Raw genomic sequence first — 60,948 nt, forward strand, 5'->3', positions numbered from 1 at the left:
GCTGGTCGCTTTGATGGAAGAATATTTCGGACTACTCATGTACGTTAGTTAGGGCGGAATACGCTTGTAAACGGTAAGAAAAATGAAATAAAAGGAACCACGAACGCCATTTGTTTTTCTAATTGTTTTCTAATTCACATGACATAAAGTACACAGAATATTTGCTGTATTCGGATGTTAGGGCATTCTACATTTCCACAGCTGGCTACCGTACTTAGTGGTGTGTATGCTTTAATGCTTCGAGCACGAGGGTAGGTAGGTAGGGGCCCATGGTTTCTTCATCTTTTCCCTGACAAGATTTCTTAGCCGTACCACGGCCGGAATTATCGGAATCACCGACTTGTTGCGTTTGATGCGATACTGCAGCTCGATGTTCAACAGCTTCCACATGTGCAATAACCCTCTACGATCGCTGTAATGCTGCAAGTGTCCCATTTCTGATCGGATCAACTTCAAATATTTGGCGATATTCGTCGGCAGATCCATGCTGCTGTATTGCTTGATTATTGTGGGCTTTCAGGTGCGTATTCCTATGCGTAAGCGTACACTAACAGCTTTAAAAATAATCTGCTCCTATACCTTCGAATGGCGATCGGCGAATGTCGAGAGGGAGAATAAAGAGCCACCGATGTACAAAAACTGGAAAGAAGAAGAAGGAATGGAAATTGGCTCGATTCAGAAAATTAAGCCTACTGGGTGCAACCAGCTTGCTACTACCGTAGCGCGCAACCCACGTTGGCGTAACCATGGTAACGCGCCGGAGGAAAAATGATATTTTAGCAAGCAGCAGTCCGTCCGTCCCTTCAGTTTGTAAGTGACAGCCGGAAGAATAAGCAGCATGGATAAGGACCATCCAATCGACAAGGAGAGCGGCTCGCAGGGACAAATCGTTCAAGATGAAGATCTCTGGGTTGAGTTGTACTTCGAGCTGGATCAAACCACGTTAATGGTGAGATATTCCGATGTTAACCTCATAATGGCAGCATTGGCAACGATGGAAGAAGGCGAAAGCCTGAATAGCCTCGGAACAGTGAACACGTCATGTGGCCAGGCGAACAACCAGAGTCTGCCACCGGCTCCACCACCAACGCCAGCATCAACCGCACCGGCATCGCCGTCATCGTCTTCATCAACGCTATGCGGGGAATCGCCTGCATCGCCGGCATCAACGTCGTCATCAACACTATCCGCGGCATTGCCGCAATTACCACCATCGCCGCCATTACCATTGCCGGCGTCGTCGCCATCACCTGTCGGTAATGCCGATGGCGAAGGGGCCCCAGATTTACCTTAAAATCATATAATATGGATCCCACGATTCCCCGTCATCCGTCAGCTCTCTTAAAGGTAAATGCTTCGGACTAAATGTTTCCCACTGCACAGAGTTTAGCAAACGAAAGTGATTCCTGATATTATTTATCATCTTTGTTTTACAGCTTCTTGCAACTGTGCAACTGGATTGACCAACGGTCGTCACAATCGTTTGACGACAAAACAGGGAACATCGATGGCAATATCGTACTATTTAGGCATGCTACATTAATAAATTCTAGTGCAATATGTTTGTGCTGTGTACGCTCTGTATGATTTACATCCGAAATGGGTTTTTTTGCTTCTTTTCCTCCTCTCGCCTCCCCAAACCCCGCAACCAATTTGGTCCCAGGGTCGCTCGGCATTTGACATGTAGTTGCAATTTTTGTAGGTTAGGTTTACTCCGAACGAACAAAACTTTCCTTAAACACGCAGCGCTTGCAAGTATCTTGCGGCTTGATGGAACTGGTTTCGTACTACCCTTGCTTTTCTTACCGGCTACCGGTGACGTGCAATGGTTATATGCATGCCGAAATGGTTTACCATTAGGATTTTATTGCGTTTTGAGTGTTATCCTATTGAAAGAAACAAACATTCCAGCAATCGAAACGACATTGAACGAGTGAAACCTTTACGCGATAAACATTAATATTTTTTTTTGGTGAAGTGCCAATGCTTAACATTTACCATGGTTCTTTTCCAATATATCAAGCGTCTCCATGAGTAAGTAGTACATTCGATATGTTTCCTAAAAATAAATACGAGGAACGCCAAGAAGCTCCCTGCAAATAGATCTCCCAGCAGCATTTCGCATGCATTGAAGCATGCTACTGCTTATTGCCATACGTATAGAACCATCCGATTGCTAATTACCACTTCGCATGGTAAAGCACGGAAGTAAAAGCTCGGTACACTAATGGCATTACCGTTGGGCAGAGCGATTAAGCGATAGATTAGGATGCGCGAAACACAACTGTTGGGCGTATTTGAACATCTACGAACTCAGGACAGTAGAACATCCGGTGTTACTGTTGCGGTTTACTTCGTCGGTACGTAAGTCGCAATCAAAGCGGATCGCGGTGACAGCGGTACTGCATCAACCGGCACCTTTGTTCTGCGGAAAGAGTGAAGACAAGTTGGTTTTTGACGCATCAACATGTTTAGACGGATTCGGCAACTTACTTGACACCGACGTTCGGGACGTCATAGTTCTGAGTGGTCAATACCACCGTCAGCTCACTGCCGATACCGGCAATACCGCTAAAGTCGACCATCTTCTGCTCGGTCTGGGCGAGATTCAACGCGACAAAGTATCCAGGGTTGCCTGATTTTAGCCTAAAAAGTAAAAGTTGTACGGGAAGAAGGGATTCAATTAGCATTTGATGAGTAATAATCGGAGCTACAAGTGTTAAAATAAGCCGGCTCAAAGGGAAGTAATGCAAAAGGTGTTAATATATGCGTTGTCACTTACATATAGCTGCGGGGTTAGTTTTAGTGATAGCATATCGAACAGAAGCCATTTACAATGAGATGAAATACAAGTTACGGTTAGTTTCGTGTTAGTTGAAGTCACCAGTAGGTGCGTGTGTGTGTTGCTTACCGTGTGTATGCGATCGCCGATGCGTTCGCATCGTTGTAAACATTGAACAGACCGTGCTGGAATGAGGGCGATACACGAAACTTCTCCAGCGTTTCCACACTCTCGTGCGACACGTTGCCCTTAGTTAGTTCGTCCAGTGGAAAGACGGGTACGCCGGGTAACAGGAAGTGGAACACTCTAAAGACGCACGATCGTACCGTAGCTGCAACCGCGGCTGTTCCGATTCCCCGAGCGACCGGTAGCCGTTGATCGTCCTATACGCGTTCTCGATATCGTGGCGCAGCATCCTGGTCACATCCGGGCCGCTTCTCACTCTCTCTCTCTCTCTCTATTCACATTACAGTCACTGTCCCAGGCGACACAAAAACAACCCGGAATACATTCGCTCTGGTCGAAAATCATCGGTAAAGAGCCACCGTTACTATACGGCACACTGCCGAGTGATTGTGTTGCGCTGGCACTGCTAGTGTACGGTATCGAGCACCAACAGCTGGAACTGGAGACGGAACTGTGGACGAAGTTGTTGCGCATGCTCAAACGAAACAAAGCCATCAAGCTGGATGCGGCACTCAGGGAGGTGAATGTGCACTTGTGGATACGTGAGGAAGATTTCTGTCCCTCGGTCGATTCGCTGGTGTTCTTAAAGGTTGCTCGATTTTTGGTGCGTGCCAACGACGAACATCCGCTGTATCTGGCTGTCTGTCAGTTGTTCTTTACCATTTATCTGACGCGCGTTACGGACGTTTTCCAAGAGGTGCACGGTGTTTCGGATCGACTGTACGGTTACGATAAAGATCACCTGCAAGCGGCCCTTACTGGTGTTAATGTAAGTTCTAATTTTCGTGCTCCATTCTCATGTTGACGATGTACTACGAATAATAATCGCTTTATTCATCATCAAGGAATGTTGGCCAGAGTGCTTGAAAACCTACTGGTCGCAGAAGGCGGAACTGGACCAACGCCAACTCGATCTGTGCGAGCTGTACCAGCAGCTGTACGTGAACGAGGACAACCAAATCATTGAGCAGGCGAAATGCAGCTTACTGTACTGCACCGGTGCCGCATCGGTGAAGTTACACACCAAATGTGCTGCAATAGACAAGACCGTAGAGGACCGTATTGCCGGTAGGCTGAACGGGTTGCAAATGTCGATGAAGATGGTCATCAACATACCGCCGTACATAATGAAACACACTATTTTGCTGCGGCAGCTGTGGAACAGCCTGTTCATAGACTACTGTACGGAGACAGAACAGGTAACGGTCAGGTACTGAATGGCGCCATCCGTACAATGTTGCGCACGCTGCTCCACGAAGTGTCCGATGCTAACTTCGTGCCACCGTTAACGTTTGTGGTACGATTTAGTATGGATACATACAAAAGTGATCTTACGAATTTACTGCTTGAAGAGGTGTGTCAGCTGTTTGCCGGTGCGGTGGAGGATGGTCGAAAACCATCCAACGTAATCGTTGCGATTCTGGACAATATTCGCATACCGGTACGGGCACTGCTGTAGGTGTACAGTCAGCTGGTGAAGCAAAAGCACGGCAATCTGGAAAGGAATCTGTTTGTGGAACTGTTCGATGAAAAGGTAGCGTGCTGGAGAATATTGTAGCAATTGTACCATATGTCATACGCTCTTTTACGCCATTTTCAGCTCAATCTATATGGTTGGCTAATGGAGCATAATGTAACAACTGAGGATGTGGATCAGTTTGCCATGCTAATAGTGATTGGGCTTCGCACATCACACGCGACGGATAGCGTTAGTCTGGTCCGTTCCGAAGAGCAAGCCGAAACGGATAAGCGATTTTGCAAGGTAAGCACACCTAATACCGTAAATCGTCCCTTTTTTTGTTGAATTGTTAATATCGCTACTTTCGCTTATTTTTTTTTTTTTTTAGCTGTTAATTTCCCATCTGGTGCTTCTGGCCAATAGCACATTTCCGCAGCATTTTGGTAAAATGGTGAAGCACACCTTAAACGCTTACTCGGAATTTCCTACACTGCCGCCGATCATGTTGCTCGAGCTGTTGAATCTGCTCCGCTCCATATACGCATATACGGGGTGGTGGGCATGTGGAAGAAAATACTCTGGAAGGATAAACAAACAAACGCCCGCATCAGTGCCACTCGCTGTCTGATCGAGTGTGCGTTTGCCGTACTACTCGCACAGGTTTATGCTCGTCGCGCACCCAAACAAACGTCCGACACGCCCGAAACCGACGATTATAGCGATACCGGTAATGGCGCTGCGGAACCATTCACGCTACCGAAGCTGTGGAGCGCACCGGAAAAACGAGCCACGCGCGAAAGAATCCTGTCCGCGGCGATGGAACATTTCAAAAGCACATGCGGTGCATCCGGGCACAAAGACTACCACGGCCGGGTTATTGCGATCGTAGAAACGGTTTGTGGGACGGATGAACCGTACCGTATCTTTCAGCACGCCAAAGATGTGATCCTTTTGCTGGATAGCCGACCGGAACCATTGCTTAACACGCTCCTGGAAGCGATTGCCACGCGATAGTTTAGACCACCTTCACGAAACGCTAGAATGATTGGTTGTTTTCATTCCCATACCGGCTCGATTTTTTCAGTTAACCATACACACGCTGGTCGCTTTGATGGAAGAATATTTCGGACTACTCATGTACGTTAGTTAGGGCGGAATACGCTTGTAATGGGTAAGAAAAATGAAATAAAAGGAACCACGAACGCCATTTGTTTTTCTAATTGTTTTCTAATTCACATGACATAAAGTACACAGAATATTTGCTGTATTCGGATGTTAGGGCATTCTACATTTCCACAGCTGGCTACCGTACGTAGTGGTGTGTATGCTTTAATGCTTCGAGCACGAGGGTAGGTAGGTAGGGGCCCATGGTTTCTTCATCTTTTCCCTGACAAGATTTCTTAGCCGTACCACGACCGGAATTATCGGAATCACCGACTTGTTGCGTTTGATGCGATACTGCAGCTCGATGTTCAACAGCTTCCACATGTGCAATAACCCTCTACGATCGCTGTAATGCTGCAAGTGTCCCATTTCTGATCGGATCAACTTCAAATATTTGGCGACATTCGTCGGCAGATCCATGCTGCTGTATTGCTTGATTATTGTGGGCTTTCAGGTGCGTATTCCTATGCGTAAGCGTACACTAACAGCTTTAAAAATAATCTGCTCCTATACCTTCGAATGGCGATCGGCGAATGTCGAGAGGGAGAATAAAGAGCCACCGATGTACAAAAACTGGAAAGAAGAAGAAGGAATGGAAATTGGCTCGATTCAGAAAATTAAGCCTACTGGGTGCAACCAGCTTGCTACTACCGTAGCGCGCAACCCACGTTGGCGTAACCATGGTAACGCGCCGGAGGAAAAATGATATTTTAGCAAGCAGCAGTCCGTCCGTCCCTTCAGTTTGTAAGTGACAGCCGGAAGAATAAGCAGCATGGATAAGGACCATCCAATCGACAAGGAGAGCGGCTGGCAGGGACAAATCGTCCAAGATGAAGATCTCTGGGATGAGCTGAACTTCCAGCTGGATCAAATCACGTTGCTGGTGAGGCGTTTAGAGATAAACCTCACAATTACATTATTGGCAACAATGGGAGAAGGCGAAAGCCTGAATAGCCTCGGAACAGTGAACACGTCATTTGGCCAGGCGGACAACCAGAGTCTGCCACCGGCTCCACCACCAACGCCAGCATCAACCGCACCGGCATCGCCGTCATCGTCTTCATCAACGCTATGCGGGGAATCGCCTGCATCGCCGGCATCAACGTCGTCATCAACACTATCCGCGGCATTGCCGCAATTACCACCATCGCCGCCATTACCATTGCCGGCGTCGTCGCCATCACCTGTCGGTAATGCCGATGGCGAAGGGGCCCCAGATTTACCTTAAAATCATATAATATGGATCCCACGATTCCCCGTCATCCGTCAGCTCTCTTAAAGGTAAATGCTTCGGACTAAATGTTTCCCACTGCACAGAGTTTAGCAAACGAAAGTGATTCCTGATATTATTTATCATCTTTGTTTTACAGCTTCTTGCAACTGTGCAACTGGATTGACCAACGGTCGTCACAATCGTTTGACGACAAAACAGGGAACATCGATGGCAATATCGTACTATTTAGGCATGCTACATTAATAAATTCTAGTGCAATATGTTTGTGCTGTGTACGCTCTGTATGATTTTCATCCGAAATGGGTTTTTTTGCTTCTTTTCCTCCTCTCGCCTCCCCAAACCCCGCAACCAATTTGGTCCCAGGGTCGCTCGGCATTTGACATGTAGTTGCAATTTTTGTAGGTTAGGTTTACTCCGAACGAACAAAACTTTCCTTAAACACGCAGCGCTTGCAAGTATCTTGCGGCTTGATGGAACTGGTTTCGTACTACCCTTGCTTTTCTTACCGGCTACCGGTGACGTGCAATGGTTATATGCATGCCGAAATGGTTTACCATTAGGATTTTGTTGCGTTTTGAGTGTTATCCTATTGAAAGAAACAAACATTCCAGCAGTCGAAACGACATTGAACGAGTGAAACCTTTACGCGATAAACATTAATATTTTTTTTGGTGAAGTGCCAATGCTTAACATTTACCATGGTTCTTTTCCAATATATCAAGCGTCTCCATGAGTAAGTAGTACATTCGATATGTTTCCTAAAAATAAATACGAGGAACGCCAAGAAGCTCCCTGCAAATAGATCTCCCAGCAGCATTTCGGATCTGCTCTCATCCCAACCAGTAACATCCTTATGTAAATTGCATTTAACAATGGTAGATAGTTTTATTGAAGCATGCTACTGCTTATTGCCATACGTATAGAACCATCCGATTGCTAATTACCACTTCGCATGGTAAAGCACGGAAGTAAAAGCTCGGTACACTAATGGCATTACCGTTGGGCAGAGCGATTAAGCGATAGATTAGGATGCGCGAAACACAACTGTTGGGCGTATTTGAACATCTACGAACTCAGGACAGTAGAACATCCGGTGTTACTGTTGCGGTTTACTTCGTCGGTACGTAAGTCGCAATCAAAGCGGATCGCGGTGACAGCGGTACTGCATCAACCGGCACCTTTGTTCTGCGGAAAGAGTGAAGACAAGTTGGTTTTTGACGCATCAACATGTTTAGACGGATTCGGCAACTTACTTGACACCGACGTTCGGGACGTCATAGTTCTGACTGGTCAATACCACCGTCAGCTCACTGCCGATACCGGCAATACCGCTAAAGTCGACCATCTTCTGCTCGGTCTGGGCGAGATTCAACGCGACAAAGTATCCAGGGTTGCCTGATTTTAGCCTAAAAAGTAAAAGTTGTACGGGAAGAAGGGATTCAATTAGCATTTGATGAGTAATAATCGGAGCTACAAGTGTTAAAATAAGCCGGCTCAAAGGGAAGTAATGCAAAAGGTGTTAATATATGCGTTGTCACTTACATATAGCTGCGGGGTTAGTTTTAGTGATAGCATATCGAACAGAAGCCATTTACAATGAGATGAAATACAAGTTACGGTTAGTTTCGTGTTAGTTGAAGTCACCAGTAGGTGCGTGTGTGTGTTGCTTACCGTGTGTATGCGATCGCCGATGCGTTCGCATCGTTGTAAACATTGAACAGACCGTGCTGGAATGAGGGCGATGCACGAAACTTCTCCAGCGTTTCCACACTCTCGTGCGACACGTTGCCCTTAGTTAGTACGTCCAGTGGAAAGACGGGTACGCCGGGCAACAGGAAGTGGAACACGGTGTATTCCGATGCTGGCACGTGCTCTAAAGAGGCACGATCGTACCGTAGCTGCAACCACGGTTGTCCCGATTCCCCGAGCGACCGGTAGCCGTTGATCGTCCTATACGCGTTCTCGATATCGTGGCGCAGCTTCCTGGCCACATCCGGGCCGCTTCCTTCGCGCAAATCAAACTCAATGTTACCGTACAGCGGTGCGTCGATCGGTAGCGTACCGTTCACGGAGTATACCTCCGGCCGTAGGATATCTTCCGTCACGGACAGGAAAGCTTCACCGTCAGTCTGCTGATGTACGAGTTCGGTTAGCTCGTGGAACAGCTCGCCCAGTCCCTCGCGGTACGTCGTTTCCTTGTGCGACCAGAAGCCATAATCGGTGTGGGTTAGTGATTTATCCGCTTCCTCGAGATTCATTGGTGATTCGTTGCCCCCGTCACGGTTGATTAGTAGATGTTTCGCATTAGCCAAACGGACACCACGTACGCCAAGCCCGAGTAGGACATGCAGCACTTCCTTCAGCTTGTCACGAGCGGCCCGCTCACCAAACTGCAGATCGAACCGATCCGGTCCGAACTGGGACAGCACGTACTGGTTGTTGGACGCATTCTTCCAAGCGCTACCTTCCTCGGCAATGGACAACCAGTTCGGTGGTTTAAGTACGGGTTCGCGCCAAACGAATGCGGAGTATGCCGCACTGTCCGGGTGCTGCAGTGCCTCCTGGAACAGCGCATCATTCTTCGTAACAAAGTTCGGTGTAATGTCCACAATGACCTTGATGTTTTTGGAGCTGAAAGAATGGACAATGAGCACGATTAAATGCGTTCGTTGTTAATGTATGATTGCCCTGATTTGGGCCTAACCAATTGATCTCACTTTCTTTCTCTTGTCACCTTCTAGAAATTGGCTTCAAGGTCAGATTGATTAGTAACACCTACCCGAACGTGCTGACGACCTGCTTCACTTTGCCCTGTACGGCAGCAGTATGGACTAGGTACGTTTCGTCCGCCGGCAAATGATAGATCACACCCTTCGCACCGTATCGCTCTGCCTCGGGCAGTTGGTCCGCGTACTGTTCACTATCCAGCTCAACCAAAGGACCCTCCTGCCACCAGGACAATGGCACTGGTGCCGCACATTTGGGCGCATCGTAGATGATGTAGAACGAACCGAGCAACATGGCACCCCACAAAGCCCAGAACAGTACGAACAGCAGCCAACGAAGTCGCACCCAAAACGGATCGTTCGCGTACTTCATCAACTCATCCTTGGTCATGCCGGTGAGTGCTTGCTGTTGAAATGCGAAAAAAAAATCAATGAGATGAAAAACTACACGAATTGACCGTCCCGTACATGCACTATTTCTAGGGAAACAGTTCGATTGTTGAGGGAACTTCTAGCACAACCCAATCAGTGACTTTTCTTCACAGCAAGACGTTTAAAATTCGTCTAAGCAGAAAATTTTCTCGCATGGTGTACTTATAAACGATTTCTTTTTGCCAACCATACACACACTGTATTGCTTACAGGTGTTAATTGTTTGTGCACCCTTTCCCTCTACCCTGCTCAATTATTACGTACCTGATTCTCCAGTTCCATGTCAATACGGGCGTCCCCATTCTGCGACGGGATAAACATCACCTCTACCTCCTTCTGGGCAAGCTTGTCCTTCTCAGTCGGTTCGCCATCACCGCGGTGTGCTTGGTCTAGTCCACCACCGTTAAGCATCCGTTCCTCCTCACCGTCCTTGGCACCGGTTCCGTTCTCACGCGGCATCCGAAGGCTGTTGTTATCCGTACGGGTGGTCGTCACACCTAGACCGGAATGGTTTCGAGACAGTTGAAATGTGATGAGTGGCTAAATATAACCGAACAGACGGTGCAGAGATGCCACACGCACCAGACACACCGTTGAGTGATAGTGTGACAGTGACGTCATCACGAACGCCATTACATATCCTAAGGTACGGAATGTGCGTGCGTAGATAGGGGAGATGTGATAACAATTTGGTATAGGACAGCCAGTTTATATAATTTGTGACTATTCTTAAAAGATAGCTCTATCAAAGAACGCCAAATTCTCTAATGTAGAGACACGGAAAAACCTGATGCAACACAGCATCTTATATTGCTAGAAGTTATCATGTGACATGCCTTAGTTAAAAGTTTTTGCTGTTCCTGCGTTCTAGTACCTTCCCGCCCAGCAACTACAGCGAAAAAGTTTACAATCAAACTAATGGGATTCTCATACATCAATGGAAAAACACAACCGTGAATACCAACCGTCAAACCCGTTCCTGTTAACGTCCGGTTCGCCTAGTTTCCTGTAGCTTTCCTTTCGATCACCTTCAGCACGCAATGCCTCGCTTGCGGATTGCTGCCTAACACCTTCGATATCTAGCTTTGTACTATTGTGAACATTTTCATCCATCGCGTCTTATGCTTCCAAACCGAGGTTCCGCAGGTTGCGTGAAAAGGAAAACGCGAGCTTTGGAATCGAATCTAATGGCGGCTTGCCAGACAGAGATAGGGTACCGTTCGTAGAAATAGAAATAGATACGTGCGCCCCGATGGTCGTGTATGCGTTTCAGTGTTTGGTGTATCTGTGTGTTGCCAGTTTCGATCGGATTCTGGTGACGTATCCGTAAATGCGGAATACACGGGAGAGGGGAACACCTACACACGAGCACAATTCGTTGCGTTTGGAGGGAAAAGAAATTTTTAATACACACGCAAATAAGCAAGCAACCAACAGCCAACGCTGTAGGAAAGAAGTGCAACGTGTAGATCGTGTGCTTGTTGCTGGGGTAGCATTCATGCTCGTTCAAACGTTCTACGAATTCCATAAATCGGTCTCTTTCACTCGAGCGTTTTACAAGCTAGCAACGCATCATCATGAAATGCAACATGGCGGAATCTTGTGTTCACATATAATTACGGGCAATTTGTATTTGCACGCAACATTTTTTAATCTCATTCCTTCTGTTACTAAGTATTATTTACTTTCTTTAGCAGCATATTTGATGAGAAGCAATTATAAATAAAGCAAGCAATTTAATCATTTCACTTGTTGGAGGCATACACATTCCGTGTTCTAGACAGAATCAGTAAATTCAAAAACATAGTTTTGCAGCAAAGTATGTTCTTATGTTTTTCATTTGAAAACATTAATATTTGCATTCTTATTTTTCGCAAAAAAAATGTTCAAATGAAATGATCATTTATCATATCAAACTGTCAAATTAAAATACGCACATGTAAACACAGTCTAGAACTGTCAGTTGCGTTGGTTTTGCTGCATGGGCAAGGCATTCTTCGTTTGGGTGTGACTGAATGAAACGTCAAACAAGTGGCTGTTTACGAATCTCCCTCACCGTATTTACGTTGTTTTCATTCCTTTTGCTCGGGGTTTTCCGTACGCTTTTCCTTCGAATTTCATCACCGTTTTTTTACACCCCGGTATAGTCCAAATAGAAGCCGTGCCTGTGTTCCTTTTGCTGTGCAACACATAATGGACTACTCGAAGGTGTTCCCGTTGGTCGTGCTGCTACTGATTGGGCTTGCCAGCGAATGTAATTAATACCCCGCCCGTCCTTGGTACGGGCGAGACATCTTCCTAACATCCTTTGTCAACACACAATCGTATTCCTTTTTATCTGCAGGTTCCGCTCATGAGTGTTACGTTTGCTCGAATCAAACTGGCAACACGGAAAAGTGTCTCAATACGGTCAAGATTTGCCAGCAGGGTGAGGACGCCTGCCTGACGGAGATCCGATGGGGAAGCACGCCATACTTTTCTCTAGGTGCTCAGAAACAATTTTACGTCTCGAAGCGTTGCGCGAAGAAAGAGATTTGTCAGCGTATCCGCACGAAGCACATGCCGTACTGTACGCACATCTGGTACGAGGATTGGACCTGTTCCGCCTGTTGTCTCGGTGATCGTTGCAACTATTACGTGATCGTAAGTAGAGCTAGATAGGAGGATCCGGATGTTAACACTCACTCACACCCTATTCGATGATCATTTTCAGAGTGCCGCACCTACGGTAAAACTGTCCGTGCTGCTTGGAACTATGGTGACGGTTGGCGTGATGCTGCGCTGCATTATAAGTAGCTGAAACACCAGCGCGAAAAATCCGACCTGTAAGAGATGTTTTCCATGGTGATACAATGTAATGAATCAGCAAATGCCAAACATGTACTAATTTTCGATTATATGGTGGTATTTGTCACTTCGTTTACAGTATTTCCTCTTCTACATTCCACACTAATCTTACGCTTTGTTACTCATTGTGTAGCTATGCAAAACAACCTTATCATGTGCGGATATGTTCGATAACGTGTATTTTTTACATTAAACAAATGCAAACAATCGTGCCTCTAGTAGGAACTAGTATTGACAGCTCAGCGAGGTCTCAAAAGCCACTGGGATGTATGAAACGAATCCGTCCAACTATTTTTTTTTAAACAAAGTATCATCTCACAGTTTACACGCCTCATCAGATATAGCTGATGAAACATACACAAAAGTGTAATATAAAGTAAGGATTTAAAAATACTGATGTGTTTGATGTGGTTGCATTGCAGGTTTGCGGAGGACGATAATATCACAAAGTATAATTAATGCATGAAGTAAGGGATGTATCCAAGTAGCTTATTCGGGATTGTGTATGCCATTAAAGGTACTGAAAACTATTACAAAATTCTTTGCTTTCATACTCTTCAGTATCAGAAAACGGGATACATGGTCCAGGGCTTGTGCAGGTGCGTTGTCGTCTACCAATGGAATATCCCGGCCTTTCTGGTTCGCTATTTTAGCTAATTCTCTATTGTCTGTCACACTTATATGGAGCCAAAAATCCTTCCGAACGAAACTCGCTTATTTCGTCAGTTTTTTACAAAGTCCAAGTCTCAACGGCGTGTGTGAGTTCCGGAAGCATATAAGTTCTATTTAGTCCCAGAGCTAAATAGTTTCGTGAGCTATCCAGCTCTATTAACCGAATAGCCTTATATACCTTAACAAGACTATCTTGTATTAACCATTGAATATTAAGGAAAAAAACTCCCACACATATGAAACAGGGTTAATAGAAATTAATACGATATCAATTAAAAAAAAACAACCTTACCGATACAAATGTCCAAATATGTCGCCATTTGCCACCGACACGCCAGACGCAAACAACACAACGGACATGTTTTGCGGGTCAAGCGGTCTGATCGACATTCCGACAGTTGTCCCACATAGTAATACAGTATTAAGAACCAAAACTGTGTCTGCTCACGTACGGCCTTGTACGCGAACGACTTAATAACTCCATTACATTCATTCATCTCCGGCACAACTTATCCTCCAATAACCTGCATTAGAGCCAGTGTCCAATAACTCCGGCATAACTTATTCTCCAATAACAACAAAAAGGCAAGATGGAGACATCCAGCCTGCTAGAGGTTGGAAACATACCCACATAAGAACCAGGTGGCGCATAATCCCTCTTTCTCCCACTCACGCACCGGGACCCAGTAACCTTTCCGATGCACCTGAACTTGGCAAAAGTCTATTACGGATTCGAGTGTCTAGACGCGCTCGAACGACTAATTATCATTTAAACAAACATACCACATACATTAATGTCTGTCTCGTCCGGTTACCACGGCAATGATCATGATCATGAGCTCTAATGATCGATGCTTCAGTCGCACCTTCAACGCAGACGCATACCGTCATTGAGCGTGAACCCTGCCTCCAGGCACCCAACAAACCCGGGTCATCGATTCCGTGGAGAAGGAGTCGAATAAAAAACAAGCATTTCACGCAGAAAAGCCGATCAAGTATTAAACGGTTCACCGCGTCGCGGTAAGGCGGCTCGCGGGTAAGATTAAATTATGACACTATTATTTTCGTATTAACCCTCACCCATTGCCATGATCGGGCGCATTCATACGATTCTAATAGCCGCTAATGGTTGTTGAGGTAGGTAGGCGAGCTGGTAAACATTGTAGCGAACTTGCGAGAGCCGGAAACGCTCGTGTAATTTATGAAAAACAGGCACAGTCAACATTGTTTGCTCAGTAGCGATAAGCGAAATGCCCGAAAATGAGGTTAGTTTGGTGGGTTTTGTAATTTTTAAGGTCACCTCCGAAAAAAAAAACACACACACAAAACACAACCAAAACCATTTGCATACTAACGAGCTTCGTTGTTTGGCGTTATCTAATTGGGTGCTAATCGTTCGTTGTCGAACTGTCGGGTTTCGCAGCTAGTGCCGAGTCACACAGATAAAAGCTGATAAGAAACCGAACCACTGCCGAAGCAGTCATCTTGTGCTGTAGAGATAAAGCCCGAAAATAAACCATGGCCATGCATCGTAACAGGGCAAAGATAACCTGTTCCAAACGCGTATGGGTAGGCGGAGGATTGGGTTGCAAATTCCGTTAGCAACGACTCACAGACGCCCAGTGCAGATCGATCATGGCGGAAACATGGGCAACAAACAAAGCGCAGTTCGATGCTTGCGACTTCTGCCACAATCAACCAAATCGAAACACCTCCCGCGCGTTACGTGTTATGCGAGGTGGATCGTGGTGACTCTCTCGCGCGATTTCTGCGTGACCCAGGTTAGTTAATGAATAATCTATCCTAGAAGTAGATTGCCTTGTCGTCCGCTTAGAAGAAACATGGCCGGTGCATGTAAATGAGCCGCGCGTGATCGTGCCGATCGTGCCCGGGTGCCCCGGGAAACTTATTTTGTAAAACCTTCAAGAATTTTAACTCCTTCTGCCCGGTTTGGTGCGGATTGGTGGGATTCCATCAGGAGGGGGGAGCATTCGGACGATCTCAGAAGTAGAACTCGCGCGCAGCAGCGCTATTAGATCATCCGATAACAGTGGTTACAGTTTGTTCTGTTTATTTGTTTTTAAGATTTTGCAATTAAGAAAAAAAAAAGAACGTAACAAATACTTAAACCTCAACCTTACGTAAAGTGCTATCTAGAGCAGCACGATCGAGAAGGGATCTCGAGATTACATGCAATGCACGATTACAAGGCTTTAGGTACCGGTTCGGTCATCTTACATTTGCGACTGGTACACACACACACACACACACACACCGCTGTATGCTACCTGCGAGAGTTCTGGGCTCACCAAAAGGGAACGACGCAGTAGTACTGATTTATTTGTTTATGTACCCTACCTTTATAGGGGTATAAATAATGCCACCAAATCAGACAAAAAAGGGCGCTGTGCATATGGAGGAGAGGGGTTCAAAGAAGCGTAGACGAAGTGACCTAGTCCTTCAGCATCAACGGTAGCACGACCAGCGGTGGCACATAGGCCGGATTTTCCGCGTACAGCGTCCAGGTGCGCTTGATGCAGTCGATGATACCGACGCAGATCGTCTTCACCTTCTGGTTTTTACCGTAGTCCCGGAACACCTTATGCTCCTTGGCGGTCGTGTCGCTCAGCATCCGTATAACGTCATCCACCGTTTTGGGCGGCTGGTACTTTGCGAACGTTTTCATCCGCTCCACGCTCGACTCGATGATGAGCCCGGTTACCTCCGGTACCTGCAGGCGCTGGTAGCTGTTCACGTGGATGATGTGTTCACCGGGGCTCGCCGTCAGAATGTTCAGCTGCGATTCGTTCCCGTTCGTGGCGGGTCCCATTTCCGCGTTGTGAAACAACCTGTCACCCTCCTGTCTGTGGACGAAACGGTACAGTTGGTCAGTCAGCTACCTCTCTCGCTGGCTCATTAAAACTAGGCTCACCTTAGGAACGTCATGTTGATCGAGCATCCGTCCGCCGCGCCAACACCATGATCGCGTAGAATTTGCTGCGCCTGTACGAAGTTCTCCGCCGCTAGCAGGGCACGCGTGATGAAGTGACGTGCTGCAGATGAGCAGGAAATAATCAGCACTGCAGCCTAAGACCGCAACAAACAAACAGTTCGGGATGCATTCGGGACTTACGCGTTTTACCGCCAACCAGCGTCTTGGCGCTGAGCGTGTTGATCGAGAACACCAGCCCATGATGGTTCGCGTTCATCGTGTAACCGGGCAGATGCCCGGCGTAACAAAGCGAAGTAAACCGTTCCTCCACCACCTTGTGTTTGCCTTCCGGCGTGTCCGAGATGATGTGGGCCGACACGAAGTAGAAATGATTCAGCACCTCGGACAGCGCATCTTCCGTGTGTCCCAGTACAACCTGCGAATGCAAACAGACATTTCGACGGCGAACATCGTACAGGATTTACAAGATCAACTAGAAAAAGTCGGTGTAATTTCGGGATTCTGCTCAGGTGAAGCTGGAATTTGCCGAAGTAGATCGCCAATTCTTCACACATTTTGGATATTTTTTTCGTAAAGGCTGTTCATCTATGTTATCTATGTATATTTGAACATAATCAAGAAATGATACCGACTCTGCCATTTGAAATCGAAACCCCTGTAAGGCGATGGTGCGTATGAACGTCCGGGCATGATCAATACTCACACAGTCCGGTTCGTTGACACAGATAGTGGAGCAACCGATCGGTTGATTATTGCCATCCTGTCCACCGACGATAACATCGTCTATGTGTAATAGAAACAGCTGTATAAATAAAAGATACACCGATTACAGATTAAAACTGTGCTACTACAATTCTTGTCTGCAAGAACAGACTGGTTAAGCAAATCAATGAGTACGGCAGTGTCGAGTTCCCGGGCGCAGTCATTACACATTTCTCCTTTGTCATGTATGGGACGGAGACAGAGAGTGTAACTCTTTGCAAATAGGCTTACACGCAACTAATTGGATTATCTGTACGCCTGTTACGCCGAATAAAGTAACTAATAAGATTATCTACCAGGTCGCTAGATGTCCAATAGCCCATTTTACATAATATACCTATGGGGAGGGCGAGAGTGGAGCGACTACTCCAGGCTCCAGCTTTCTCGCGATCGGGTCAATTCCGTTTTAGTTATAGGAATCGTTAAAGTTACCAATAATTACCTTGTAAAAGTCCACCTTCGCACCGTCCGCGACGCCCTGCAGCTCGCGGATGTACTGAGGAAACGATCTGTTCACGTTTTCGTACGTGTCTACGTAGATTTTACCTGTTAAGAAATGAAGCGCTCGTCTGTAACTGACTGTACGAACCTGGCTAAAGATATCGGGCCAGTATACTTACGCCCTTTTTCGGTGTTGAATATGGGAATATACGTTTCGTTGAGAGTTTCCGACTTTTCGAGAAAACTATGAATGATGTTGGCAAACGTACGACCCTGGAACGAAAACGAGATGTCATCAGAAAAGAGTGTATTCAATTGTGGAATGCTGCCATCCGGCAACTTCAATAGTAAAATGCTATCTCGATGAAGAATTGACTAATAGACTGTGGATTTGTTGCATTCCATTGGATTTCTGCATCTCAGAATTAGATGAATGTCTTCACCATATTTCTTATTTGCAATTAAAAATCTCTTCAGAAGTCACCAAAAACGGTGCAATCCTGCATCAAACTGCACATCAGCTGTATTCGCCTGGGAAGCAGCTTTATCTCGCAGAGCCCCTCCAGTTCCTGGCATCTCCCTCTCGATCGCAAGTGATCCCGCCAGACAACAGCAGTAGAAACAAACAGAATCCACACCCCAGCGTACTTGATTGGGGACGACATCTTATCTTGCACCCAATGTGCGAGAGAGTTATTGTAACTGTATTTGCAAAGCTTCTAGGGTTTCTTTCAATAGCTGCAACTTCAAGAGCCCCACGCTCATTGCTCAACATCTCACATCGGCCACAAAATCGTATCACTTTGCGAGCTGGTGTGTGGCTCTATCTGTAAGCACCACCTGCACGGCAAGTTACAACAAACCCGGCGCTAGTACGGTTGCAGATTCCTGCACGTGGTCCGTGGGTTCCGGACGTGTACGCAAACTTACCACATCAAACCCGACCGTGTAGTGTGTGCCGCGCGTGTACAGTACAGGGATAGCATCCCGGCGCTCCAGATCTTCCATTGCTGTTTGGTCGGATGATGAGCAGACGGTGGGGGCTGATTGCAGAAGAAGGCTATAAAGTGCTTTTATATGCAGGTGGATTGATGATCCGTTGGCGTCTTGTTGGCGCGTCACGCTTTGATTCCACGGTAAACACACTTCACCAACACACACGCTATAGTATAGGGGGACACGGCCCGATAAGATGACGGACGGATCGACAAGACAAACAGGCGCCGTATCCACACGCGGGCCCACAACGCAACCGATAATGCCTGAATGTGATATACTCCGTGCGGGAACGCTAGAATTCGTCTACCCGGTTGCGACTCTCACCGAACGGTAACTGGTGGTCTAGTTATGTTTCCGTCCTGTTTATAAATATTCTACCCAACCGACGGTGCCGTACCAGTGTGTTTTTTTTTTTTGCAGCATGTCGTGCTGCGTCTGAGTGTCGTAGCCGACCATCACCGTCATCACCCTGCCCTGCGCTGCGCTGCCTCTGAGGCTCATGCTCCATCCGTCCGAGTGTTGCCCTATCGCAAAACACTCACACCTTACGGCCGTCTTTTCCCACCCGCGTCGTACGTGCACAACCGCGACCAAAAAACCGCGTGGTGGTGGTGATGGTGGTGGTCTAACAGGGCACGACACTACCGGACGGTACGACACGGTGCGATTAGCTGCGAAAGAAGCGCCCGTCGCGCATTGCCTCCTCTGTTCCGCCGAACGGTGGCTCCTTAAACAGATGTCAGGGGTGGGAAGGGATTCAAACAGAACTCTGCGTTCTGCAACACCCAGTGGAAAAATCGGAAGGTGTTGGAAAAGCCAGGGAAGGGGGGGGAAATTAGTCACCTGTCGCAAAAAAAAGGGTAGATGGGTGGGTGGATGAGGTGTACAAGAAATGCATTCGTGCCTCACGGTACACACGGTGTACTGTGCTTCGTGGAGTTCGCAAGAGAGAAGCCTGTGCGGAAGTGAGGTGTTAAACCCATTTGATGCTTGGTCTTCCTTCCACCCAATCGAGGAAGAAGAGAGCGAGAGAGAGAGAGAGAGAGAAGTGGAGAGTTTCGATCGAAGCTGACTGGCCGAGCCTCAACAACCGGCATAGGTCACTCTCTTACAAGAGCATTGCGTGTCGATCCGTTCGCTTCCCTGACCTTACATAATGAGACGCGACCGTCCGGGTCCGGGCTCCGCTGCACAGTCGAAGTATACGGTAGAAGGCAGATTAAGAACTGCCCGCGTGACGTCATGGACTACATTCCCAGGTCTCTGTACCGTGTACATGCAAATGACCTCCAGCATCAAGCTGCCCCAACCACCGACGCTTTCAATCCGCACGGAAATACCGTTTCGTTTCAAACGACCCGAAGATTATCGATCTTTGCCGGTCCGGTTCAGGCTTATCGTGGACAATGGGGGAGGGGGGGTCTCGATCCACTTTGCCTGTGCACGAAGCTCAGAATTAGACGTTTTGGAGACCTTGACCACATGGCTCAAGCCAACCCAAGTCTCCAATGTTCTTGAGTAAACGATGGAGGCTTTTGGGCTATCCATTCCTCCCTTCATTAGTTTTACAGATGTATAAGCGGCAAGATGGGAAATCTGGGTCACAGGAATGGCGCGTATACGGTGAGATTGTGGCGATGCGGTGGACGAACCCCTCGTAGTCTAAAGCTAACCCAAACATTTAGTCCAAACCACAAAATTTGAACCGCCACCATTTTGATACACGCATCTTTGCGGTAAGCCGAAGCGTTAGTTTGTTTTGGTGTGTTTGTTTAGCTGATTGCTTCTTCTATGCCGTTGCTGTTCACTTCCGTCACCTAATGCTACCGTGCCGACAACTCCTTCCAAACACATCTTCATGCTTGGTTGAGTTGAATTTTCACGGCACTGAGACGCCTTTTGGGACGGTTCACTGTGTACTGCTGCTTCCGCCTACGTGATTTATTAGATCGTTGAAGGTTACACACTCTCTCTCTCTCTCTCTTTCCCTCCCCGCTTCTGACCGGTGGTGTGTTAAGACCGTTTATCCAGAGGTTTTAATTTATTCGTGTACAGTTCGTGTCTGCGAAACACCAAACTGGAGGACTTTTCCTACCAAGTCCCTACTCGGAACTAGCTAGCACGCCATTGACCACACTCCTTGACTGTCGCTAGTAGTCGTCCAAGGTGCAGAGGGTGCACATGTTCGTAAGCCATTATAATCGCCAATCGGGTCACGATGGGACCCCACAGGTTCGGGCAGAATTAATGCTTTTCGGACGTCCTGCCGTAACCGTCCCCGTCGGCTTCAAACCACGCAAACGTAGCAAAATGGCACCGATGTAGGGATCCGCACGCACAGCAACCTGCAGGTCATGGTTTTCCTGGTTCCGGTTTCCTGTCTTAGCTCCTTTCTGCACAACGGTCAATTATTGCCAGCTGCACGATCTGCTCACCCTCACACTGTGTGTGCCGTTTCACGACCGCACCGCAAATGCTCAATGCCAAAACGAATGTGGCGTGCACTGGACAGGGCCCAACACGTAATCATGCCCGTCCGCCAACATTCCCTCAATCCGGCACCGGATTTGGCTTTTAAAGTTTAGCGCCTTTTTTCTACATCTCTCGATCTCTATCTCTCTCTTTTCCCCGTGTTTCTTCCCTTGTTGCCCTGTGGTGGCTCGAGCCGCGTGTAGTTGATGGCATTCTATCTAAAAAGAACTCCGTGATCGCACAAGACACAAATGGCACGACCCATAAAATGCAGAGTTTGATGATCTCATTAATTTAGTTTTGTCTTTTTTCTTCATTCTTTTCTCGTTGTCCGTTTTGTGTTCGATTGCCTAAAACTGAACAACCGGAGGGTGGATGGAGCGGTGGCGGTTTAGAGAGGAGCAAACTTGTTTGGCCATTTAGTTGGTGGTTTTTAATATACGGATGAAGCGTGAATTTGTCGCGGCAAAGCTCACACTCTTATACACATAACAATCCCTTGTTTTTTTTAGGTTGAAAACAAAAAAAAAGCCACAGAAGCGTAATAAATAAAGACTTGTCTGAAACAGGTGGCTAATGCTTACACGCTCACCCACACACTCCGCGGTCGATGGTACGGGCGTCTAATCTTAAACACCAGCTAGCGCTAATGAAACCAAGCTGCATCAAGGTTGGCTTCATAGTTTCACACTTCCCATTTAAGCGAATTATTCAAACATTTAACTATTTTACTTCCGTTTTAGGTTTCGGTTGGCACGGCTCCACGGCTTTTTTTGTTTTGATCATGTTTAATGGAAGCTTGTGCTGGAATATAGAGATGGGTGGATGATAAAACGTCCCAAGACGCACCGGTCAGTGGATGCGCTAGTAAAGAACATACGCCAACCGTATCGTAACCTACCTCAAAATTCTTGCTTTTCATGTTCGTTCGCCTGTTTCCTTTATGTTGGACATATTTTTTTTACCTTCCATAGGGGCCAATTCATATTTGAATATAAACCAAGATGTATCTGAATGTCCTGACCAGTCCCATTTTGGTTTTGCATGTAATATGATTTTTTCGTTATTTTTTATCTCTCTAATGACTAAAGCATATCATAGTTAACGAGGGTTGATTTCGCCTTTCCGTTCAATATTTATTTTGACGATTTCGATTCAATTACAAAAAAAGCAAATCAAGCAACTTCTCCAATAGTCATGGGTATATGTTAAAAACCATGTAATAATTCTTCAACTCCTACTTCTATGTTACGTTGCGGCACCGGATTCGTTCCATCCTCTTTTTCTTCCTCTACGACCGCTTTCTTTCTGGTAAATATAACCCTGTACTCCTCAACATTTTACACGTCGAGCGGGATCTTCTATGCGCGTATCTTTCCTGTTCTTCTATACGTGGGGATATTTTTTTCGTAGAGGATTTACCTGTTGGAGGGGTAAGTTTTGCCAGTATGTTAAATACTGGTTGTGAGGAAGAACGTAAGGCACGTATGTCGAGACGTCGACTTTGGGTGAAGTTTCCTCAAAGTGTAAGGAAAATGAAATACCCAAGAAAGAAGTAAGAAGATTGTGGAATGTGGGAAGGTCAAAGATGTAGCCTTATTTATCCCTGGATCATTATTCGCCTCGCTGCCGGCTGCCTGTTTCGATTCGTTGATTTGTCAAATTATCTGCAAAAATGTATGAGATATATAAATTAGTTAAGGGCATATATAATATATCTTAACCGGAACGAAGGGTGTTGCTTTCAGGGAAATCAAGCGGTGGGAAAATGGAAATTCTACTAGCTAAATAGCATGTTTCGTTAATGCACGATATTAATAGCCGGTGAGTTATGACACGCAGGACGGATTACCCGACAATAGCTAATACACCCGAACATTAGAAAGTGAAAGTGCACAGTCAAACTGTCAAAGGCAGTTGAGTATTTACGAAGGTTGCAATCAAGACTAACCGTGCATTAACAAAGCATTAGGGCTTTTTTTTAAATTGTTTGTATGTACAACATTAAAATTAAAGTATACAATTTTGTGAAATATTCGACTTCCCCAGCTGCCTTTCTCTATCGAACTAAACATTTCCCTTACGTATTGAAACAATCTAATTTAAACAAAAATCACTAAGCTTCAAAATAGCTGGTCAACTATAAGAGTTTCGTTCAAACTATTAATAGGTTACATATTTGGATTGTAACTGCGATGTTTTACATATTGAATTAATTACACTGGCAATACGGTCTGGTAGTTCTATAAAGTGGTATGAATAAGCAATAAATAATTCTAACGCTGACGAGATAAACGTACGCTAAACTTTGAACCACTAGAAACGTTATAATTTTAAACAATAAATGATTTTATACAATATTATATGCACATACACGTTTATCTGTGTTATGAGATTATCATATTACGAATAATGCCGTTGGTGTTGGGAAAAAGTTAGCAGTATAAATGGAAAAACATTAGGTAAAGTGTAAATGAAAACGATGTTATCAACGACATATTTTTATACTTATAAGAAATACACTTACCGTATTATGGGAAGGGTTGAAGCTTAGATTTAGCGATGGTGCTTCACAAGTTCCATAATTATTAGTAGTAGCATAATTGCTTTTTTGGGCAGCCGGCTTCTATTGATCTTCATTTTTTTGCGAGTTGCGTAGTTGCGAACAGATTTTTACTAACTAACTTGTTGGATTTGGTCGTTTTGGTGCTTGCACCAAATATACCGCTGGAACTAGAGAGCTTTTTTACACCGAATGAGGTGCAGCTGCCAATTTTAAATGGCACATTTGGTGACTGTGGCGAGAGATTACTGCTTACTGAACAATCCGCCAGCAGAAGGAACTTTGTAGTTGTTCTACGCTAATAACTTTGGTTATTGTTTGGCGGTGGCATTTGCATCGGTAATGATATCAGGTACAGCTGAAGCAGCTTCCTGTTGTTCTGTCGTATCGGCTCGATTGTAGGCTGGCAACGGCATCACATTTATCAGTGGTACAAGCGGTGGATATTTCTGTTCCTCAAGCATTTCATAGGTGTTCATGTTGTGACGTTTGCAAATTTCCGTCAGCTCCAAACTAATACTTTCATTGGTCATAGTAGGTAATTCGTTGGCGGCTTTTTTCGCATCGAATTCTTTCATTAATTCCTTGATACGCCGAGTTGCGTAAGACTCAGCTGGCGGATTTGGATATTCATCCAAACGACGCTCTATTCCACGAGTGGATTGGGCCCCACTGCTGATCAACACATCTCGGTCATGCCCAGTTGGGTTACGCGGTACTCGCATTACGGAAGACGCACCACCGTACTGTGTAAATCCGTGGTAAAATATTGACCCGCCTTGCTCTGGTGGAAATCGCTTATTACGCAAACTTTGGCTTGTAGACCAAATGTCAGCACGACGCTGGGCGTTAACATTCGAGGGATTACGCGAAGTTTCCAGATTCTTGGTTGGCTGCTGATGCGACCCAAAGAAAAGCTGTCCAATCATCCCACGGCGCATCCGTTCTTGCCGCTCCCGATAACAGCGGTTGCCCATGAAGGTTGTTACTCGACGGTTTGGATCCACGGGTGTTCTGTCATGCTGTTCTAGATACTTAAATGGATCGAAATTGTCGCCATCGTATTCCTCCTCGGTGATGATCGGCTGCTCGTTTACATGATGCGCCTCCTGCGGATGCTCCTCATCTGTCTCATCCTGTTGCTCCTCATCTGTCTCATCCTGTTGCTCCTCATCTGTCTCATCCTGTTGCTCCTCATCTGCCTCATCCTGTTGCTCCGGAAGTTCGTCATGACCAAAGCTTGCGGTATGTACAAAAGATTGATCAGTTTGGATAGCCTGATCAACAAGGACGCTACTGGCAGAAGATTCATCGGCATCCTCGTTTAACCGGCGTCGCTTCGCTGGCTGTGTACTACCATCGTTCGTTCTCTGCCGTTTTGTTGACAAAAAAAAGGCCGCAGTGGTGCTGATCAACTTTGAGAACAGACCAACGACGTTGTTGAAAATGTTGACGACGAACGACTAGAATGTATGTAAAATATATTTTAAATTAAAAAAGGTTCCGGCTATTATACTACTACTCTGATAGAGCGTCGGTACCCGGTACATATCCTTAGTATTACTTACGTTTTGATTGCGGAGAGAAATAATATCTCCGTCGTCCGATACTGCCCATTCGTTTCGCTGTACATCCGCCTCATCGCATTCTTCCGAATCCGATGACCGTTGTTCGGTGGCGTACGACATCTTTCCTTGAAATGTTAAAACCTTCCCAAAGTAGGCTGTTGCTTCGATTGAATTCTTTCTGCTTTCTGATGACGCGTATCACGGATAAACGAGCACACAAATAAGGCGCGAGTTTCGGACCGGAAGCTAACGAAAAGATAAATGGCGATGCTTAATAAACGAATACGAAAGCACGAATAAACGAAGGTTGAGCATTTGTTCGTGGCAGTGCTTCAGGCACGTACCGGCAAACGGATTCTCAATTTCGCGCGTTAATGGATAATTTCGTGCTACGCAGACAAGATAACGCTCGATTCGGGCACTGCGACAGCTATTATTGTATTTAAACAAATTGTAGCTATTTCGGCTACTGGGAAATATCGAAAAATAGACGATCAAATATTCGCTTACCTCCATACAGAACCGTTTACAAGGAAATGGTTAGTGCAGGCGTTCAATCACAGCGACTTCTGTCATTCTGATCTGATGGCACACCTTGACATCTTTCGCCAGATGATGCGATGTTTTTTTGTGTTTTGGTATTTTTGTTAAAATTTTGTGTGATTTCACTCATAAAGGACGGTGTAATATTTATTTTAAATAAAAATTAATCATGTTTGGGATTTATTTTTCATAAAAATATAACTTTTCCCCACTAAAATATCAAGTGTTTTGAGATGATGATAGTAGCAAGATTTTTCACAGGGCAAGTTATGGTGAAAGGTTATATTTCTGTTTTATACTGTGCAGGCTACAATTTATAAATATTTTCATATATTCTGTACACAAAATACATATATTCGAAATACTCTTATTTCGATATTAAAGCATGGAGCAAATATAAAATTTTCGGACAATAGATATATCTCGGTTTAATATATTTCTATTAATCGCGGCGACAAATATGTCTGGCAACGGTGGGTAACTGTCAATGTGCAATGAAAGGAAAAGTTAAATAAATAATAAACAAAACTTAGGAGCTACAAATTAAGCTTCCATGCATACTAAATCCATAAGCAAACAACCCATTTTAAGGTAGTTAATGCGCGGATATGATATTCTAGTGTCCTATGTCTGTGGCAAACAAGATACTGTCCCATTTTAAGCTACTAGAGCTCAAGCAGTTCTAGAAGAAGTATCCATACAAAGGGTCAGCTGTACTGGTAGAGGCAGCCGTAGCAGCAAACAGCGACACACCAGCACAACACGAACCTCCTGCCAGACAGGTTGTTTACGTTCTGCTGATGGGAATATATTCTGATTGATATCTCTAGTCAAAGACCCCCCAGTGTGCAGTGATAAGCAACTTGTTAAGTTTCTCTAGTGTGTTATCTTACTTGTATTGCATATTTATGGAGGCTTAATGAAAGCTTGTACTGGAATATAGAGATGGGTGGATGATAAAACGTCCCAAGACGCACCGGCCAGTGGATGCGCTAGTAAAGAACATACGCCAACCGTATCGTAACCTACCTCAAAATTCTTGCTTTTCATGTTCGTTCGCCTGTTTCCTTTATGTTGGACATATTTTTTTACCTTCCATAGGGGCCAATTCATATTTGAATATAAACCAAGATGTATCTGAATGTCCTGACCAGTCCCATTTTGGTTTTACATGTAATATGATTTTTTCGTTATTTTTTATCTCTCTAATGACTAAAGCATATCATAGTTAACGAGGGTTGATTTCGCCTTTCCGTTCAATATTTATTTTGACGATTTCGATTCATTTACAAAAAAAGCAAATCAAGCAACTTCTCCAATAGTCATGGGTATGTTAAAAACCATGTAATAATTCTTCAACTCCTACTTCTATGTTACGTTGCGGCACCGGATTCGTTCCATCCTCTTTTTCTTCCTCTACGACCGCTTTCTTTCTGGTAAATATAACCCTGTACTCCTCAACATTTTACACGTCGAGCGGGATCTTCTATGCGCGTATCTTTCCTGTTCTTCTATACGTGGGGATATTTTTTTCATAGAGGATTTACCTGTTGGAGGGGTAAGTTTTGCCAGTATGTTAAATACTGGTTGTGAGGAAGAACGTAAGGCACGTATGTCGAGACGTCGACTTTGGGTGAAGTTTCCTCAAAGTGTAAGGAAAATGAAATACCCAAGAAAGAAGTAAGAAGATTGTGGAATGTGGGAAGGTCAAAGATGTAGCCTTATTTATCCCTGGATCATTATTCGCCTCGCTGCCGGCTGCCTGTTTCGATTCGTTGATTTGTCAAATTATCTGCAAAAATGTATGAGATATATAAATTAGTTAAGGGCATATATAATATATCTTAACCGGAACGAAGGGTGTTGCTTTCAGGGAAATCAAGCGGTGGGAAAATGGAAATTCTACTAGCTAAATAGCATGTTTCGTTAATGCACGATATTAATAGCCGGTGAGTTATGACACGCAGGACGGATTACCCGACAATAGCTAATACACCCGAACATTAGAAAGTGAAAGTGCACAGTCAAACTGTCAAAGGCAGTTGAGTATTTACGAAGGTTGCAATCAAGACTAACCGTGCATTAACAAAGCATTAGGGCTTTTTTTTAAATTGTTTGTATGTACAACATTAAAATTAAAGTATACAATTTTGTGAAATATTCGACTTCCCCAGCTGCCTTTCTCTATCGAACTAAACATTTCCCTTACGTATTGAAACAATCTAATTTAAACAAAAATCACTAAGCTTCAAAATAGCTGGTCAACTATAAGAGTTTCGTTCAAATTGCATAATAAAACGAAAAACTATTAATAGGTTACATATTTGGATTGTAACTGGCAATACGGTCTGGCAGTTCTATAAAGTGGTATGTGGTATTTATAATAAGCTATAAATAATTCTAACGTTGACGAGATAAACGTACGCTAAACTTTGAACCACTAGAAACGTTATAATTTTAACAATAAATGATTTTATACAATATAATATGCACATACACGTTTATCTGTGTTATGAGATTATCATATTACGAATAATGCCGTTAGTGTTGGGAAAAAGTTAGCAGTATAAATGGAAAAACATTAGGTAAAGTGTAAATGAAAACGATGTTATCAACGACATATTTTTATACTTATAAGAAATACACTTACCGTATTATGGGAAGGGTTGAAGCTTAGATTTAGCGATGGTGCTTCACAAGTTCCATAATTATTAGTAGTAGCATAATTGCTTTTTTGGGCAGCCGGCTTCTATTGATCTTCATTTTTTTCTTTTTCTTGCTCTCTCGAATGTAGTTGCGAACAGATTTTTACTAACTAACGTTTTCAACTTGTTGGATTTGGTCGTTTTTGTGCTCGCACCAAATATACCGCTGGAACTAGAGAGCTTTTTTGCACCGAACGAGGTGCAGCTGCCAATTTTAAATGGCACATTTGGTAGCTGTGGCGAGAGATTACTGCTTACTGAACAATCCGCCAGCAGAAGGAACTTTGTAGTTGTTCGACGCTAATAACTTTGGTGATTGTTTGGCGGTGGCATTTGCATCGGTAATGGTATCAGATACAGCTGGAGCAGCTTCCTGTTGTTCTGTCGTATCGGCTCGATTGTAGGCTGGCAACGGCATCACATTTATCAGTGGTACAATCGGTGGATATTTCTGTTCCTCAAGCATTTCATAGGTGTTCATGTTGTGACGTTTGCAAATTTCCGTCAGCTCCAAACTAATACTTTCATTGGTCATAGTAGGTAATTCGTTGGCGGCTTTTTTCGCATCGAATTCTTTCATTATTTCCTTGATACGCCGAGTTGTGTAAGACTCGGCTGGCGGATTTGGATTTTCATCTAATCGACGCTTTGTTCCACGAGTGGATTGGGCCCCACTGCTGATCAACACGTCTCGGTCTTGCCCAGTTGGGTTACGCGGTACTCGCATTACGGAAGACGCGCCACCGTACTGTGTAAATCCGTGGTAAAATATTGACCCGCCTTGCTCTGGTGGAAATCGCTTATTACGCAAACTTTGGCTTGTAGACCAAATGTCAGCACGACGCTGGGCGTTAACATTCGAGGGATTACGCGAAGTTTCCAGATTCTTGGTTGGCTGCTGATGCGACCCAAAGAAAAGCTGTCCAATCATCCCACGGCGCATCCGTTCTTGCCGCTCCCGATAACAGCGGTTGCCCATGAAGGTTGTTATTCGACGGTTTGGATCCACGGGTGTTCTGTCATGCTGTTCTAGATACTTAAATGGATCGAAATTGTCGCCATCGTATTCCTCCTCGGCGATGATCGGCTGCTCGTTTACATGATGCGCCTCCTGCGGTTGCTCCTCATCTGTCTCATCCTGTTGCTCTTCATCGGTCTCATCTTGTTGCTCCGGAAGTTCGTCATGACCAAAGCTTGCGGTATGTACAAAAGATTGATCAGTCTGGCTAGCCTGATCAACAAGGACGCTACTGGCAGAAGATTCATCGGCATCCTCGTTTAACCGGCGTCGCTTCGCTGGCTGTGTACTACCATCGTTCGTTCTCTGCTGATTTGTTGACAAAAAAAAGGCCGCAGTGGTGCTGATCAACTTTGAGAACAGACCAACGACGTTGTTGAAAATGTTGACGACGAACGACTAGAATGTATGTAAAATATATTTTAAATTAAAAAAAAGGTTCCGGCTATTATACTACTACTCTGATAGAGCGTCGGTACCCGGTACATATCCTTAGTATTACTTACGTTTTGATTGCGGAGAGAAATAATATCTCCGTCGTCCGATACTGCCCATTCGTTTCGCTGTACATCCGCCTCATCGCATTCTTCCGAATCCGATGACCGTTGTTCGGTGGCGTACGACATCTTTCCTTGAAATGTAAAAACCTTCCCAAAGTAGGCTGTTGCTTCGATTGAATTCTTTCTGCTTTCTGATGACGCGTATCACGGATAAACGAGCACACAAATAAGGCGCGAGTTTCGGACCGGAAGCTAACGAAAAGATAAATGGCGATGCTTAATAAACGAATACGAAAGCACGAATAAACGAAGGTTGAGCATTTGTTCGTGGCAGTGCTTCAGGCACGTACCGGCAAACGGATTCTCAATTTCGCGCGTTAATGGATAATTTCGTGCTACGCAGACAAGATAACGCTCGATTCGGGCACTGCGACAGCTATTATTGTATTTAAACAAATTGTAGCTATTTCGGCTACTGGGAAATATCGAAAAATAGACGATCAAATATTCGCTTACCTCCATACAGAACCGTTTACAAGGAAATGGTTAGTGCAGGCGTTCAATCACAGCGACTTCTGTCATTCTGATCTGATGGCACACCTTGACATCTTTCGCCAGATGATGCGATGTTTTTTTGTGTTTTGGTATTTTTGTTAAAATTTTGTGTGATTTCACTCATAAAGGACGGTGTAATATTTATTTTAAATAAAAATTAATCATGTTTGGGATTTATTTTTCATAAAAATATAACTTTTCCCCACTAAAATATCAAGTGTTTTGAGATGATGATAGTAGCAAGATTTTTCACAGGGCAAGTTATAGCGAAAGGTTATATTTCTGTTTTATACTGTGCAGGCTACAGTTTATAAATATTTTCATATATTCTGTACACAAAATACATATATTCGAAATACTCTTATTTCGATATTAAAGCATGGAGCAAATATAAAATTTTCGGACAATAGATATATCTCGGTTTAATATATTTCTATTAATCGTGGCGACAAATATGTCTGGCAACGGTGGGTAACTGTCAATGTGCAATGAAAGGAAAAGTTAAATAAATAATAAACAAAACTTAGGAGCTACAAATTAAGCTTCCATGCATACTAAATCCATAAGCAAACAACCCATTTTAAGGTAGTTAATGCGCGGATATGATATTCTAGTGTCCTATGTCTGTGGCAAACAAGATACTGCCCCATTTTAAGCTACTAGAGCTCAAGCAGTTCTAGAAGAAGTATCCATACAAAGGGTCAGCTGTACTGGTAGAGGCAGCCGAAGCAGCAAGTAGCGACACACCAGCACAACACGAACCTCCTGCCAGACAGGTTGTTTACGTTCTGCTGATGGGAATATATGCGGATTGATATCTCTAGTCAAAGACCCCCCAGTGTGCAGTGATAAGGAACTTGTTAAGTTTCTCTAGTGTGTTATCTTACTTGTATTGCATATTTATGTTTGCGTTTGTGTGCCATCACTCAAAACAGATGTTAGCAGATGATCAGCACTTCGGATTCGGATAAGCTAATGATAATGTTTGGTAAGTGCAACATGAGTATTTTACAGCCAGTTGTGTTACAGTTGTGCAAACTGTTCTATGATTCAATGCAGATCCAGATGGTTCAAAAGTTCGAACGAAAACCTTGAACGAAATGTTGGAGGAATTTCATCCAGATTCAGACTCTGGGGGAACATTTGAACTGAATAAATAATTGTGAAATCCTATTCTGGAGACTCAATCGTGAATCCTCAAAGTTTAAAAACTCCTCAAAGAATGAATAATCCTCATGTATCTGCAAATCATGAACAGCTGGGGATTCTGGGGAGGGGAGAGATTCTGATTCATTCAATCAGTTGAAAGATTCTTTCTGATTCATGAATTTGAACCAGACTCACCCACCCAAAACTACACTTGAGGCTACTTCTAAGTGTGTCCTAGCCCCGAATACCACATAATTAGAGAGTGGGAAAAAAATACCATTTAAACGGTCGATTAGATGCAGCTGGCACGTTCAAAGTCTCCGTTGATGGCAGAACATGAAGAGCAGAAAAAAAGTCCTTCTAGAAGGTAAATGGATTATGCTACGTTACCTAGTTTTACCTAAAACTGGTACGGCGGTGTATGTGTTTCCTTGGTAATTGGTGTAACTGTTGGTAACCTTTGTCATTCTTTCGCCCTTGCATAGAGGAGCGGACCGACCGCGGTGAAATGCATGCGATGGGTTTTGCTCGCATGGTCATGGGAGTAATTCGGCAAGAACGGCTGGTCGGCTGTGGCGGATGCTTTTAACGCACGCGCACGCTCCAAACCGTCGGAAATGCACTGCTGTGTCGACTTTTTCCCTGTTGCGTCCCTTTCCAAACCCCACCAGGTTGTACACGGTTTGGAGCGGGGAGGGTAGGTAGACCACCAGCCAACCTCTACCCCGCTTCCCGCCACAATGGCGGGCTGCATGGCGAACCTCCTGCCGGAGACTTTCAAATGTTGGTCAATTTTGCGGACGCTGCTAGTCTTCGGACACCGTGAGTTTCGGTGGGAAGTGTTGAAGAGAACACTGAAAGCGAAAACCACAAAGCGTGTATTGTGTGTGTCCGCGAGCGGGAGAAATGTAAAAAGAAAATCAACAAAAGGTTTTCCGACTGGTGTGTATTTTGGTCCCTGCTCGGGAGAATACATGGCGGTTTTCTTTAAACGCAGTGGCGCTGGTAGCAGCACCAACGGTTAACATTATGCACACATACACACATCCCTGCAGGGTCAGGGGGGAGAGGGAGGAGGATTAATAAGATGGGCGAGAGGGAGGCGGTACGGGAAGTACGCATTATTTGGACTTGCGCTTTGTCTGCGCATGCTGTAAGGTTGGTGGGACCCCAAAAAGCGGATCTGATCGCAGCGCCAGATTGACCCCAAAGGACAACAACACAACCCGATTTCCTACACTTCGACCTCCCACCCCCCGAACGCGCCACCCTCTCATTCCCACACATTCACGCAAACACATACTATTCAGAATCCTTCTGGGTGAGAGACCATCCGGCAGGTGAGAGTGGGGGTTGTGCCGCTTAACGCACCATGCCCATCGATGGCGTCGAATCGAAGGTCAGGTCGAGGTCTGGATGAAGTGATATTTTTGATCGGAAAAATCATGTTACAAATCAATGCCGTGTGCAGGCACCCCACCAAACCAATCATTCTAATCTCCCACACACTGACTCTCTCTCTCGCGCGCGCTTTATTTTTTGATATTTGAAATTAGTTCGTTTTCGCATCCGCAAAGAGCAGATTATGGTGCGGGCAAATGTTCTGTATCGCGTTAAAGCGAAATGGCATTCGCGAGCGGCTCACGAGATTCCGATGTTCTATGTTTGCCGCGAACCAAGAGATGCGCATATCAGGTTGGTAAAGTGGGAAAGGAAGAGAGAGAGAGAGAGAGAGAAAGTAGATACGGAAATGGGGCGGAATATGGGGTTGGCAAGCGGTCCATTATCGCGTACACGTAGCAGGATGTATATTCCACAAGGGTTTACTATCTGTTCGGTTGATCTCTCGTGGGGGGGTTTCCCACTTAGAGCAGTGCCAGCTCTCTTCCCACTCTCGCACTCAAAACGGCCGAGAGCTCTGTCACCCGATGAAGCATTTTCTCGCCCGTTGCGAGTGTGCGGTTTGCCTGTGAAAAGCTAACCGCGCGCAACAGACTCTCTCCGGGTTGGCTGCGTTGGAAAATTCCGCTCACCCGCAGAGAGCAAACCGCAGGAAAATGAGCAAACGATAGGAGAGTGAGAGAGCGTGACGGCGCGTTCGCGTGAGAGAGGGAAAGGAACAGTGTACTAATGAAATGCAGTGGCGTCCGTGCGGTGTGGGAGCGAGAGCGAGCGAGCAACGGAAACCGACCGAGTGGCGAGTAGCGTATCCGCGGCTAGGGCCGTTCGTCAGCTCGATTCCCTCTATCAGAGATACACGGTCGGTGATAACTCCTTGTGTGTGCGCCCGTGAAAAAAGGAACCCAACCGCACGGAAACCGTACGCGGCTCGCAACCAAGTTGTGTAGGTAGCTGGAACCATACCAGCAGTAAGCAGCAGCCAAAACCCATCATCATCACCATCATCATCAGCAGTAATTCAACAAACATCCAACTGGGGGGGGGGGGTTTTTTCTCGTCTGTTTGCTTTGCGCACCGGATAAAAAGTAAAAGCGAACTGCAGGACGACCAGCCAGGTCCCGAGTGCCCGAGTGTCCAGCTTGGGAGTTACGCGTTACAGGAGCGTTATTTTGGTTGTTGTTGGTTTGCTGCAGGCAGGCTGCCGTTGCTGCCAAGTGCTGCTACACCAAACTACACCAGGAGAGGTGCGTTTTGCGGTTTCTTTGCCTTCCGTCTCTAACTATCCTTTCTTTTGTTTGTCAAAAGCCCGAAAAGTGACTTGACGCGTGAGGCACCAGGTTTGGTGGTTGTTGTTTGCTAGTGAGAGTCATCCCCCTTCTTTCTTCCCTCCCTCCTCGCCCCCTACGCATCGTGCCAGGAGTCTTCTTGGGAAGTGTGGAAGCAAAACGCACCAACACACACACTTACCCACATACGCACGGTGTGCAGAAGTGTTGGTATACAGTGTACGGAGTGCGTTCTGCTCTGTGTGATCCTTTGTGGACATCACTGCACCATGGGGGCCTGGCATTGGTACTAATGTCCCCGATAAGCCACAACCACCCTAAACACAAGAGCCTGCGCCAGGGATTAACATCTTTGCAAAGTTTTGTGCGAGTTATCCTAAATCTCTGTGAAATCCAAGAAAAATCCCAACTCCCCAGGAATCCTCAGAAATCCAAGAAGCAGGAAAAAACAACCTCAAAGTCCGTCAAACACAGACACATTCCAGATACACACACGCATAGAGACATTGCAATCCGATGGCGACGATGATCGATAGTGGTGTAGCCCGCCGTCCTTGGTATCTCCCGCATCATCATCTTCGTGGCACGGGCCAAGTTCCCACATTTTGCCCACAATTCTACCACAATCGTTCCGCACGGGGGCGCCATTCTTTCCTACCTCGGTGGCAAAATTCGACCCCAAAGCCTCCCCAAACCCCCCGGTTCCGCCTCTCCTAGCGAAGCAACGGGCACGCGGCATGGGTTTTCCGGGCAACTACGCCCTCGATTGCCGTCTTGTGGTTCACATCTTGAGCGTGGTAGGGAAAAGTTCATCCACCAATCAAGCGACTGCAGCAGGGCAGGTGGTGCTGTGCTGTTGTGAAGGGACGCTCAAAGGTATCGCATCCTCAATATGAAAAGCACACACACACACACACACATACACATATATATATGTCAGAGTAGAAGAAAGGTGGCCGGGGGGGGGGGGGGGGGGAGGAGGGGGTAGGGGAGTGAGGAAGGATGGCGAAAACTCCCATCGATATAAGTGCCGCGGAAATACAATGAACCATCCCACTTGGTGGACTCTTGGAGTCCCCGCAGCGGTTCACACACGTATCCGGCGAGCGCGTGTCTTACCATCTCTCGTAGGCAGTTGTCGTCGAGAGCAGAGAGAGAGCAGAGAGAGAGAAAGTGAGAGCGAAGTGAGAGAGAAAGTGCCCGGAGAGCAAAGACGAGGTGACTGTTCCTTCGGTGTTTGAATGCGTGTGTGAGCGTGTGTGTGTGTGTGTGTGTGGCCACTAGAGGGCCTCCGAAAACAACGGGGGCACCGCCGTGCTCAGAACCGTCTTGAAGTCATTGCAGTTTCGCTTGCACAGAACGCAACACAGTGGTTTTACGGGGTTTGCCATACGGGAACGTTCCGCACAGTAAAAATAGTCCACCAACACTCATATACCCGGGATATCTAGCGCTAGGTTCGCGGCCGTACCAAACCTGCCATCGCCGAGGGCCCGTCTCCCGACCCGGTCCCCTGTTGGGTTTTTGAACCAGTCCGGTACCAACCGTGCACACCAGCCGTCGACCAGTCCGGTGGGCCCGGGGAAAAGACAAGACCTTCTGCTCCTCCATCAACCTGATGCTGCCGCCGTACCGTGCGTGCGTGCGTGCACCTGTCATCCGCTCAATGGCCGCAAGCAAGTCGCTGGCCGGCCACCTGATAGCTGCCTAGAAACAGGCGGGACCACTTGCCGCACCAGCACCCAGTCATGGCACCCTGCGACGCTACGATGTGCTAGACCGTAAGTAGCCCGTGTGGGAAGGATGTGCGTGTTGTGGGGGGGTGGGGGTGGTGTATGGGCCCTGATGCAGTACCAGCTTGAGGGAGGGAGGGAGGGGAGTGGGGGGGGGGAGGCTTGCAACTTTTCTCTTGCGAAGGACATACCAACAAAGTGTGAAGGGTCCCTGCTGCAAGTTATAACGCGATAACGCTGCGTGTGGCCCCTCTCTAGTGCCCTCCCCACTCCCAACACCCAATTGGTCTGGGTCCGAAGCACCGAGGGACGGGGGTGCGCCAGGGTTAAGAAGGATGGGTGTGCGTGCCTGCGTGTGTGAGTGTGTGCATGGGACTTGGTCCTTGCGCCAGGACCGGGGTGTTGTGGACAGTAGACTGCGCGTTTATAAATATCCAATATACTTCACCGCTGCCTCTTAGCTCCACGGTTGAAATATGGCTATTTATACAGTGAAACGCGTGCATAAATGCGCGCCTCTTCTCCACCCAGGTGCAGGGGCGTGCTGGTATAAGTATAGCGCCCGTGTGTGTGTGTGTGTGTACGTGAAAGTTGTGTGATGTGGTGGACGATACGGTCGATGTTCTGCAACGGCCAGTGGCAGAAGAAAAATTCAACGAATGTGAGCAAAGGTGCGAATGTTGGACAGGAACGGTCCCAGGGCGTCGCTGGGTGTCCTCGCCCAAAAGTCATCCAAGGCGCATAACAACACACGGCCGCACACATGAGTTCTACTATCAAACCAACAAAAAAAAAACACAAAAAACGGGCCAAAAAAATGTTGCCCCGCAGGTGTTGGAACCCGCGTCCTGTTCCCGCTCCCGTTTGTTGTGGCGGTAGGGCAAGTTTTGGGCAAGCCCGTGCGGGGAGAGCCGAACACCCTAATTACAAAACCTAATTTCCTTCGCCCGCAATCGTGCTTTATTTTTGAACGTATCGAATACCAAACCCTACCCAAGCGAGAGAAAAAAAAAGTCCCGTACCGTGTGTGTGCGGTGTTACAGGGCAGTGCGCATCTTCCACGGGCATGCGCAACCGGAACGTGCAGCAGGCACGTCCCCGTCGCCTAGGTGAAAATTGCGACTACACTCTCCGTCCCGTGTTTCTTATCTCTCGAGTGCTCCTGCTATTGCTCTCTGTGTTGCCTGCAACTCTTCACCGCTGCTCGGTCTCTCTCCCTCTCTCACTCTCTCTCTCTCTCTTTGATCTAGTTTCCATCTTTGCCGGAGATTCCTCGACCTCACTAACTTTCCGAAGGAACGGTGAAAAGAGGCAAGCTCTACTAAGCCCTGTACATATACATACACATACATAGCTAGACACCTCCCTGTCACCTTCATCGGTAACTCATGTAACTCTTCGAACCCAGCACCTCGACATCCTCCACATCCTCCGTCTAGTCAGCTTGACATCTTGGTGCCTTATGCATATATATATATACCTGTATATGTGTGTGTATATATAAATTGTAATAAATTATATCTATATAATACATGATACAAGTCGCAATCGCTAATGTGTGCCACTACACATTCATCCTTTTTTCGTATTAGCAACCTTGGAGGTCTTGGCACTCATCCTCCCCTAGTGGTGGGCATTCCTGTACCCTTGTAGACCACGCATGGTGTGGTCGATTCCCAATACTCTTGCTTGCATTACCCTTTTCGACATATTTCTGCTTGGGAACTTTGGATTGCTGAATCCAGCAGTAGACCCTCTATTACTCTCTTTTTCGTTCGCTCTCTCTCTCTCTCTCGCTTCTCTCGTATCTACCAATATACCCTGTTTTTAGGTGGATGAATGTCTGGGGAGCCTCCGTCAGGGCCATGTCACATTTTGGAGTTCAACTTGCTGGGCGATTACTGATTACTGAGCGATTTACTTACTGCAGGCAATTGCCAAACGTTGTAGGAAGCTTGTTTAGGCAAAAGGCGTTTATCTTGACTCCTGCTATAGTACAATGTACTAACGGTGTCTAATGTCACAGTGAACTCCACTGGAGTGTCTGAAGATATTTGCTGCCATAGTAGAATATACTGATGGAGTCCCATAGAGAACTCCTCTGGTATGTCTGGAGGTATCTGCTGCTGTAGTACAATGTACTGAAGGTGTCTCACAGCGAACTCCTCTGGTATGTCTAGAGGTATCTGCTGATATAGTACCATGTACTGAAGATGTCTAATGTCACAGTGAACTCCTCTGATGTGTCTGGAGGTATCTGCTGATATAGTACAATGTACTGAAGATGTCTAATGTCACAGTGAACTCCTCTTATGTGTCTGGAGGTATCTGCTGCTATAGTAGAATATACTGATGGAGTCTCACAGCGAACTCCTCTGGTGTTCTGGAGGTATCTGCTGCCATAATAGAATGTACCGATGGTGTCTCACAGCGAACTCCTCTGATGTGTCTGGAGGTATCTGGTGCTATAGTACAATGTGCTGATGGTGTCTAATGGTGTGAACTCCACTGGAGTGTTTGGGGGTATCTGCTGGCATAGTACTCTATACTGATGGTGTCTCACAGCATACTCCTCTGGTGTGTCTGGAGGTAGTTGTTGAGCTGCCACATATCTCGCAGTAGCGTACAACTTAGCTGTGACAGCCAATCATTGGGTTTGAATCTAGCACTACTGTCCCGAAGCACCTTCACCCACCCCCTGACCTCACCATGCAATTGGAGCTTAGACACACACACACACAGACATAGCCTTAATTTTACAGATAATGACAAAACCGATGACAGTTTGCAACAAACAAAAAAAAAACAGAAAAGTGGACATGGGAATGTCCGGAGCAACCCCGGCATCTGGTAGCTCGTAACACACTCGAGAGTCAACCGGAAAGATCAGCGGAAAATGTCCACTTCCGCGAGCGTACCCCATTCAATGGCACAAGATTAAAAAGTTGAGCATCGTTTCAAGCATCATCATTAGGTACCGTAGTGGGGGATCTCTACCGTAGCGCACTAGGCGCATCAAACGTGAACACTTTGGGGAAACAGGAAAGCATTACAGCGTTAGTCGCGCTCCAAGTACCCATTTTATGCTGCCTTTGCGAACGTGTGTGTTTGTGTGTGTAGTTCTATTGTTACCGGACTGGCTAAGTGTTTCCTGCCTGCGAATATCTAGCCGCTCCACCTACTTCATCTTCCGGCCCTACCTCCCCCCCCCCCCCACATGTACGGTTAATGTGTCATCGGAATAGTAATGGTTTTTTTTTGCGAAAACAGCCATAAAAGTAGTACACGTCCGGTGTTTTATGTCTCAAACTCCCGCTAGTTACCCGTCTTTGTGCAACGCTGCATCTATCGTGCGGTGCGAAGCCCTAGCACATCTGCTAAGTGCAATACAGCGGCGGTGGTGTTACTTATACCCATTCGGATGCGTTTGTGCGACTGGTGCAGAATTGGCCTGGTGCTTAGCCAAGCCGGGTACGGTCGGGTGAGAGCCCTTGAACCATCGTTGCCCCACCGCCTTTTCCAATTGCTTTTCATCGGTAAGGCTTTGGGACGTAAGGTCGTATAGCAGCAACTTCGTGGCAGTGTTTATTGCGGTTGTTGGACAATCTGGACGAGACAGTATCGAGGGGGTCCTGGGTGAATAAATCGATTCACGGGGGTCCTCCTAGGACTCACTGTTTCGACCTGGTCAGGTTTGATAGCCCGCATTATGCACTTTAGTGTAAGTGTACCTGTGCGTGTTTGTGGCATGGACAGCAAAAGCGATACAAGATAACCTTCGAAAAGCTATACACAGGCACACACACACACACACACACACGGAGGCATGGACTTTGACGTAACAAGAAGTACCAGTGGTTTAATCTAAAATGATGATTGTATAATTAATGATGCATGTGGTTACGCGAGGGTAAGCCAATCTCTGGCCCGCTACGCCCGCTACCATTCGTTTGTTCCTCCTTATACATGCACGCGTCGCTGTGTGTGTGTGCGAGTGGATGTTCTTTTTGTTTTCGCCAACTGCCCAGGGTCCGAAATGTCATGCCGAAATTCGTTACTTATGTATGATATCTACAAGATCGATGAAAAGGCAAAAGGACGATGCAGTACCATGTTTCTGTGGGTGTGTGTGTGTGTGTGGTTGTATCGACTAACGGGACACACCTCCAACGAGGTTGGCGCTTGCCGGAGCAGCTGTCACTGAGCAGACGGTTGATTTCAGTGCAGGTGACCCGTTGCTCGCACGCATTCTTCACCGTGCGGGAGGAGTTTTGGTAACTGTGTGTATCTTTCGACACGCCGCTTCCGAACCAGGGAAAACTTTCATGAATTCCGACAGGTCCGACAAGTGGTATTCGGCCCCGCACATTCCTAGCCTGTGCGTGGTAAATCGTACCACAAATCTACAAATCTCTCCCTCTCTCTCTCGTTTGTTCTCGCTCTCTTTCTCGCTTTCAAACTCATTCTCTCGCTCATCTTCTCTCTCTCTCTATATATATCGCTCTCTATCGTACTAGTGCAAAGTGTACGGGATGCTGACTGCGTTAGTGCCAGGAGAGTGTCCGCTGTGCTGTACGAAAAAGACACCTGTGTGATTTGCGTCCGCTGTTGTCTGTTAGTAATCTTACTGCCAGCAGCGCTCTTAGTGATAGGTGATGCGCATCATCGGTACGTACGTACTGGGACGTGCCCGAGTCCGTTGAAAACGTGCATTAGGTGTACACTTGGTATTAGTGCGGTCGTGTTCCACTGTCGAAGCGGTTTCAATATCCTCCCGTCACCGACTCTTTTGTTTGTAAGTAATCGAAATGCTCGCTGCATGGGAGTGTTCATTTCCGCCTGATGTAAGGGCCGGGTACACGGTGCACACAACAAACCCGGTACGTGACGCGGCCTGAGGCAAAGGATGGCATCCTGTTTTTTCGTTGCTCCTCCGCTAAGTCTATCGGGCTTTCGAGTGTTTTGCGGCGCTCCACAGCTGAAGGTGGAAGTACGAAATAGATTGTGGTGACACCGAGAAACAAAGAAAGATGTATGTTCGTGTGTGTGTGTGTGTGGGGGGCGTATGAAATCCAATCGAGAAGCAGAGTCACAGAAAATCGATAGAATCCCCGAAAAAAAAGCCGACTAAATTCGCTCCAAGCGTAGGTGCGTGCTGAATATCCCATACGGCGGGTGAAGAGGGAGAGGCACATCTCCCCGGGCATGGTAGGAGGAAGGGGATTTACCAACACAACACACATACGAACCAAACATTTCCATTCCTTTGGTTCTAATCTTTGTATCATGATCGTGACAAATGTCGAATCCGATTTGAGATAAAATCCGGCTGACGAGTTTTTCGCCAGGGCAGGAAACAACTGGATCGGCGGCACGTCACAAAAAACAAATCACCCGTGCAGGGAGTTTTGGTCGGGTTGTGTTGATAGTTGGCCGTTTTCGCTGCTCGCAATTACGCCGCGTACACGCTCTCTCTCTCTCTCTCTTTCATCATTCGCCAGGGTTGTAGCACTCGGTACGAAATCTAATCGCCAGTGATGGACACGTTTTGCCGGGATTAGATCTCCGTTGCGGGCCCGATGCGGTGGTGTGCGTGTTTGTATCCCGGGCTTACACACAGCAGGGCCATCCACGCTCAATAATATATTGCCGATGATGAGGTTGATTTGGCTATCGCTCCCCTCTTCTATTGTTACATCCCCCAGCTCGACATCTTCTCTCTCTCTATCTATATTTATTTCTTTCTTCGTCTCTCCCTCTCTCTTTTCCATCTCGTTGCGTCGGTTGCACTCGCAATATTAGTAGAATCGACGGAGAATATGGGTATTTCTCCGATCGAAGAAGGTGTAATCCTTCGCTCCTCCGTCTCCCCAATCTTCCCTTCATCTACCCGTTGGTTGTGAGGGAAAAGATGGTTGCGAGGAGAGAGAGAGAGGAGGGTAGACAGGGCAGAATACGCATGAGCAATACAGTTGTGTAAGTAAGAGGTGCGCTGCCTCGCGTGCCTTTGTACCTGTGTGTCCGTGTGTGTTGACCGTATTTTTCGAAATATCTGTGCCCTTTTGTGTTTGTAATTGCCCCTGTTTTAGAAAAAACAAACACACAAAAAAAAAACAATTTGGAAAACAAAACCCCAAAACACTGCGATACAAAACATTGATGGGTGATGGGATTTTTCCTCCGTCTCCTCATCTCCTCGTATGTGTTGCCGGTTTCGGTGTGTGCGTGTGTGTCGGTTAGGCGAAAAGGGTGTGGGGGATGTGGATTTTTTTTCTTGTTATAATTCTTTTTTGCCGCCGGCTGAGCAAAAGTATAAAAATACATCCAGGAGTGCGCTTTTCTTCTCCGCTAAATTTACGGCGCGGCCCTCAAGAAATCGGTGCAAAACGGAACACACTTTCTGTGTACGCCCGCTGTTGATGTTGTTGTTGTTGGTGGTGGGGGTGGGACGGGGGTTTGTGCTTGCTTTCCAACACTCGCGCCACCGTATTGAAGAAGTTGTGGCTGGTCTTGTGGCATGTGCGTGTCCCCCCACTTACATCTCCGTGGTTTTTTTTGTTGTTGTTTGGTTGGCATTTTTCGCTTTGGTTGTTCCAATTTTTCCCGTCCGCGGTCACGATATACTCGTCGTCCCATCTTTCACCCCCTCCTCCCTCCCTCGCAAAAAGGTGGTATCCCGGGACTGGATGAAAAAACGGCTCACTTTTCTTTCTCTTTTTCTCTCTCTCTCGCTCGTTGATTCATCCCTGTTTAAGTCCATGAACGTGCTCACGACTCAACTCGGCCAACCGATTCTCCTTTCACGCTCCAAATCCCTTCCCTCCCCACCACACATTTGTATGAAGATTGTACCGCATGTCCAACCTCTCCCCCTTCCCCCTTCCCTTCCTCCATCCCTCGCTGTTCCTCTGGCTGGGTGCAACTCATTCTAACTGTTTTGTACCCAACTGTCACCGCACCATCACCTTCAACGGACATCTTGTTTTCTTACCCAGTTTCGTTGTGTTTGTGTGTGTTTTGTTTCTTCTAAAAAGCATCTCGTGGCTCTGCAACCGATTGGTATTGATTGATTGGCTGAGTACCGAGTGATTGTACGATCCCACTCCATTCAAACCCCCTAACCCGACCAATATAAACTACCTCGCTACTACTGCTACCATTGCTACTACAAATAAAGTAATCGAATTTCGTATTCCGGCAAACAAACCCACTACAGTCCTGGGAAGTATTTGTTTGTGTATGTGTCTGTGCGTGTGTGTGTTTGCATCGGTATTGAGTGAATAATTTAATAAAGCTAGCAAAATTTGCCCCCCCCTCCCCGCACACACACACTTACACACCCGTCAGCACAATTGATCGTCCTTACGAGGGGAGGGTGCAATTGTGGGGAATTGTAGCGCTCGAGGTATCGTTTCCAGCGCTTATCCAGCCGCTTAGACGCTTACCATATGGTCTTTCGGTTTGGGGATCGCCCCTGCCCACGCTCCGCGCTGTTGTGATGCATTTCTGCGGTTGACGTTGACGGGTTGTGCCTCTCCCTACACGACAAAATGGAGTTTGCGTGGGTTTTTAGACAACGCGAGAGAGAGAGAGAGCGAGAGGGGGTGGGACAGTTTTTGAAGGGTAAGCAGACCGTAATTTCTTCGTCCTTCGAGGGAGGTTTTTTTTCTAACGTTGCCCAACGTCTGTCGTCGATTTGTGTTACAAAACGAACGTCATTTGGAACCCTGGCGGGGGACTAAGAAGAAAGGGAGGGGACTTGAAGGACACGTGCGACGAGGACTTCCTATTTTGTTGGTGTTTGTTCGCCGTGATTAGGATGAGATTTGTATTGCCTATTCTTATCCTGCAAATATAAAGATGGTCTAAAGCGGTGCTGACAGCAAACCTGGCACCAAATTGATATGGATGTGCCATTCATGCTGGAAGTGTTTCAATGTTGAATCGATTTGCTGACATCGGATCTTCTGCATGAGGACCTCTTCTGGGGATACGTTCGGATTAGTACCAACACACCGATAATGGATGGCAAACGAGTGACCACAATCTGGCTATCAATACGATTAATAACATCAACAACAGCAAAAACCTTCTTTGCATACACGAGAGCCGAAGATAAATTTAAAAGCAATTTGATGGTTTCTGTTTAGATGGGTTTTCCTGCATACCCCGTCCTTGGTGATATAAAAGTTAACAGTTGTACGGCACCACTGTGCACTGAAGCACCGGGCGCCTCCATTTGTCCTTTGGGCTACTGGCGCCTCCATTAGCGTTGCTATAAAATGACATGGTCGTCATTGAATTGTTTATTACATCACGCAGTTGTGGTTTTCTTCAACAATGATTTTTATTTTTTTGTAATTTGTCATACAAGTTATATTTCCATTCATTGAAAAAAAAATTTGGTCATTATAATTAAGTAAATTTCAATCCATTCCAATGCCCCTAAAGGTTTTCTACGGTCTTATATGCAAGTACGTGTTTCTTGTAAGTGTGGTAACCTTTACCGTTTGAAGGCCGGTGATCGTTGTACTTCCATATAGATGCATCACTACTACACTAGAACTATCAAGCGTTTCAAGCGTTTTTCATTGATTGTCACTTTATAAACACTGTCGAAGATCTGGACTATGTTTTTATAAACTTTGGAGTTCATCCCTTAGAAAAAGTCTAGATGAAAAAGTCAAAAGAAAAAGAAAAAATGTAAAAGTCATGCCTCAACAATGGTTGAATTGTGCTACGTCCACAAATAATGTGACGAAAATGAAGCGTTTCAGTCAGAATGCAGTGTTTAAAACCAGAGACTCTATCCTTACCCACCCCTCTTGTTCATTCGATTGGTGGTGGTCTGTATTATCATCCTTTTCCACGATTATACAATTTTGTAACACACACACAACATGCGTCCCATTTTTTCTTCTCCATTGCAGCGTACCCAGCGTGAGCAGATACGGAATACCGGCTGCCAGGTAAAACCAACCCACCAAAAGCGACAAACAAGCAGCAGCAGTGCGCGGTTACAGACACACTATCATGTTTGGCATGGTGCTACATGCAGCAGATACGCTCAGCATCCACGACCGGACAACTCACGATTCAGCAATCGTACTATCACGCCACAGCGAGCGACTAAGCTGCTAGGGGCAGAGGCGTCAACAAACCCATAGAGGGAAGTCGACAACGCAATCAATCAACGGGCAGTGTGCCACGACCACGAGTGCGAATTAACGCGATCGACAGCGGCCACGGCGACAACAGTCCAGGAGATCGCGCGCGCGCGCGACTAAGAGAGAGAGTGAAAGAATAGATAGGCTGAAAAGCGAGAAAGAGAGTGAGAGCGAGAGAGCTACACATATATACATAACAATATAGCAGCAGAGTTGAGCAGACCGGTAATAAGGTGCTGGCACAGTGTGAAGCCTTACGTTCACAAAGCCCACCAGCTGTGCTAAAGACGGTGCTTAGCGATATAACCCCCACGGTGCGTTTTGACGGTGCATGTGAAGTGGTGATACTGTGTACGGCAACACTAAGCTCCAGAGTGCTGCGGCCATTGCCCTTTATCGACACATTTGAAAGTTGCTTTTGTGTGTGTTTGTGTGCGAGTGTGTAAGTCTGAGTGCGTGCGGTAGTTCCAGTTCGTCCAATCGACACTCACCCGTCCCGCGCCCCACAATCCATCACCAGCAGCAAGACCAGCGTACATAAAATGGCGGCCCAGCCGGCGTGCACACGCTTCTCGGACAACTACGAGCTGAAGGAGGAGCTCGGCAAGGGCGCGTTCTCGATCGTGAAGCGATGCGTGCAGAAGTCGACCGGGTTCGAGTTTGCGGCGAAGATCATCAACACGAAGAAGCTGACGTCGCGCGACTTCCAGAAGCTCGAACGGGAGGCCCGAATATGCAGAAAGCTACAGCATCCGAACATTGTCCGGCTGCACGACAGCATCCAGGAGGAGAACTTCCACTACCTAGTGTTCGATCTCGTCACCGGCGGCGAGCTGTTCGAGGACATAGTGGCGCGCGAGTTCTACTCGGAGGCGGACGCGTCGCACTGCATACAGCAGATCCTGGAGTCGGTGAACCACTGCCATCAGAACGGTGTCGTCCATCGGGACCTGAAGCCGGAGAACCTGCTGCTGGCGAGCAAGGCGAAGGGTGCGGCGGTGAAGCTCGCCGACTTTGGGTTGGCTATTGAGGTGCAGGGTGACCAGCAGGCGTGGTTCGGGTTTGCCGGTACGCCCGGCTACCTGTCGCCGGAGGTGCTGAAGAAGGAACCGTACGGGAAGGCGGTCGACATATGGGCGTGCGGTGTCATCTTGTACATCCTGCTGGTCGGCTATCCACCGTTCTGGGACGAAGATCAGCACCGGTTATACGTGCAGATAAAGGCGGGCACGTACGACTATCCGTCGCCGGAATGGGACACGGTGACGCCGGAGGCGAAAAGTCTCATCAACCAGATGTTAACAGTGAACCCGTACAAGCGCATCTCGGCGGCGGACGCACTGAAGCATCCGTGGATCTGCCAGCGCGAGCGTGTCGCATCGGTCGTACACCGGCAGGAGACGGTCGACTGCTTGAAGAAGTTCAACGCGCGCCGCAAGCTGAAGGGTGCCATCCTCACGACCATGCTGGCGACGCGCAACTTCTCCAGCAAGAGCATGATCGCAAAGAAGGGGGACGGTTCGCAGGTGAAGGAGTCGACCGACTCGTCCAGCACCACGGTCGAGGACGATGATTGCAAGGCGCGCCGGCAGGAAATCATCAAGATTACCGAGCAGCTGATCGAAGCAATAAACAACGGCGATTACGAAACGTACACGAAGATCTGCGACCCGCACCTGACCTCGTTCGAGCCGGAAGCGCTCGGCAACCTGATCGAGGGTATGGACTTCCACAAGTTCAACTTCGACAACGTGCTCGGCAAGAGCAACAAGGCGATCAACACCACCATACTGAACCCGCACGTCCACATCTTCGGCGAGGATACCGCGTGCATCGCGTACGTCCGTCTGACGCAGTACATCGACAAGCAGGGTCACCCGCACACGGTCCAGACGGAGGAGACGAGGGTGTGGCATAAAAAGGACAGCAAGTGGCAGAACGTCCACTTTCACGGTAGCCGCAACGGCAGCTTTAGCAACACCGCGACGCAATACGACTTTGTCAATCACAAGTAGATTGACCGGTAGGTGGAGCAGGTAGCGTGGACGGTACGGCAAACGGTGTGGAACAGCAGCGGCAGCCAACAGCAGTTACTGCTACCATTACTATTACTACTACTACTACTGATACTACTGCTACAACTACTACTACTGATACTATTACTACTACTACTACTACAACCAACACTTTTTCGCTTGTAAGATGAAGCAATCCACGACGAAGACGCCGGAAAAGGGGAGGACGATCAAAGAAAAAAAAACACGTAAAATGGAAGCAGTTTAGCAGATAACAACAAAAAAAACCAAATGATTCAGAAGAATGCAGTGGGAGGTCGCATAGAAATCGCATATTTATTGGGGAAAGCAAACAAACAAACGGAAACAAAAAAAAAACTTCAAATTTCTGCCTCATAACCTTTTTCTCTCCCGTTTTTTGGTGCACCAATACACACACTCACACCACATTGTTGAACATGTAAAAGGAAATGAGCAAAAACAGAAGAAGAAGAAGAAAATATTTCCAAAACTCGTAAACAAAAACGAATTAAGAAAAGAAGCGCCGAAGAAGAAAACAATCACACACACACATATATGGAAAATTTCGACAAAAAAGGATGTGTATGAGGAGAAAAATCATTTGTCACACACACTCTCCCCCGCCTCTTGTCTCTTGCGTGTGTGTGTGTGTGGGGGTGGAGGGAGGGGTTGGTTTTTACCTCCCCACCACCATTACTTTTCACCTCCCTCTGTCTCTGTACTTTTTAATCACGATCGCCCACCCCTCCCCCTTCTTTTTCAAATTACACCCTACCAACCCCCCGCCCACCTCGCCTACTGCGTCGATTTAGCATCATGGATACATGCACAACACACATACATTTGGAGTTTACAATCGGTATTGGAAGGACGCCATAAAAAGGGGAAAACAACACGCATAAACAAATGTTTTATTCCCTCCCTCCCCCCTTTGGGCACAAGCGATCCAAAGAAACAACTGAAAAAAAACTAGTTTCAATTCTTGTGTTTGCGTGTACGTGTGTGTGTTCTGGATGCATATCGGCTTTAGGGCGACCATTTTATGGCACTTTATGCAAACAAGGAAAACCACCCTTAACTCTTCCCTTCCGGTATGCCACCATTTCCAACCCTTTACATACAAAAACACACACACGTACATTGCATATATATATACATATATACATACACAAACACAACGTATTCACTCATATCCACCGTTGTTATAACTCCCGTATTGTGCAAATGAACATGAATGAACACCGTTTTGTAGCATCGAAAGCGAAGCGCGAAGATAAGTAGCATGGGAGTAGGAGGAAGAGGGAGAATGAGAGATGAAAAGGGGTGCAAAAGCGAGGGGCAAGAAGTACTAAATCGACAACCTAAACCAAACAAAGAAAAAAAAAACTTATAGCACGCCGTAAAATCTTAACAAACCCAGTGTTTTAAACCGACAGCGGCCCAGTAGGGAGGGGGAAGAACTTTACTTATTCGATTTAAACGTTTTACTTACCCGCCTCCCCTCCCCTCCCCACCCTTAGAAAAGGAGAACAGAATTGAGATGAAAAAAAGAAACTAATACAATGGCTGAATGAAACTTACCAACTTTTGGCACACTTGTGGATGAATTTGTAGATGTGTTGATTAGCGGGAGGTGGGGAGGAAACAATAACGTGGCACGGCAAGAAGCAAAAAGTGTCAGGAAGAAAATGGTAGTAGGAGCAACACGGAGTCGGCATTTTTGTTTCTTCTTCTGGCGATGGGACCACACCACTCCGTTCTTTGCAAGTTGCGCGCGTGTATGTGTGGGTATGTGTGTGTGTGTGTGGATGTCATCAGAAGTGCAGGCAGTGTAGTTATTAACGGAAACGAAACAATTCTTCAAAGGAAGGTTAGCATTTAGAACAGCATACTATAGGCAAATCACAACACAGCTTGGCAGATCAATAATTGCGTAGGGAATGATATCAACCTGCTCCGAAACCGAAGCAACCCTTGTATCAAAACCCCCCGTGAACCCCTTCGCCCTATATCTCACCACCCTCACCTTCCCTCCCCCTGTCCCCTTGAGCGTGTGTACTTACTGGCAGGCCGCAGGTTGCTAGTAAAGAAAGAGAAGGGCAACAACAACAACAAACCCTACGCGATCAATCGGAATCGATTCATTCATTTGCGAGAGTGCGATTGTTTGCCCTTGTTTTACGTAACCGGGCACACGCAATGGTTCAACCGGGGTGCGCTCCAGCGTTCCTTCGCTCCCATCATTGCTGTCTGTTGTCTTCTTTTTTCTCTGCCTATTGTTATGTCGATAGAATGAGGAGGGGGGAGGGGGTGAGTTGGAAAGAGTTCTGGCTTATTGATTGCGCCGGTTAGGCCTAACTTCAATCTGCACAATTTGAGTCGCATCCGCCCCCTTAATTCCAAGCGCCACCCTCGGCACAGTTGAAGTAAAAAGCGCATCGGGAAAATTTAGTAAGATGAAAGTAACCAACAAGCGTAAAAAAACCACAGACACGCACGAAACACGCTCACACACAACAGCGGATAGATAATATTCAGGAAAAAAAAACAAAAGAAGTAGGTCACAAGAAGGAGGAGGAGGGGGGTGTTCTGGTAGTAGCGCTTCATATCCCTCCACTGTGAAGAATATGGGAAGGGATAGAAGCAGAAAGAGAGGTAAATCCATTAAACACCTGGCAAAACCAATTGGGGCGACTTTTGCATTTTAACCTTGTCTTACTCTGTCCGGCCATTTGGCTTGATAGAACATAAAAGAAAAGTTCGCATGATGCATTTTTTATGTCGGAGTGCGTGCGTGTGTGCCCTGAGAGAGAGACAGAGAGAAAGAGAGAGAGAGAGAGAGAGAGAGAGAGAGAGAGAGAGAGAGAGAAAGGTTGGTACGGTAGGGTGGCACAGTAAACGGGGATTCGCTATTTTCCCGTAGCACGCAATACAGTGCTTTTCGTGGAAAACAAATGGGCGGGAAATGTACAACGACGACACTCCCAAACATGCGAAGAAATAAAAAAAAACCTCTCATACTTATTTGCGGGCAGTTCCCAGGCATGATTAGAACACCGACCGGGTGTGGTTGTTTTTTGACGGTCGCCTAAATAACTTGACCATCTGTCCTGGTCCAACATACGTGGGGAAAAGAGCAGTAAGAATGGCAAACCATCCTTACAACATGAAGTAACAGCTCTCAAGTTAATAGTTATACTACTGAAGCACTTTTTAAGTTACACCATTTTGAATTATTTTTTTTAAATTTAAGTCAGGAGCGTTTATTTTTGAAATGAAGGAAAGGTTTGAAAATCGGTTGAAATGAAGGGACGGAGAGGTGAGGGGGGGGGGGGGGGGGCATTTTTTCTATGATTTCAGTTGTGTTGATGTACGTATGTATGTGTTTGTGTGTGTGTGTTTGCGTATAAGTGAAAGCATTTAACATTAAAGCTCTGATCCTTTTCCGTAGTTTGTATTTTAAACAACAGCATGAAATAGAACAACAGAGAGAGAGGGAGAGAAACGTAGAAGAAGCATTTTAAAAGGAAACAATCGAAAACGCAACAGCAAGGGCACTTTTGGTTTGGTTTGGCGTGGGCAACTCGTATAAATGAGTGTTTCACTGAGTGGTGCACAGCAGAGTGACAGTTTCCACATCCCTAGCACCCACGTACACAAGTATACACATACATACACATGCACGTGACCGAGGATGATGAGGGCCAAGTGTAAAATGGAGACGCAGAGGGTGCAACCGGGTTTCGATGGAAAAATTATGTTATCTGTCAAAGCTGACAGCTAAAGTTGACGTATAATTGTAGCACATATATTCACACATACACACATACTGATGGCTCCATCGCGTATCACATTTCAAAGTAAATGGAACACAACACAAGCACAGAACAAAAGGGGTGCGATGAAGAAGAAGAAGCGACAACGAGAAGAGAGTGACAGAAAACCGAATGAAAGCGAAAAGACCGCTAAACGAAGAAAGATAGTAGTAGTGTAGTATACCACTTAACAAACAAAGTCGAAAAGTGCAAAATGCCTACGGAAGCCAGCAAACATGCATAAGAAGTGGAAAGGAAGGAATCATAAGTAAAAATAATATCGAACCGATGAATCTGCAAAAAAAAAACAAAAGAAAACCGAGACGTAAATAAAAGTAATAAAACGAAACAAGAAAATAAAACCCTCACACACCAGACCAAAAAAATATCGAAGCAACCAAAACAAGTTTTTGCGAAAGTAAGTGCAACAACACCGGATCAACGATAAGAGAAGGTAAAAGAGCAGTTAAAACACAAGCTGATAGAGAGAGTACAGAACATTGAACAGGTAAAAGAAACAACCTAAAACAAACAAAGGCAAAGGAAAATGCAATACTAAACAAACAAAAAGCCAGAGCGAGAGCCAAATACAGGTGGAAGTGGAATGTTAATCGCACCACAGACACAGACACGCACTGCGATGTTTTTGTTTGTTTGCTTGTGTTTGCTATTTCTGTTTGTTTTTGCAGCAGCAGCAGGTTCCATTATTCGAATGACAATCAGCCCGCCATTTTGGTTCCTGTTTACGCCGTGTGGTATTGGTAGTTGTTTGTTTCGCGTCTTCTGTTTTTTTTCCTTTTTCCTCTTGTTTGTTCCTTTCATTTTGATCTATTGTTTTGGGTTTGTGTTTGTTGCTCCGTTGTATTTTCCACACGGCAGTTTCATTCTCTTTTGTTTTTCTTTTATTGTTTGTTGATATAATTAACATATTTTAAGTTTCATTTCGTTTTCTCTCAATTATATTCGCCCTGATTTGCACTATTGGTATTTTATTAGATTTTTCCATATTGTAAAATAATGGCGTTTACAAGGAGTAGGAAGCCATTTAAAGAATGTGTTCTTTGCTTAAGTTTTGTTTCTTCCTTTGCTGTGATTGTGGCTGTTTTACATTGTGGCGCTAATTAGGTGTTTAAACGGGAACGTTGTCTCCGATTCCGGAACACGAATTGTTTGATCGTCTGCGTTAGTATGTACGTGTGTGTGGATGAGTGACTGTGGTGATTGTACATTTTTTGGGTTTTATTTACGTATCGATTTACCTTATAGTTGTTGCGTCTGGTTCAATGCGCTGTGGATACACTTAACGTAAACTAATGCTCGATTAAGGAGACAGGCCGGGAAAGGGCTGAAGGTAAACAAAGAAACAAACAAAACATTTGTAAGCCCGCGCCGAAACAATATGAAAGACAACTTTACGTACATAAACGCAGCAATACGGATTTAAGTGTAACAACTAAACTAACACCACCTTCTAGTCGTTGTCGTACTTTAATGCAAAATAGCAAGAAAGAGAGGAACAGAGTGAACAAATCGATTAAAACAAATAAAAAAACTACACACACGCGCGCAAATCAGCAAAACATGGAGTAAAAAGTAAAAGTAACAAAAAACTAAGCAACCAAACGAAACGAAAACTAAAACCATAACACACTGCAGAAAAAAAATGGCAAAAATAAAACACACATTCTCACATTTTCACACATTCACACGCCCCGCGCCAACATGCAAAGCTAGAGATCGAAAACGCTGCTAGGCTAATCGGCATACGCAAATCTACATATTTATTTACATATGTATAGAATAAAACATCGTACACGAAGCAAACACACAAGCTAGCGAAAAGGAGAAGAAGAAAACACACCCAAATACACATTTGAAAGAGAATCTCAATGTGGATCGCCGAAAAATATTAACAACAAAAAAACAGATAGGAAAAGAGAAAGGAGAACGACACAAAAAGAGAAACAATGAATTGTAAATCTTGCAAGATAAATTTGTAGTTTAAAACAAAATGGCACGCCAAACAGCAGGCCAAACATTAAGGATTGGGAGGCAGCTCTCTTTCCATTTTTATCTCTTTCTTTCGGTCCCTCTCTCCCTTCCTCGCGCTCTTTCTTGTTTCTTGGTCGAAAATTACTTCCAAATCCGGCCACCTTCTCGGCTCGGAATATTCTACATCACACCCATACACATGTGCAATACAATTTTGCGCGTGTGTGTGTGGTTTAACATTGGCGATTCGTGATCGTGTAAATGTTAGATTTGGATGGATGGGGAAGGTGGAGACTGTTTGCAAATTTGAAGTTTTACCACGCACACTACTGGCACGCACGTGTTTGAAAACTTTGATTGTTGGAAGTAGTCGTGCCGATTTGGGTGGGGCACAGCGGTGTTGTTTAGCGGCAGGAAACCAAATATTGAACTGTTAATTAAGACAAACTTAAAAATACTTTAAACTGTACGTGAAAGTGGAAGTGAGAGAAAATAAAAAAGCGACATAGAAAGAGAGAGAGAGAGAGAGAGAGAAGGGGAAAAGAGGAAATAAATGAAGAAACGAAGAGAACAAAAAAAAACAATCGAAAACACATACACACATACACACTAGAATTGGTAACACGGTACGGAATTACATACGGACACGAATGTATGTACAAACATATGTATGTACGTCCTCTGCATGCATGTATATATGTATGTATGTATGTATAGTGTCGCGTCAGCTGTACTGTACTTTAAATGGATGTATCGTATTTTATTGGTTCGTTTCCAAACCACTTTTTTCGTGCTCTTTTTAGAGTCAAAAAAAAGGAGTAAAACAAATGGAAACAAAATAAAACAAAAAAAAATGGCAAGAAAGGGGAAGAAAACCGATGAACAAAGCAAAGCATGTTTAGAAACATTAGATAGAAACATAGAATTATTTGTATCTCTCATCTCCCTTCTCCACCCCCCCGTTTTCCAACCCCCTTGTGACATTGTGCAACATTTCTCTCTCTTTCTTCATGACGTACGGCGCGTGCATAAAAAACGTATAGTGTATGCTCTCACACCACCCTCCCCCACTCCCTACTCTCCTACGCCCACTCCAATTAGAAAAAGATGTAAGAAATGCAAAGTAAGAAACAAAAGCAAACAAAAAAAACTAACAAAACGAACATATATTCACGAAAATCTACGTTTTTTCATTCGTCTCTTCTTTCTTGCGATGTTGCGATACAAGCTAGAAATGGAAAACTAAGTAAACAAATAAATGGAACAAATAGAACGAGAAGATAGCAAAACAAAGGGATGAAACAAGATTAGTAGAAGCAACAGCAGCATACACATACACAAACATACATTAACATGTACAACACGCATGACAAAACAAGAAGGTAAACCACGAAACATGAAAAGACACATTAACCTAGTAAACAAAACAAAGAAACAAAAAAAACAAAACTTTGCTGCAGCACGTACTCGTAAATTTACGAACAGAAATAATCGAAGTAAATAAAACGAAGCGTTTAAAGAACACAAAAAAACGAGGGGGAAAAACAAATACACACATACACTCGTAAGTAAAAGTGCAAGAAGATAAGATTACCAAAAAATAATTTTAAGTATTTAAGGGGCTAAAAAGGAAAAGCAAAACAAAAAACCCAAGAGACACAAGCAGCAAGTAAAATAAACGGTAAGAAAGAAACAAGCAGAGAAAAACAAAACACCCGATAGATTTGCAAGCCATAATTACTGCATAATAAAAAGAAAACGCATAATAGCGCAAAACAACAGAAAACAAACACACACGAAAAAAAATGGAAAACACTCCACAATATACACACATCCATGCAAATATGGTAGGAGAAAATGAGAGTAAGCGACCGAGAGAGAGAGCGAGAGAGAGAGAGAGCAGAAATGACATTTACGTAGTACAGCAAAAGAAACAAAACGAAACAAACATAGTGTATGTGTGCGTGCTAGGCTTCGTGGCCCCGCTCGCAACCAGATATGAAATGGAAGAGAGACAGAAAGAGAGAGAAGGGATGCGTGTGGGTGGTGGATGATAAGAACGGGGAGAGGAGATGAAAAGGAATAGAAGCAGAAGCAGCAGTAAGCAAATGACTTCGAAATGATTGCGATGGTAGTTACGAGAAAACAAAACAAACAAAAAAAACAAGAAACGAAGCAAAAAAAAAGCGCGATAAGAGAAAACAAACCAAGAAAACAAATATTAAAACAAAAAAAAACAACAACAAAAGTACGCCTATCGTAGATTTGTGCTAACTACAAGTATATAAATCACTAAAACATTAGGCAGCGAAACTAATATTTCCAAGAGGTAAATCTTAAAAAAAATTAATTTAACTAAGGCAACACGTCATAACAGATTATGCCACTAATCGTTTGTTATTATGTTTGTTACTGGGGTAAAATATAATCAATCACATCCTTCGACTAGCCCCCCGGCTATGGTATCACTTTTCCTTGCGGGGTTTTTTGGGGGTTTTGCAAATGGGGCGCGTGTGCAACAGAGGCCCGCACTACCGAAACCGTCAACTCCAACTGTTCATCGCAGCAGTTTTTTTCCATTTGCTCCTATCAGCATTCTCTCAATAAAAATACAACCAATCAACTGCATCGTTATCCGTGAAGTTAGAATGACAAGTCGGTTAAAAACGGGTTTAATTAACAAAAAACAAAATCTTCCACAACATCACATAGCAATGCGTGAAAGAAAATCCCAAAACGCCTGAAGTTATGCAACGCGCAAGCATCAATTTTGTGCAGCGGCTTTTTATCGGCTTATTAGCGACAGTGGTCGCCTGGTTGGAGGCGCTGGATGGTGTTATCGTTCCATGAATGCTTTGATTGTGTGATTTTTTTGTTCGTGCGAAATTTCGTCTCGCAAATTCAACATTACATCAAAGGCACGTGAACCGTGCACGATATGAGCCTGTATTTAAGCTAATTTACGTACGCCTGACTCAGTTTATGTAACCGGCACCTGTTGCCAGGTTTCCTAGGAAGCCGTACCAGTTTGCCTTAACGTAGGGTTTTAATAGCTTGACCTTTTCAACGTAAACCTGCCCCACATGGGATGAACGCGGTAAGTAATTAAAATAAGGTAGCTTTTGTTTATAAAGCAAGTACCAAAACGCAAGTATGCAAAATTCGCACATTTTTTAACCCTTGTGTTATATTTTTATTGTTATTAGATACAAGCAAAGAAAACGAAATATTTTCAACGATTCGTAATATTTTAGTTCATTAAATTGGGCCGCATATATATACGCGCATCACTGTATCCGGTGCAGTACATGTCGGGCAGCTAAGGGTTCAACGAAACCCTGGTCATATTGACATCCGTTTGACAGTTGGCTAACGCACTGTTTACCGCAATGTTCGCATGTTTACGTAGAGCGTCTGCGCGGTGTTCAAAATTCAATCGAAACAGTTTTCAACGCGAGCTTTATTTTACGACAATAATTGCATGGGAAAAAGGCATGTAATTAATTACTAATAAATTACACGATATCCATACGTCGTTGGTCTGTATTTACGTGATTATATTTGTTCTACCCTATTTGTTTACTATTTCCCGCCGGCTTTAAGATAAAAAAACTTACAATTACGGTTGAAAGACGTACGGGAAATAAACTGCGAGCGAGCTGAGCCTCGCAAAGTTGGTGTGCACCGCTCATGTCTGGGAGTCTATAGAAAGATTAAGATGGATGTTGCATTTACTCAAATGTGATATTATCTCTAGGGCTTATTCCAGTTGAAGTGAACTCCCAAACTGCTTCTCCCAGGATGAAAGATTTTCCGAGTGTTTTCAGTCTCACGCATCATCCTTTTGTTGGTATGGTCACTGAGAGGATGATCTTGAGACATTTCAGTTTAAAACCTGAGATTGTCTACCATTTACGTGATGCTTTTCCTCAAATCCTCACCGTTAGACACTATCAATCCCAAGTCTACGAAAGCGTTACATTAAACCTTCGAGCGATGATCCATATAACCAATGGGCTCTGCTCCGTCTTCTTTCACAGGTAGAACCATTCCCATATTTAGATATCTTCCCAGTTTGCAACTGGGGTTGACTCGGTCCGGGGACAGTTTGTTTCCATTTATTACTTTACGCATGAGGTTTTGTACATCATTACTTAAAAGTAGAGTTATGTCTGATCCTGCACTCTTTGTTGTGTTTTTCTTCCCCACCAATGTGTGTCTGTTGAGTGGTAATTTACGTGGTTCAGCCCTCCTAGCTGTGGTGCTTGCATTCCGCGACCTCCTCCTGACTTCAATCTATAAATTTATGAGGCCCGAATCGTCCGGTTGTATTATTGCGAAATGGAGGACGCCGAATCGGTTACACCGATGCAGTTCGACATCGCATTTGCCTTTTTACACAGTGGCCGCCTAATCACGCTGCATTCTATATACTTATATATATACTATATTCGATAAAGGTAAAAATGAATCATGATATTCGCGCATTCATATGCCATTGTGTACTGTGTGTGTGTGTGTACATGAAATCTTTCCACGCTCAACAGACACACAAGCTACTCGGGATGTTCGGGAAACGAAAGTAAGATGCCGGAAAAGGGAGAAAGGGGGGAAACAATAAACTGGCAGTAACCAAACAACAACAAAAATCGTCTTATAATGAAGGCTTCGCGGTATTTAAAAATTGCTTGTTTCGCTTTCTGCGCTACCTTACCTATATAGCCTAATGTACCAAAGTGTCTATTTACATCTACGGCTGCATACTTACAACACCACGCTAAACGTTACCCGGGGACGGGGGAAGCGATACCGGGAACGTGACCGGCAGGTTCGAATTTGCTCTCAGCTTTCCAAAGGAGGGGATAATGCCCGCGAACCTTATTCGCACGGGTTTTTACAGTTAAGTCCTACGCTTTCTGTACACACATACCCCCGGGACGCATCTGATGCACCTCACCGATTCATCCCTAACCGTACACACCTGGCATAGTAATGATCACTTCAGTCGAAATGTTTAATCATCCTCTCCCCCCGAGCACAGGACGATGTACTATTTTGTTACTAACCTTACGCGCTATAATACCCTGTCACTACCCCACTCCGGTTGGCAAACCCCATTTAATGCGGTGGCCATATATCGGCCAAAGGCCTACCCAACACATCCCGGCAGTCGGGAGATTCACCTTACCCTAAATTGGTTTTACTAGCAATGGTTGCAAATATTCGTAGTATTAATATTAGTAGTATTAGTGGTAGTAGTAATAGTAGTGGTAGTACGTTGTTTACTTTTGAATCGTATATGAAACATTCCATTTTATTCGCCACCACCCAATCTGCCTCTTTTTCTCTTTCTTTATCATTTTACCGTCTTTCTTATACTCTTTCGTGTTTCCGGATATATAGCTCGGCCCCATTACCTTCCCATCCCGCTTCTTTCACAACTTCCGGCACCCAGCAACCCAAAACTCTAGACCAACCCTTTTTCCCAACCCAACAACTCAGCCCGTTTGCCCCGCATCGAATGCCGAATCTACGAGGTACAAGAAAGAAAGAAAAAAAAAGCACGACATTATAAATTCTGGAATTTGTATACATTTTATGTTCGTTTCGATTCTCCATTCCGCTTCCGCGTAATATTCTTCTTCACACTATCTATATTGTTTCGTTATTTTATTTCCTTTCTTCTTTTCTTTTCATCTACCTTTTTTTTCTTTATCTCTCTCTCTCTCTCTCTCTTTGCTTACTTTACATCTAGCGGTAGTAGTACATCGTTTCAACATAATTGTTTTGTTTTGCTTCTATTTAATATTAAGAGTGTAAGTATGAAGAAGGGGTTTCGGTTTTGCTTTTCTTCTCCCGTTCCTCGATAACTGGTAGGATTATTAAATTAAAACAAAAAACAAACAAACAAAAAAAATATAGAAATACAATGCGGGAAGTGCGAAAACAAGGGTAAGTTTTCTAGTTTGTTTTTATACACAACATCTCTGTGCACTACCCTCTTTCCCCTTGGTTGGTTTTGTTTTATTGGCTTTGTTGAGCATTTAAAGCCCATTTACACCACTAGCGTGTTTATTATACTTCTTCGCATTTTCTCTCTCTCGTTTTGTTTTTGCTTTTATCGCGGGGGGAGAGGTTTTTTTCCTCTCGCTATCAGTACGGTCCATTTACAAGGATCAACCCCCCTCCCCCTTCCCCCTTTCTGTTAGCTTGCTCATTGCTCTCTATTTTCTATGTTGCTACCGTTTTCCCTTATCGCAACACCTCAACCCATTGGTTTGAACAGCGATCGTCGAGTGGTGTGTGATAAGAATCGTTCTATACTACACATATATATATATATATATAGTGTATATATATATATATATAGAGTTATGTATTAAATGTGGCATTTTGTGTTATAAGTTATTCCCTATCGTACTCCTATACATGTATGTATAAAGATACAGTTTAACTTTGTTTTGTATCCTATCGTGGAACTTGGGACTGGGATGATATCGTTTCGCGTCTGAGCAGTTGCGGGCGGGTAATGAACCCCTCTCATGTGTGTCCTTGCAGCCTGACTGATTGATCCATCCCCTATTTACTTCGAGTCTCTGAGCATTTCACAACAGCAGCAACCGGAGTGTCTTATCTTATTACTGTATTACTTAGAACCGTTTTTGCTACTTGTATGTACATCATTATTGCAGGAATAGAAAGCAGTTGCGGGTAGATAAATTATGAAAACAAAGCGAGATACAAAATACTAAACATATAAATATATATATATATGTAAACAAACATCTATACTAACAGCTAACGTTTTTTTGGGAGGGAAGGGAGGGGGGCGGGAAGTAAGAGTCTTTGCTTACATATCTTAAAAGTATAGCCTTAATAATGAGGAAACGAAAACCATTTCAGATCGTGTGATGCGTGTTCATTTGCTGTCTTATCCTAGCTCTGTTTACCGGTCATGCTTACAAACTACGCTTAACGAAAGTAAAAGCGGGGAGGGAAAAAAAGGAAACTTAGTATTTCACCAGACATTATTACTGATGATGTGTAATAAACGACGACACAGCCACATAACAATTTCCAATCAATTGTTTCATTTATCTCGCTCTCTCTCTCCCTATCAATTTATTTCCTTCCTACCATGTAACCCAATGCAATTGTTGCGGAATAAGAATTAGAAAGATGTACACACACACTAACTGTTCAACTTCCATGATCAGCAAGTCAGGTTCGGCATAGATTTCCCATCTTGTATGTACCATATAGCTGCACGTACTCATCACTTAGCACGGCAGTATACGGGCCGCTCTCCGCGTAGAGTGGTAGTATGAGCGATGCAAGGAAAAGAGTTGCCCTCTTTCTCTCGTCAAACAACACAACAACAAAATTCGAAAGAAAACAATATTCCACTGATACACACGTGGCAAACGTGGTTCGTGAACGTGGATGACATTATTGCATACACTGTCCTCCAGCTGCGGATGGTGGTGTATTTTAAAATTTCGAGAGAAAAGATACATACTTTTGATCTCGTTCTGTTTTTTTTTACAATAAGTTCTGATGCGCTCTCCTAACGCAACTATCTTTCTGTCTCTCTCTCTGTATTTTGCTTCTTAAAATTATTGCTAGAATACACATGTTTTTTTTAATACAAAGCCAGCAAGGAGTTTGTAAACACGCCTGAGACGGATCTAATCAGATAAAATCATATTAATATGTACACCGAACGTAGTAAAAGCACATTGTTTACGCTTATTGAAGTAAGTCTTGTTCGAAGTTTAGATTGGTTCC

At 45.2% G+C, this 60,948-nt stretch overlaps 4 protein-coding genes across 4 annotated transcripts; 2 read left to right on the top strand and 2 right to left on the bottom strand.

Moving 5' to 3' along the window:
- Window positions 1–7,934: 7,934 nt before the first annotated feature.
- LOC128707797 (uncharacterized) lies at window positions 7,935–11,096 on the bottom strand. Its single transcript, XM_053802757.1, has 7 exons — window positions 10,948–11,096; window positions 10,248–10,488; window positions 9,605–9,957; window positions 8,497–9,456; window positions 8,368–8,373; window positions 8,079–8,231; window positions 7,935–8,010 (listed from the first exon to the last, which is right to left on the bottom strand). Exons 1-7 carry the CDS (start codon window positions 11,094–11,096, stop codon window positions 7,935–7,937), a joined length of 1,938 nt encoding a protein of 645 aa, XP_053658732.1.
- Window positions 11,097–12,176: 1,080 nt separating this feature from the next.
- On the top strand, window positions 12,177–12,783 carry LOC128709736 (uncharacterized). Its single transcript, XM_053804756.1, has 3 exons — window positions 12,177–12,237; window positions 12,328–12,626; window positions 12,697–12,783. The coding sequence occupies exons 1-3, from the start codon at window positions 12,177–12,179 to the stop codon at window positions 12,781–12,783; spliced, it is 447 nt and encodes a 148-aa protein (XP_053660731.1).
- Window positions 12,784–15,954: 3,171 nt separating this feature from the next.
- LOC128711933 (uncharacterized) lies at window positions 15,955–22,175 on the bottom strand. The gene is made up of 8 exons (XM_053806827.1): window positions 22,154–22,175; window positions 18,589–18,668; window positions 17,838–17,931; window positions 17,660–17,763; window positions 17,159–17,257; window positions 16,636–16,870; window positions 16,435–16,555; window positions 15,955–16,366 (listed from the first exon to the last, which is right to left on the bottom strand). Exons 1-8 carry the CDS (start codon window positions 22,173–22,175, stop codon window positions 15,955–15,957), a joined length of 1,167 nt encoding a protein of 388 aa, XP_053662802.1.
- A 23,684-nt stretch (window positions 22,176–45,859) lies between these two features.
- On the top strand, window positions 45,860–47,332 carry LOC128718526 (calcium/calmodulin-dependent protein kinase type II alpha chain). The gene has a single exon (XM_053812152.1). The coding sequence runs from the start codon at window positions 45,860–45,862 to the stop codon at window positions 47,330–47,332; it is 1,473 nt and encodes a 490-aa protein (XP_053668127.1).
- Window positions 47,333–60,948: the final 13,616 nt, after the last annotated feature.

Source organism: Anopheles marshallii, chromosome X (assembly GCF_943734725.1).
Source record: "Anopheles marshallii chromosome X, idAnoMarsDA_429_01, whole genome shotgun sequence".
NCBI lineage: Eukaryota > Metazoa > Arthropoda > Insecta > Diptera > Culicidae > Anopheles > Anopheles marshallii.

Coding starts and splice junctions, on each gene's coding strand:
- LOC128707797 (XM_053802757.1), bottom strand. CDS start 11,096: ATGGATGAAAATGTTCACAATAGTACAAAGCTAGATATCGAAGGTGTT. Junction 10,489..10,947: donor AACAGGAACGGGTTTGACGG/TTGGTATTCACG, acceptor TCGAAACCATTC/CGGTCTAGGTGTGACGACCA. Junction 8,011..8,078: donor GTCCCGAACGTCGGTGTCAA/GTAAGTTGCCGA, acceptor CTCTTTCCGCAG/AACAAAGGTGCCGGTTGATG.
- LOC128711933 (XM_053806827.1), bottom strand. CDS start 22,175: ATGCAAAACCAAAATGGGACTG. Junction 17,932..18,588: donor ACACGGTCGGGTTTGATGTG/GTAAGTTTGCGT, acceptor TTTTCGTTCCAG/GGTCGTACGTTTGCCAACAT. Junction 17,764..17,837: donor ATTCAACACCGAAAAAGGGC/GTAAGTATACTG, acceptor ATTTCTTAACAG/GTAAAATCTACGTAGACACG.
- LOC128709736 (XM_053804756.1), top strand. CDS start 12,177: ATGGACTACTCGAAGGTGTTCCCGTTGGTCGTGCTGCTACTGATTGGG. Junction 12,238..12,327: donor GATTGGGCTTGCCAGCGAAT/GTAATTAATACC, acceptor TTTTATCTGCAG/GTTCCGCTCATGAGTGTTAC. Junction 12,627..12,696: donor GTTGCAACTATTACGTGATC/GTAAGTAGAGCT, acceptor GATCATTTTCAG/AGTGCCGCACCTACGGTAAA.
- LOC128718526 (XM_053812152.1), top strand. CDS start 45,860: ATGGCGGCCCAGCCGGCGTGCACACGCTTCTCGGACAACTACGAGCTG.